General features: G+C 37.7%; 7 protein-coding genes across 18 annotated transcripts; 4 read left to right on the top strand and 3 right to left on the bottom strand.

Annotated features, from left to right (window-relative positions):
* The first annotated feature begins 8,170 nt into the window (after positions 1–8,170).
* LOC148295216 (uncharacterized) lies at positions 8,171–9,356 on the top strand. The gene is made up of 2 exons (XM_088252427.1): positions 8,171–8,635; positions 8,706–9,356. The coding sequence occupies exons 1-2, from the start codon at positions 8,171–8,173 to the stop codon at positions 9,354–9,356; spliced, it is 1,116 nt and encodes a 371-aa protein (XP_088108553.1).
* A 17,468-nt stretch (positions 9,357–26,824) lies between these two features.
* Positions 26,825–31,880, top strand: LOC110767340 (protein FAR-RED IMPAIRED RESPONSE 1-like). 10 transcript variants are annotated; one of them, XM_088252224.1, is made up of 9 exons: positions 26,825–26,974; positions 27,708–29,998; positions 30,099–30,155; positions 30,457–30,525; positions 30,643–30,708; positions 30,834–30,899; positions 31,126–31,188; positions 31,275–31,365; positions 31,560–31,880. In XM_088252224.1, exons 2-8 carry the CDS (start codon positions 27,737–27,739, stop codon positions 31,347–31,349), a joined length of 2,658 nt encoding a protein of 885 aa, XP_088108350.1. In that variant the 5' UTR covers positions 26,825–26,974; positions 27,708–27,736; the 3' UTR covers positions 31,350–31,365; positions 31,560–31,880. The 10 variants fall into 10 exon arrangements, with proteins under 10 accessions (XP_088108350.1, XP_088108348.1, XP_021826547.1 ...); XM_088252222.1 differs by having other exon boundaries at positions 31,269–31,365; XM_021970855.2 differs by having other exon boundaries at positions 31,120–31,188.
* A 117-nt stretch (positions 31,881–31,997) lies between these two features.
* Positions 31,998–33,937, bottom strand: LOC110767342 (ribosomal protein L7/L12 domain-containing protein). 2 transcript variants are annotated; one of them, XR_015835301.1, is made up of 3 exons: positions 33,798–33,937; positions 32,193–33,024; positions 31,998–32,078 (listed from the first exon to the last, which is right to left on the bottom strand). XR_015835301.1 is itself a non-coding variant. In XM_021970858.2 (2 exons), the coding sequence occupies exon 2, from the start codon at positions 32,910–32,912 to the stop codon at positions 32,268–32,270; it is 645 nt and encodes a 214-aa protein (XP_021826550.1). In that variant the 5' UTR covers positions 32,913–33,024; positions 33,798–33,937; the 3' UTR covers positions 32,084–32,267. The 2 variants fall into 2 exon arrangements, 1 of the variants encoding a protein (XP_021826550.1); XM_021970858.2 differs by lacking the exon at positions 31,998–32,078 and having other exon boundaries at positions 32,084–33,024.
* URED (urease accessory protein D) lies at positions 33,927–36,973 on the top strand. Of its 2 annotated transcripts, XM_021970856.2 has the most exons (9): positions 33,927–34,181; positions 34,325–34,390; positions 34,543–34,617; positions 34,751–34,795; positions 34,956–35,189; positions 35,519–35,601; positions 35,747–35,915; positions 36,340–36,519; positions 36,677–36,973. In XM_021970856.2, exons 1-8 carry the CDS (start codon positions 34,080–34,082, stop codon positions 36,451–36,453), a joined length of 888 nt encoding a protein of 295 aa, XP_021826548.1. In that variant the 5' UTR covers positions 33,927–34,079; the 3' UTR covers positions 36,454–36,519; positions 36,677–36,973. The 2 variants fall into 2 exon arrangements, with proteins under 2 accessions (XP_021826548.1, XP_021826549.1); XM_021970857.2 differs by lacking the exon at positions 34,543–34,617.
* A 404-nt stretch (positions 36,974–37,377) lies between these two features.
* Positions 37,378–44,245, bottom strand: LOC110767344 (UDP-N-acetylglucosamine diphosphorylase 1). The gene is made up of 15 exons (XM_021970860.2): positions 43,976–44,245; positions 43,670–43,724; positions 43,444–43,595; positions 41,880–41,919; positions 41,584–41,676; positions 41,232–41,344; positions 41,065–41,139; positions 40,555–40,594; positions 40,352–40,434; positions 39,919–39,996; positions 39,518–39,661; positions 39,244–39,311; positions 38,562–38,676; positions 38,301–38,457; positions 37,378–37,702 (listed from the first exon to the last, which is right to left on the bottom strand). The coding sequence occupies exons 1-15, from the start codon at positions 44,123–44,125 to the stop codon at positions 37,605–37,607; spliced, it is 1,461 nt and encodes a 486-aa protein (XP_021826552.1). The 5' UTR covers positions 44,126–44,245; the 3' UTR covers positions 37,378–37,604.
* Positions 44,246–47,526: 3,281 nt separating this feature from the next.
* On the top strand, positions 47,527–53,831 carry LOC110767351 (phenylalanyl-tRNA synthetase class IIc family protein). The gene is made up of 10 exons (XM_021970868.2): positions 47,527–47,827; positions 48,671–48,861; positions 50,237–50,443; positions 50,538–50,655; positions 50,883–50,959; positions 51,855–52,034; positions 52,199–52,243; positions 52,718–52,822; positions 53,313–53,426; positions 53,514–53,831. The coding sequence occupies exons 1-10, from the start codon at positions 47,617–47,619 to the stop codon at positions 53,562–53,564; spliced, it is 1,299 nt and encodes a 432-aa protein (XP_021826560.1). The 5' UTR covers positions 47,527–47,616; the 3' UTR covers positions 53,565–53,831.
* A 7,452-nt stretch (positions 53,832–61,283) lies between these two features.
* Positions 61,284–64,756, bottom strand: LOC110767349 (PLATZ transcription factor family protein). The gene is made up of 4 exons (XM_021970866.2): positions 64,204–64,756; positions 62,533–62,607; positions 62,217–62,360; positions 61,284–61,781 (listed from the first exon to the last, which is right to left on the bottom strand). The coding sequence occupies exons 1-4, from the start codon at positions 64,459–64,461 to the stop codon at positions 61,443–61,445; spliced, it is 816 nt and encodes a 271-aa protein (XP_021826558.2). The 5' UTR covers positions 64,462–64,756; the 3' UTR covers positions 61,284–61,442.
* Between the last annotated feature and the right edge of the window lie 5,214 nt (positions 64,757–69,970).

Below are 69,970 nucleotides of genomic sequence, written 5' to 3'. Positions count from 1 at the left end.
CTCGTCGGATTAGGTTTCTCCCGACAAAATAACCTACGCCGACGAAATTTCGTCGGGAGAGGTGTAAGACACTTGCGCCGACGAAATTTCGTCGGGAGAGGTCTTTTACAAAAAATTAAATATAAAATTCGGATGTTTAGGTTAAATTAATTTTTTAAAATTTTCCTTTTAGGAATTAAATAATAGATTTGACTGATTTAATTAGTTGAATTAGTAATTATATTTTAATTATTATTTATTTAGTGAATAATTAGTATTAAATATTTTAATTCATTTCATGAATTATATTACTTAATAAATAGGAATTCAATTGTTCTTTTTCTTTTTTTCCTTTAATATTCACTAAGTAAATAATAACTAAAACATAATTACTAATCAAAGTAATTAAAAAAGCGAAATACATATTACGCTACTTAAAGGGTTCGTAAAATAGTATAGCCGTGCGGCTGTACGTTTTTTAAAAAATTTATAAAACCGAGTATAGCCGTGCGGCTGTACTATTTTATATGTATAAAAAAAGAGGACCCCAATCATTAGGCGCCACGTGTCAATACAATTCGACTTTCCAAAAACACAGAGTATAGCCGCCCGGCTGTACTATTTTTTTTAAATTAAAATTTAATGAAAAATTTATATTAAAAGGGCCCTCCAGCGATTAGACGCCACGTGTCACTATACTATTTTTGGAAGAAAAAAAAAATTCGTAGTATTGCCGCACGGCTATACTATTCTAAAAGGTCTATCTATACTATTTAATATATAAATTAAAAAAAGAAAAGAGGACCCTCCAAGTTTCATTAGCTTGTACTTTATAGATATTAATTTGCTAGTTTCAACATATCCAAAGTAGATATTAATAAGTCACTATACAATATTTTAGTATAATTTTTATAACATCTATTATTCGTATTTAATAATATGTGAGAATTATTTGTATAATACGTGAACTTTGTGAGAATTACTAAAAATTTTGTAAAAAAATATGTGTATTAAGCATTAGAAATACGTATGTACATGTACAATACGACTATTGTACGTTTGCTTTTTTAAAAATAGTAGACGTGTGTAGAATACGAATGTATTATTGAAAAATACGTACATACATATGTATATATGTATAAGACTATATTTTAAAGAAACTAATTTCGTATTTTTTCTTTAAAAAATTTAAAAAATAACGTATACACTTCTCCCGACGAAATTTCGTCGGGATAGGTCTATGCCGGCAAATACTCGTCGGATTAGGTTTCTCCCGACAAAATAACCTACGCCGACGAAATTTCGTCGGGAGAGGTGTAAGACACTTGCGCCGACGAAATTTCGTCGGGAGAGGTCTTTTACAAAAAATTAAATATAAAATTCGGATGTTTAGGTTAAATTAATTTTTTAAAATTTTCCTTTTAGGAATTAAATAATAGATTTGACTGATTTAATTAGTTGAATTAGTAATTATATTTTAATTATTATTTATTTAGTGAATAATTAGTATTAAATATTTTAATTCATTTCATGAATTATATTACTTAATAAATAGGAATTCAATTGTTCTTTTTCTTTTTTTCCTTTAATATTCACTAAGTAAATAATAACTAAAACATAATTACTAATCAAAGTAATTAAAAAAGCGAAATACATATTACGCTACTTAAAGGGTTCGTAAAATAGTATAGCCGTGCGGCTGTACGTTTTTTAAAAAATTTATAAAACCGAGTATCGCCGTGCGGCTGTACTATTTTATATGTATAAAAAAAGAGGACCCCAATCATTAGGCGCCACGTGTCAATACAATTCGACTTTCCAAAAACACAGAGTATAGCCGCCCGGCTGTACTATTTTTTTTAAATTAAAATTTAATGAAAAATTTATATTAAAAGGGCCCTCCAGCGATTAGACGCCACGTGTCACTATACTATTTTTGGAAGAAAAAAAAAATTCGTAGTATTGCCGCACGGCTATACTATTCTAAAAGGTCTATCTATACTATTTAATATATAAATTAAAAAAAGAAAAGAGGACCCTCCAAGTTTCATTAGCTTGTACTTTATAGATATTAATTTGCTAGTTTCAACATATCCAAAGTAGATATTAATAAGTCACTATACAATATTTTAGTATAATTTTTATAACATCTATTATTCGTATTTAATAATATGTGAGAATTATTTGTATAATACGTGAACTTTGTGAGAATTACTAAAAATTTTGTAAAAAAATATGTGTATTAAGCATTAGAAATACGTATGTACATGTACAATACGACTATTGTACGTTTGCTTTTTTAAAAATAGTAGACGTGTGTAGAATACGAATGTATTATTGAAAAATACGTACATACATATGTATATATGTATAAGACTATATTTTAAAGAAACTAATTTCGTATTTTTTCTTTAAAAAATTTAAAAAATAACGTATACACTTCTCCCGACGAAATTTCGTCGGGATAGGTCTATGCCGGCAAATACTCGTCGGATTAGGTTTCTCCCGACAAAATAACCTACGCCGACGAAATTTCGTCGGGAGAGGTGTAAGACACTTGCGCCGACGAAATTTCGTCGGGAGAGGTCTTTTACAAAAAATTAAATATAAAATTCGGATGTTTAGGTTAAATTAATTTTTTTAAAATTTTCCTTTTAGGAATTAAATAATAGATTTGACTGATTTAATTAGTTGAATTAGTAATTATATTTTAATTATTATTTATTTAGTGAATAATTAGTATTAAATATTTTAATTCATTTCATGAATTATATTACTTAATAAATAGGAATTCAATTGTTCTTTTTCTTTTTTTCCTTTAATATTCACTAAGTAAATAATAACTAAAACATAATTACTAATCAAAGTAATTAAAAAAGCGAAATACATATTACGCTACTTAAAGGGTTCGTAAAATAGTATAGCCGTGCGGCTGTACGGCTGTACGTTTTTTAAAAAATTTATAAAACCGAGTATAGCCGTGCGGCTGTAATATTTTATATGTATAAAAAAAGAGGACCCCAATCATTAGGCGCCACGTGTCAATACAATTCGACTTTCCAAAAACACAGAGTATAGCCGCCCGGCTGTACTATTTTTTTTAAATTAAAATTTAATGAAAAATTTATATTAAAAGGGCCCTCCAGCGATTAGACGCCACGTGTCACTATACTATTTTTGGAAGAAAAAAAAAAATTCGTAGTATTGCCGCACGGCTATACTATTCTAAAAGGTCTATCTATACTATTTAATATATAAATTAAAAAAAGAAAAGAGGACCCTCCAAGTTTCATTAGCTTGTACTTTATAGATATTAATTTGCTAGTTTCAACATATCCAAAGTAGATATTAATAAGTCACTATACAATATTTTAGTATAATTTTTATAACATCTATTATTCGTATTTAATAATATGTGAGAATTATTTGTATAATACGTGAACTTTGTGAGAATTACTAAAAATTTTGTAAAAAAATATGTGTATTAAGCATTAGAAATACGTATGTACATGTACAATACGACTATTGTACGTTTGCTTTTTTAAAAATAGTAGACGTGTGTAGAATACGAATATATTATTGAAAAATACATACATACATATGTATATATGTATAAGACTATATTTTAAAGAAACTAATTTCGTATTTTTTCTTTAAAAAATTTAAAAAATAACGTAAACACTTCTCCCGACGAAATTTCGTCGGGATAGGTCTATGCCGGCAAATACTCGTCGGATTAGGTTTTTCCCGACAAAATAACCTACGCCGACGAAATTTCGTCGGGAGAGGTCTTTTACAAAAAATTAAATATAAAATTAGGATGTTTAGGTTAAATTAATTTTTTAAAATTTTCCTTTTAGAAATTAAATAATAGATTTGACTGATTTAATTAGTTGAATTAGTAATTATATTTTAATTATTATTTATTTAGTGAATAATTAGTATTAAATATTTTAATTCATTTCATGAATTATATTACTTAATAAATAGGAATTCAATTGTTCTTTTTCTTTTTTTCCTTTAATATTCACTAAGTAAATAATAACTAAAACATAATTACTAATCAAAGTAATTAAAAAAGAGAAATACATATTACGCTACTTAAAGGGTTCGTAAAATAGTATAGCCGTTCGGCTGTACTATTTTATATGTATAAAAAAAGAGGACCCCAATCATTAGGCGCCACGTGTCAATACAATTCGACTTTCCAAAAACACAGAGTATAGCCGCCCGGCTGGACTATTTTTTATATCTAAAAAAGAAGAGGACCCCAATCATTAGGCGCCACGTGTCAATACAATTCTACTTTTCAAAAGAAATTAAAAACACAGAGTATAGCCGCCCGACTGTACTAAAGATATATATATTTTTTTAATTTTTTTAAAAGGACCCTCCAGCGATTAGACGCGATGTGTCACTATACTATTTTTGGAAAAAAAAAATCGCAGTATTGCCGCACGGCTATACTATTCTAAAAGGTCTATTTATACTATTGAATATATAAATTAAAAAAAGAAAAGAGGACCCTCCAAGTTTCATTAGCTTGTACTTTATAGATATTAATTTGCTAGTTTCAACATATCCAAAGTAGATATTAATAAGTCACTATATCATATTTTAGTATAATTTTTATAACATATATTATTCGTATTTAATAATATGTGAGAATTATTTGTATAGTACGTGAACTTTGTGAGAATTACTAAGAATTTTGTAAAAAAATGTGTATTAAGCATTAGAAATACGTATGTACATGTACAATATGACTATTGTACGTTTGCTTTTTAAAAAATAGTAGACGTGTGTAGAATACGAATGTATTATTGAAAAATACGTACATACATATGTATATATATAAGACTATATTTGAAAGAAACTAATTTCATATTTTTTCTTAAATTGTTTTTAAAAATAACATAAACACTTCTCCTGACGAAATTTCGTAGGCATAGGTCTATGCCGGCAAATACTTGTCGGATTAGGTTTCTCCCGACAAAATAACCTATGCCGACGGAATTTCGTCGGGAGAGGTCATTTAAAAAAAATTAAATACAAAATTAGGATGTTTAGGTTGATTAATTTTTTAAAATTGTATTTTTAGAAATTAAATAATAGATTTGACTGATTTAATTAGTTAAATTAGTAATTATATTTTAATTATTATTTATTTAGTGAATAATTAGTATTGAATATTTTAATTAATTTCATGAATTCTACTACTTAATAAATAGTAATTCAATTATTCTTTTTCTTTTTTTCCTTTAATATTCACTAAGTAAATTGTTGGCGCTAAATCTTGAATAGATAGAGATGAGTGCAACTTACAAGTGGGATGGACGATCAAGAGATCGATTGGGTGTTGGATGCCGATTCTTCCTGTCCTTGGATGCTGATCCTGAATAGAAGATAAGCGAAGCTCGTGAGGTCTATGGAACCGGTGTGGAACCAGCCTAAGACCCTCCGATGCTCAAGTAAGATTGTTTTTAAGAGCTCTTGCTGTTGACCATATAGAAGTATAAAAGTCAAGCTGAAAAGTCTTACCCCTGTATTGTAGTGGGAGGGGCATACTTATAGAGGGCATTTAGTATGCTCTTAGCGCTCATTTTCGATGTGGGACTCGTGGGAGGGCCCTATGAGGTTGACACGAGTCCTTAGATATTTCAGGCGGGTGCTTCGAGGTTGATTCTGCAGAATCGGTAGGGGATACCGATTGTAGGCTGTGTTGGGCCCTGTAATGATCTTTTGCTGCTTTGAGACAATATCATCAGTAGCCTATGCCGATTGTCCGAGGCCTTGGGTGCTTGGGCGAGTTTATGAGATCCACGTGTCGTTGTACGAGTGGAGGGTCAGATATGGTACAAACAGTAGTCCCCCAAGTTGCCGATTGAGAAGCTTCTCGGTTGGGGACTTGAATGTGTATTCGGCATTCTGACCCGGACACAATGGTCCCATAATTGCCGATGGTGGTATGTAGTCCCCCAAGTGCCCAAGGGAGTGAGCTTGGATAGGAGACGGCATGATGTGCCGGTTGTTGCAAAGGGGCGAGTGAAAACTCATGAATATGCGGCTGCCGTTCGGCACGAGAGGTGAGTGAGAACTCATCAATGTGCGTCTGCCGTTCGGCACGAGAGGTGAGTGAGAACTCATCAATGTGCGCCTGCCGTTCGGCACGAGAGGTGAGTGAGAACTCATCAATGTGCGCCTGCCGTTCGGCACGAGAGGTGAGTGAGAACTCATCAATGTGCGCCTGCCGTTCGGCACGAGAGGTGAGTGAGAACTCATCAATGTGCGCCTGCCGTTCGGCACGAGAGGTGAGTGAGAACTCATCAATGTGCGCCTGCCGTTCGGCACGAGAGGTGAGTGAGAACTCATCAATGTGCGCCTGCCGTTAGTTAGTGGAGTTGTGCTCGAAGGTGGCTAGATCTGCCACGTTCGGGAAGTTGAAGCGTCTCCGAGGATTGGAAGCGTTGCAACTGACGTTTGGTCTCTCCCATGCATGCGTGACACGTGTCGGCATGGCTGTGAAGAGCCGCGTCGTTTCGTATCCCGATGCGTCGCTTCGCTTCCCGATGCTAAATCGGCCTTATAAATGTGAGGAGAAGACGAGAGTACAAATACTTGGAAATTTTGAGAGCAAAGAGAGCTTGTGAGAGGCGATTTCCGGCAACCGTGCTGAGGCTGAGCAGGCGATTTCCGGCAAGTTTGAACAAGGCGGAGGCGATTTCCGACGAACTTGAGCCACCGTGCAAACAAGGTATGTTGCCGTGTTTTCGTATTCCCATGGATCAAAGTGTTGAATTGCAAGAATTTATGTTTGAACAATGTATGAACAAGCATGAACACGCATGAACACGTATGAACGTAGTGTTTTTAGGAGGTAGAATAGGATTTGGATTCTAGCACAGCCCTTAGTGTACGTTCGTGTGTTGTTTGTAGATGTCAGATACCGAATCCGAGCGTAGGCGTAGTCCGAGGGCATTCGAGGATGAGTCGTCCTCGGGGAGTTCTGCCGAAGAGAGTGGGAGTTCTGAATCTGCGAGCTCTTCGAGCTGTGAGATAGTGGAGGGGGCAGGAGGGCGTGCCGAGGCTGGGGGTACTTCAACGAGGGTGCCTGGGGGTGATGAGCCTTCGACCTCGGGTCGTGAGGCCGATGGGGGTGGTGTCTCTGTTGCCGTTCCCGGGGAAGGGGTGCTGAGGGTCGTCAGGGGTAGGCAACGGATCCCGATGGCGAAGCCCACGGAACCTGTGTTCGGAGTAGATGACTTAGAGCCGAACACACTGACCGAATCCGAGTTGGCGAAGATTCGGTCGGAGTACAACATTCCGGAATCGGTAGGGATGCGAATTCCGGAGCCCTTAGAGTCGCTAAGTGACAATGACAAGGGGGTGGTCTTCTTCACAGATGTGTTTAAGCATGGCCTTCGGCTGCCGTTAAAGCATTCGGTGCAGAAGATCCTGGCGGCGATCGGTTATGCGCCAGGGCAGTATAACCCAAATTTTTGGATTACGCTGCTCGGGACGATCACGGCGTTCAGCTTGGCCGGTGAGGGGGAGCCAAGCTACGAACAGTTCGCCCAGCTGTACAGTGTGACGAGGGCGAAGAGTGCCGATCATGGAGGGTGGGTTCAGTCCAACTGTCTCTCGGCAGGGCAGCGTGGGCACTTTGTGGTGGGGGTGCCGAGCTCTCAAAAGACGTGGCGCAAGCGTCGAGTGATTGTCTCCGGTGATTGGGAATCGGCACCCGGAGTTATCGTTGAGAGGAGGATTCCTACGTCCTTCCAGACAGTCGGTAGGGTAGAACCTGCCGTTCGGCAGGGTTAATAGTGTTGTGTGTTTTTTTTTTTTTTTTTTTTTTTTTTTTTTTTTTGTGGGTACTGACCGTTGGTATTTTGGTTTCAGTGTCCTTGAAACGGCCGGCCGCACCGATCAGAGAGATTGAAGCAATCGAGAGGGTGAGAGCGAAGATTGCCGAAGAAGATCGGTTTTGTAAGGAGCTGCTCTACTTCCGGAATCTGCTCAAGGCAGGCCTGATCGGTAGGGCCGAACACGATCGGAGGGTGAAGGAGGAAGAGGAAGAAGAAAAAAGGCAAAGTAAGAGATGCCGTTCGGCAGGGTCGGTGTTTTTTTCTATGCTGCCGTTTCCTTTTTGACATCGTGCTTTTCCTGTTTTGCAGTGGCAGGAGGGAGGCCTATGAGCGAGGCGACGAGGAGGCGTCTGGAGGGGCAAGGGGCGCCAAAGACGAAGAAGGTTCAGTCCCCCGGGCCGAAGAAGAGAAAGACGGCGGGGCCAGCGGGAGGGACGTCGGCTGATGAGCAGACGGTGGCTGACCGCCGGAGGGAGAAGAGGGCGGCGGAGGCAGAGGTCGTTCGGGAGGCTCACCTCCAAATGACGGGCAAACGGCAGATCGAGGGTCCCATCGATGTGACGCCGTTGCCGAAACGGCCAAGGGGCCCGAACGAGGGGACATCGGTGTTGATCCCTGATGATGAGGTGGAGGGAGAGGAGGGACCGGTTAACATCGCGTGTCCTCGGAAGGCTGTGCCGTTCATCAACTGTATGATTGACGGTGCTCAGATGGAGCTGGCTGAGCTGGAGCAACTGTCAACGAAGACGTTGCGTGAACAAACCGGTCGGGCCTTCCGTCTCCAAGCAGCGGTAAGTGTAGGATTTGTAGCTTAAGGATACTTTGATTCGGCATGTATGAATGTGTCCGTTGGTGTGGCAGGCTAATATGGACATGTGGCTCTGCGCGAAGCGAGCTGTGAATGCTGCCGAACGGTACCAAAAGAGATTTGAAGAGGGCCGTTCGAAGATCGCTGATGCCGGAAAGATGCTGCAGGAGGCGGACCAGCGTGCCGAGGAGAATGCGGCGAAAATTGCTGAGCTGGCGTCGAAGCTGGCGGCGGCCGAGCTGGACGTGATGGCTGCCCATGAGGCGAAGGCAGCGGTAGAGGTGGCGATGGATGCGGCCGAGCGGTCGCATGCCAGGGAGCTAGTAGAGGAGAAGGCGAAGGCCGTTGCGGACTACCGATCGTCGGAGGAGTTTACACGTTTGGTGGATAGAGAGGTCATGGAGCAATGTGACGACTTTCTCTATCGAGTCAAACGGTATAATGCTGACAAGAAGCTGAACCTGAACTTCCTCCGGGATCCACCACCGCTGCCGGAAGGGGTGACGGAAGAGATGGTGGAGGCCTACAAGGGCGAGGATGCCGAGGCCGAGGAAACCGACGACACCGATTCAAGCAGTGGGGAGGAAGGTCATCCCGGGCCGAGGGCTGCCGTTACGTCTACTGCCGAGCCGTCGACTGATCCTGTGCCTGCGTCAGCTGATGTCGATGTTGTAGCGACCGAAGCCGATCCACCCACCTCGTAGACTTTTGTTTTTAACATTTTTTGAGCGTGCCGAACGGCGTATTGTAAAGACAGATGGCCCTTCTGTGGCCCCTTATTTATCAATGTTCAGTTTGTTTCGGGTTAATGTGCCATGTCCCTTAATTCTGTATGTGCGCATGTCGTATGTAGAGTATGTTTGACATAATATTGCTGAATGGTAGTGCCGTATGTATAGAATAGGGAGTTCCAAATTAAACCGATTACAAAAGTTGATGACCGAAGGGGCGTTCACTTGTAGTAATATTTGAGATGTTCTATATTCCAAGGGTGGCCGAGGGTTTGACCATCGGTACCACGCAAACGGTAAGTGCCTGGGCGGCAGATGGTGACAACTTCGTAAGGACCTTCCCAAGATGGACCAAGGGTGCCGTCGTTGGAGTCCTTGGTGGCGAGGGAGATTTTGCGTAGTACCCAGTCCCCTACTTTAAACGATCGGCGTCTGACGCGCGAGTCGTAGTAGCGGGAAGTCCGTTGTTTGTAGGCGGCATTCCGAAGCTGAGCCTGGGAACGGTGTTCCTCAATGAGGTCCAGGTTGAGAGTGAGCTGGGCCTCGTTTTGCTCTGGCTCGTAAGATGCCGTTCGGCACGATGGTGCGTTGATCTCGACTGGAACAACGGCTTCGGAACCGAAGGCAAGGGAAAATGGCGTCTCGCCAGTCGACCGTCGATAGGAGGTATTAATGGCCCATAGCGCTTCCGGAAGGAGATCGGGCCAAGCTCCTTTAGCTGTCCCAAGCTTTTTCTTCAGCGTCTTCTTGATGATCTTGTTGATTGCTTCGACTTGGCCGTTCGACTGCGGATGTGCTGGGGAGGCGAAGAACAGGTTGATGCCAAATCGGTGGCATAGGTGCCGGAACTGAGAGGAGTCGAATTGTTTTCCGTTGTCGGTGATTATTGCGTTCGGGAGGCCGAATCGACAAATGATATTCTTCCATACGAAATGTTCAACCCTGGCTGCAGTGATTGTTGCCAAAGCTTCGGCTTCGGTCCACTTGGTAAAGTAGTCGACGGCGACGATGGCGAATTTGACCTGTCCCTTGCCCTGGGGCATAGGGCCGATGAGGTCTAAACCCCATTGGGCAAAGGGCCATGGGCTAACAATCGGAGAGAGTGGTTCGGCAGGCAGCTTTGGAACGGAGCCGAAACGCTGGCATTGATCGCACTTCTGGACCAGGGTGGTGGCATCGGCATGGAGAGTCGGCCAGTAGTACCCTTGCCGAATGGTCTTGAAAGCCAATGATCTAGCCCCAGAATGGTCCCCACAGGCCCCCTCGTGAATCTCTCGTAGGACGTAGTTTCCCTGCTGCGGGGTCATGCACCGAAGCAATGGTAAGGAGTGACCACGCCGATAGAGAATCTGATTCAGAAGGAGGTATCGTGCCGATCGGCGGCGGATAGTCGTTGCTTCAGGTTTGGGGCCAGGCAACGTGCCGTTGGCGAGGTAGGCGTGGATAGGATCCATCCAACTTGGATCCTGCCGAACGGCATGTACTTCGAGGTCGGTGGTACTGCGCCGAGTGAGGACCTCGATCGGCACACGGCGCCCTATGTTGTCGTCGATCGCTGATGCAAGGCGTGATAGAGCATCGGCGTGGCTGTTCTCGGATCTGGGGATCTGTTGAACTTGGTACGCAGTGAAGTGGTGCAGCAATCGGCGAGCGTGTGTCAAGTAGGCAACCATCGAAGTGTCCTTGGCTTCAAATTCAGTCAGTATCTGGTTCACGACAAGTTGTGAGTCGCTACAGATCCTGAGTTGCTGAGCGCCCATTTCTTTAGCGAGCCGAAGGCCGGCCAACAGAGCTTCATATTCGGCTTCGTTGTTGGAAGTCCGGAATTGGAATCGGATGGCATATTCGATGGTTGTCTGGTCAGGGGCCTTGAGTACCAAGCCGGCTCCGCTGCCCTGTCGGTTGGACGAACCGTCCACGTAGAGAGTCCAAAGTGGAATTGACGGATTAAAGATTCCTTCGGTCGGGTGGGCGACTGGTACCGTCGAAGATGAATCGGATGCGGCGTCCTTCGAAACTGGCCCCTCGGACGCGGTTAACTCAGAGATGAAATCGGCTACAGCCTGTCCCTTCTCGGCAGGACGAGGGTGGTAGCGGATGTCGAATTCGCCGAGCTCGATGGCCCATTTGACTAGCCGACCGGATGTCTCCGGTCTCTGGAGTATCTGGCGCAGAGGCTGATTGGTGAGGACGGTAACACTGTGAGCCTGAAAGTATGGCCGAAGCTTGCGTGCTGAAAGGACGAGAGCGTAGGCGAGTTTTTCGAGCTCGGGGTACCGAATCTCAGCGTCTTGCAAAGCATGGCTAATGTAGAAAATGGGGAGTTCGATGCCGTTCGGCTTGCGAATGAGCACAGAGCTAAGTGCCGTTGCCGAAACCGAGAGGTAGAGGATGAGTTCTTCGCCGGGGAGAGGAGTGGATAATAGGGGTGCTCTGCTCATGTAGGCCTTAAGATCTTGGAAGGCGCGATCGCATTCGGCAGTCCAGACAATCTGCCGTTTGCTTCCTTTGAGGGCTTTGAAGAATGGAGCGCACCGATCGGTAGCCTTGGAGATGAACCGGGCTAGAGCGGCGACACGCCCAGTCAGACTCTGAATGTCCTTTTGTGTCTTCGGGACCTGCATGTCGAGTAATGCCTTGATTTTTTCAGGGTTGGCCTCGATTCCTCGTTGGCTGATCATGAAGCCGAGAAATTTGCCCGAGGAAACGCCGAAGGCACACTTGCTCGGGTTGAGGCGCATGTTGTACTTTTTTAAGACGCCGAACATGAGCGAAAGGTTGTGGAGATGAGAATCGGCCGTTCTGCTCTTGACCAGCATGTCGTCCACATAGACTTCCATCGAGGTGCCAATGAGGTCGGAAAAAATTTTGTTGACCAATCGCTGGTATGTCGCCCCAGCGTTCTTCAGGCCGAACGGCATGACGTTGTAGCAGTAAAGTCCCTTGTCGGTGATGAATGCCGTGTGTTCGCGATCGGTAGGGCTCATGAATATTTGGTTGTAGCCTGAGTATGCATCCATGAAGCTGAGAAGTTCATGGCCTGCCGTGGCATCCACCATCTGATCGATCCGTGGCAGAGGAAAGCTGTCCTTTGGGCAAGCCCTGTTTAAATCGGTATAGTCTTGACACATTCTCCAGGCGCCGTTTGATTTTTTGACTAAAACCGAATTTGCCAGCCAAATTGGGTAGGTTACTTCCTGGATGAAGCCGATGGTCTTCAGTTTGTCTACTTCGAGCCTCATTGCCTCATACCGTTCGGCATCGTAGGCCCGCCGTTTCTGCCTGATGGGTTTGAAAGTGGAGCAGATGCTGAGCTTGTGGCTGATGACACTCGGGGCGATGCCGGGCATATCGTCGTATGACCAGGCGAAGACTTCTGCATTGGTTTGCAGGAAGGTGATAAAATCGGCCCTGAGTGCCGGACTCAAGGTTGTACCGATTCGAACTTGTCTGTCCGGTTGTGCTTCGGAGAGGGTGACTGGTTCTAAATCTTCGGCGGGTTGCGCTTGCGGGGTTACAGTCTCATCTCGGGGGTCATCTGGTTTGTCCGTCCCCCTGCCGTTCGGTACGCCCAAGCTGGTGGCGACCGAGTATGTTTCGCGAAGCGCAGCCCTTGCCGATTCCTTGGTTGCCGAAACGTAACACGTCCGTGCACTCAATTGGTCCCCTCGCACTTGGCCGACGCCAGCGTGTGTGGGGAACTTGAGGAGGAGCATGTGTGGTGACAGCATGGCCTTCATTTTTGTGAGCGCCGTCCTGCCGATGATAGCGTTGTATGCCGTTGGGCAGTCGACCACTAGAAAATGGGTGTAGAGGACCGTTCGTCTGGGGATGGTACCGACAGCGAACGGGAGCTGGACACTGCCGATTGGTTCAACCACGTCGCCAGAGAAGCTCAGGAGAGGGGTGATATCCTTGTTCAGATGCCGAGGGTCCACGCCGAGGGCGTTGAAAGCGTCGGCGAATAGCACGTTGACCGAACTGCCGGTGTCGATGAGGATTCGGCCTACGTCGAAATCCGATATATCAGCCCGTATGATCATAGGATCAGAGTGGGGGAAGATGATGCCTCGCTCTTCTTCTTCAGAAAAGGTGATAGGTTCCCAACCGTTGCGTTGAATTTTGTCATTGCGTCCTCCCGCCACGCTGAGGATTTGTGGATGCCGTACGGCACGAACGTAGTTTTTAACGGATCGGTTGCTGGCTTCGGCAATAGGCGCCCCTCCACTGATCATATTGATCTGCCGATTCAATGAGTTATCCGTTGCTGGCTTGGTGTTTAAATACTGATCCAGCTTTCCGTCATTGATGAGGCGTTCAACGATTTTGCGCAGCGCGATGCATGATTCCGTATCATGGCCGTTGTATTGGTGGTACCGGCAGAAGACACCGGTGTCTTTTTCGCTCTGGCGAGGGAGTTTCCGATTGTTCGGCTTCGGTATCATATCCCCTTCGGTCAGGAGAACTTGCTCATAAGTGGTGTTGAGCAAAGTGAAGATTTCGTCTGGCCGATTCCCCTTGTGGTTGCCCTTCTTGTTGTTGTCCTGCCGTTCCCGGAAGTTGTCCTTCCGCTTGTTTCGCTGAGTGGAAAAAGCAGGGACAGGGGGTGCCGTTCGGTAGGGGGCCTGGTTTGCCGATCGGTCGACCGGGAATCGGTCGTAGTTCTGCGTTGGAGGCTGATCGGTCAACGCCGTTTTGTTTATTGGGGTCGAAGCCGATCCCTTGGAGTTGAAATGCTCAGCCTTGGCGTGGATAGCCGCCTGTTTCATTAATTCGGAGTAGGTGGTCCAGTTGCTGCTGTGGACCAAATAACGAAACTGAGACGACCGAAGGCCGCTTTTGAAGGCACCGAAGGCCGCCCTGTCGTCAGTTTCCGGACATCTGGAGTACTCATGGCTGAACCTAGCCGCATATTCCCTCAACGGCTCATCGTCTTGCTGCCGAACGGTATATAGATCATCGGCGGAATATAGGCGATCGGTCTGAATCATAAAATGGTTGAGGAAGGTTTGCTTCAACTGATTGAAATTGTCGACCGTGTCTGGCTCCATCCGATAGAACCAATTCAGAGCGGCTCCGGTCAGGGTGGAGGGGAATAGCAAACATTGGCCTTCGTCCGTCAGTCCTTTGCAACCCAGAGCTGATTGGAAGGTATGAATGTGGGTAACGGGATCTTCGACCCCCGAATAAAACGATATGCGGAGTGCTTGGACCTCCTTCTCGTGTCTGAATGTCCGGATTCGATTGGTGAACGGCCCTGGCTGTACCGTTCCCCATGTTGGTGTCCGAGCCTGGTCTTGTTCCTTCTCGATGCGAGTCATCTTCTGTAGGAGGAGACGAATAGTCGGATCGGTAGATGGAAGATCGTCACCAAAGGGTTCGATCGCTCGGTTCCCTGTGCGTTGGTCAGTATTGTGACCTCGCCTTCCTTGGTCTGCCGTTCGGCTGGGGCTTCTCTCGTAATTTCCTTTTCGCCGATCGTTGTCTTGGTTTGATCGGTGGCTGTGGCGTCGTGCAGAGGGCCCTGCCGATGAGATTGTGGTTCCTGGGGATGTTGGAACATAATCTGATTCGTCCGTCTCTTCCAGGCTGATCGCGCCGTACCTCTGGCGTAAGGGGGATTTTGGTCCAAGTACCTCCAGGCGTGGATCGTCTAGCTTCGCCCGGACCTGGATGGGTGATGACTGCCGTTCCCTGCGCCGATCGTTGATCCTCTCGCGGCAATCAGAATAAACGCGATATTCGGGATGGCGTTCCTTCGGAGTGGGCACGAACAGTCTTCGGGAGACAGTTGGTCCGTTCGCGGCCTGCTGCTTCCCTCTATCCTGGAAAGTGGGCTTTCGTACGCTTTTAAACGATTTCTCCTGCCGAAGCTGTGTGGCTGGTTCCCGATCGTTCTGCAACTGGGCGGAGAGTGTTTGTTGTTGATGCAGTTGCCTCTGGGTGTCATCCAGTTTGGAGGCGAGAACATTGTTGTGCTCCTGCATTCTTGCCATATCCTGCTGTAGGGTCTCCATCCGAGCCTCCAGGGTGGTCGGTCGAGCAGGTGTCTGAAGCAAGGGAGTTGGATTCGGCTCGCCAACGAGGCCGAGGATGGGGCCATCGGTAGGGAGGGCCGAAGATGGATTCATTTTTTGGTCTCAGAGTTCTTTGTTTTGAGATATGGGTTGATCGATAAGCGATTCCCACAGACGGCGCCAATCTGTTGGCGCTAAATCTTGAATAGATAGAGATGAGTGCAACTTACAAGTGGGATGGACGATCAAGAGATCGATTGGGTGTTGGATGCCGATTCTTCCTGTCCTTGGATGCTGATCCTGAATAGAAGATAAGCGAAGCTCGTGAGGTCTATGGAACCGGTGTGGAACCAGCCTAAGACCCTCCGATGCTCAAGTAAGATTGTTTTTAAGAGCTCTTGCTGTTGACCATATAGAAGTATAAAAGTCAAGCTGAAAAGTCTTACCCCTGTATTGTAGTGGGAGGGGCATACTTATAGAGGGCATTTAGTATGCTCTTAGCGCTCATTTTCGATGTGGGACTCGTGGGAGGGCCCTATGAGGTTGACACGAGTCCTTAGATATTTCAGGCGGGTGCTTCGAGGTTGATTCTGCAGAATCGGTAGGGGATACCGATTGTAGGCTGTGTTGGGCCCTGTAATGATCTTTTGCTGCTTTGAGACAATATCATCAGTAGCCTATGCCGATTGTCCGAGGCCTTGGGTGCTTGGGCGAGTTTATGAGATCCACGTGTCGTTGTACGAGTGGAGGGTCAGATATGGTACAAACATAAATAATAACTGAAACATAATTACTAATCAAAGTCATTAAAAAAGAGAAATACATATTATGCTACTTAAAGGGTTCCGCAAATAGTATAGCCGTGCGGCTGTACTATTTTTTATATCTAAAAAAGAAGAGGACCCCAATCATTAGGCGCCACGTGTCAATACAATTCTACTTTTCAAAAGAAATTAAAAACACAGAGTATAGCCGCCCGGCTGTACTATAGATATATATATTTTTTTAATTTTTTTAAAAGGACCCTCCAGCGATTAGACGCGATGTGTCACTATACTATTTTTGGAAAAAAAAAAAATCGCAGTATTGCCGCACGGCTATACTATTCTAAAAGGTCTATTTATACTATTGAATATATAAATTAAAAAAAGAAAAGAGGACCCTCCAAGTTTCATTAGCTTGTACTTTATAGATATTAATTTGCTAGTTTCAACATATCCAAAGTAGATATTAATAAGTCACTATATCATATTTTAGTATAATTTTTATAACATATATTATTCGTATTTAATAATATGTGAGGATTATTTATGTGTATTAAGCATTAGAAATACGTATGTACATGTACAAGGGCGGAACTAGGTAGAGGGCTACCATGGGCTTTAGCCTAGGTCGCCTTTTTATAAAATTAAAATATATTACATGTATTTTAATGTTATTCATCTCATAAAAACTTAGTAGCTCACTCATATGTAGCCTTGTAACTCATTGTCCACTCAATTTTGTAGGCCTATAATCATCTTATATTTAATTTGTTTGCTCAATTAGGAAACATAATATCTTAATAAACACTCATGATTTTAACTCTCAACCTTTTACTATTTTATCCCAATGTATACTTTTATTTCTAGAAAAACTAGAGAAACAGTAAGTACCCAAACAAAACTTGGTCCTTAGATTTTAAGCTAATAACTTTAGCTAGCCCACCCATTGAAAAAATCCTGGTTCCGCCCTTGTACATGTACAATACGACTATTGTACGTTTGCTTTTTAAAAAATATGTGTATCAAGCAATTATCTCACATCTTACCACCCATTATACAGTTTTACAAAGGCTAAATGGTGAGACAAGTAATTAACTAAAGAAACCTTTTAATTATTAATTCTGGTTTTTTTTTTAACAAACCTTTTTCATTTTAAGAAACAGAACCAGAATAGCAGGAGACATAAACCAAAACAGAGTAGCGAAAAAAAATACAGCTGACTTATGGCCCTTGTTCCGTCTTCAGTTTCTTAGAGGGCATGGTAGCCCATCCACATGAGTTAGGAATCCTCTTTTCCCAAGATGCCATAGCATCTACTGGAGAGTTTAGGTTGTACATTTGATAGATACCCAAGGGTGGGCATGGTGGAAGGGAGATGCGGCGATTTACATGGAGAAAAAGAGGGAGTTTTGGGACCCGTGCTAGTCTTAATTATTCTAATAAAATAATAATAACTTTTGAATAAAAGTATTGTTAACATGATAATAATCCATTAGTTGTGAGATTTAATCTCATCCATTTATAATGTGTTAATCTAATGGTCAAGAACTTGTGTAAAAAATAAAATGCCATGGATCCACCCCCTATATATATAGTTCTATATCAATTCAAAGTGAAATAACTATAGGTTGTATACCTATCGCCTCAAGTAAAGACTTTAAGCTGTAAATTTCACATTTACAATTTATTGAGTTTTACATAAACAGCAAAAGGATGTAACGTGTGCTTTGGGGATGCCTTCAGTTAGAAGAACACTGATCTTACTTTCAACCCAAGAGAAAAAAGACTATTGATCTTATAATCAATAAAATTCTTTTTTTTTTAATTGCCAACATTTCATAAAATTCAAATTATCTCGCAGCAATGTATTTATTAATTTTATTTTCTAAATAAGGACCAAGGTATTAACTTTATATTTTTATTACGTTTGAATACTAGTGTTATTAGAAATTTAACTTATCAAACATATTATATAAGTAAAAGAAAAAGAATTGAGCTTAACCTTTAAAACATCTTTTCAAACCAAAAAAATAAAATAAAACAATTTAGTTTTGTAATTACTTAAAGGAGAGAAAATAGCTAATTTTAAAGTAATGTACTTGTCGTGTTTATTGTTAGAATACATTTCTATTGGATTCCATACGAAAGTCGTCGACATGTCGTTTCTGTACACTCAACGAAGTTGTAAGTTGTAACTAATTGAAGATTGAGTCGATTGACCAATGTTCTAAAAATTGCTACGTGGCAGGTGCGAGAGGAGTAATCGACTAGGCGTTTTATTTATTTATAATTATTTTGTATTATAAATTATAAATTAATTTATACATAAATAATGCAAAAATAAAAGGACATATAAATGATAAAGTACCATAACCATATATATAAAGCAAGAGGTAGAGAATGGTAAAACATTCAAAATACCATAAAATACCCTTGGTTAATGCAAACATTAAGAATTGAAATTATTAATTAAATGAGGATAATATGGTAAATTCACACTTTTTAACATTAAAAGAAATTAAAAGAAAATTCAGATAAAAGATTCTATTTTTATGGAACACAACTACCCATTATCTTTTATAATTCTAAAATAAATTTAAATTTTTTTAAAAAAAGCCTCACGTAGGCGCGGAAGCGCGTCTGGAGATGCTAGTTGATATAAAACATGGGAAATAGTTAGGGGAAATCATTAGAATGTGAAGTATTGGAAAGAATTTAAATTCTCATTCCCCAATATCGCTTATACAAACAAAATAATTGAAGAAATGACTCTAGCCAATGAACAAAATATTGATAATTTCGCCGAAATCTCGGCGTTTATTTATCGTCAATTTATCGATAATTTCCTCGATGATATCGCGATAATTTCAGTAGCGATATTTTCGTTCAAATGACAGCTGCAAATGGTCAATATATCGCGATATTATCGATAATATCGCAATATGAACTTTCAAAAATGAAATAATTCATTTAAACTCACGCACACAGGGGTTCGAACCCCTTTCCCTGGCGAAGTTCTATGCCACTTAACCACCACGCTGCTCCTCACTTTGTGATTAGTACCTTCGGAATCTTGTATTTATAACTCTTCCAAGCTGTTTCTCAAAATAGAAAATAATTACTTATTGTTCTATATTGTTGACCAAATATTTAATTACTTAATATAATTTATTTCTTTCCTATTTAATCCATTTAATGTTATTGTTTATTTTATTATTCATTATAAGTACTTACATTACTAAATTCCCCTTCAAATTGTTGCTTAATTACTTAAATCTCTATAATCATTTTCTTTATTTCCTATTTAATTCTTCCTTGGATAACTTTATTTATGTTCTTACTTAATTTTCAATCTTTATTTTTTAAGGTAAAGTGCTTAATTTTCATGACAAATCAAGTTGGTTTACATCTTTAATTATTTTTCAATTTTTGATAAATAATAAATATAAGAACGTGTACCATGTCATGATGTCAAGTGGACAACGTGAAATAAAGTTACTCATGTATCTTACCATGCAATTTATAAAGTGTAAAATATTGTAGTAAAAATGATAAATAAATCACTACATGGTGTTTAATTTTCTTTCATTAATTACTCTAGATTTTCTAAGTCACAGAGTTTGTCAACTCGCAATATAATCAACTTAAATCACTCAAACCTACTATGCAATGCATTTCCTTCCAATCTTTTGTGTTAAAATAATAGATGATTGACTAAATAAACTTTTTACAAAGTTTCATTAAAAATTTCCATGTTTTTATCACAATTTCCGTGGTTTTTATCTAATTTTTATCGATATTGATATTTCCCCGATATTTCCGTGTTTTTGAACCACCGATATTTCCGAAACCCTCGATATTTAAGACCTTGACTCTAGCCCAATAGACTGAAGTGGTATGTCATCCCCAAACCTTAAAATGATGTGACAAAATTGTATATTTAAAACGTATAGCCGGGCGGCTATACGCGCCAAATATATTAGAGTATTTTAAACGTATAGCCGGTCGGCTATACTTTCTAAATACATTCGAATATTTTAAAAGTATAGACGTTCGGCTATACGCTTGAAATATTAATATATTCGAATATTTTAAGAGTATAGCCGGCCGGCTATACTCTTTAATTATATTCGAAACGAACACGAAGCTTGCACCCGCAGAGGACGGAGGTTGCAGTCGAAGTCTCGCTTCTCTATCAACTCAAGCTCCGATTTGTTTTCTTCGGTTTCGGCTGCTTCGTCCTCCGGGTTCGGCACCAAAAAAAGACCCAACCCGCCTGGGAGGCCCGCCCAGCCGCCTAGCGCCCGCCTAGCCGCCCGCCTAGGCCCATTTTTTAGAGTATAAAGCACAAGATGCCGAGGATAGACTAGAAACGGTTGCCTCTCAGGCTCAAAAGGTCGTGCACTGATGTACTCAATCCATCTTTGGTCTATGGCTATGAGTGTGTGATGTTGTTAGTGTGGTGTTCATTTTGCCATTGGCTTCTTTCTCTTTGCTTTCAGATGGCTGACATTGTTACAGAACAATGGATTCAAATTCAGCGGCTTGAGCAGGCTCTTCATATTACACAAGTAAGTTTTTCGGCTTCAAACTGGCTTCATGTTCTTTATTTGCTAAATTCATAAGTTTTGCTGATTCACTAATATTTGCTAGTTTCTTCTTTGTTGGACTGCTTTTCATTCTTTGGATATTGCATTTCTGTTATAGATTTTGACATTTGATCATGCCCTCTTGTTTGCTGAGAGAAAAAGGAAAGAAAGAAAGATTTGTCTCCTCCTCCTGTAACCTGTTGCATAGGAACCCAAAACCAACCCACCAAAAAACAGAAAGAAAAAAAAAATTGAAATATTACACCACCTCAAGTGAAAAATCTAATTCATTTAAGCTTTTATATTTGTTCTTGTGTGAGCATCTGTGTTTCTGTTGTGTGAACTCCACCTCAACTCCAAAGAAAACAAATAAAAAAAATTAGAGGGCGCATTTCCTAACGCATGGGTTGGGAATCTCTTAATTATATTTAACTTTTCAAACTGACTTCAAAAGAACCAGATTAACATACAAACATGAAATATCGTTTATCAAGCTCCTTTAGTGCAAAAGGACTGTGACTTCATTAGCTGAAAATGCTTTAGAAGAAGGATTGACCCCGAGTTCATTGACATCCCTTTCACTATAAAAACCAGGCTTTTAAGGTTGAGGCAATGACCCTTCAATTTTGAAGGATAGCAAAGATTATTCAGCAAACATCTCCAATTTTGAAGGATTCAAAAGGTGGCAAATATTTCAATCTGATCTCTTAACAATTTGTGTCTAATAATGGCTAATATGCCGTTAGAGAAACAGAGATAGAGGTATGCATATCACTGTGCTGGTTGTAACATTTGGCTAATATGTACCTACAGGAACTATGAGTATGTCTGTTTTCTAACTGTCCAGCATTCAATACCATATAGCGTGGCTGGTCTAATAGATGTTCTATAAACTTAGCTTTCAATTCTAGCAAAATATGATGATCACTCTATATATATGCTTAACAAAACCCTCCATTTTACCTATCGTGCTTTGATTCTATGAGCCACATCATCTCCATTCTCCCCTTGTATATATGGATGATTGAGTACATGCTAGATAGTGAAAGTTTTTGCTTTTTGATATACTCTTAGTGGTGCAATTGGTTGCTCTTATGTCTTCGTCAGAACCAAAGGCTCCTCTTGGTTAGCAGAATTCAAAGGAATATGGTTCCAGTGACCATCTAGTAGATGCAACTTTGCCTGCTATTGAAGTCAAATCATCATAACTAAGTATAAGGAATGGTACAAATAATCTTCATTATTATTATCCACAGTGTCTTCTGCATCACGATTCTCTTTCTTTGTTTTAATGAAAGATTGTAACTTAAATTTGTGTTTCTTATAAAAAGAAAAATTATAAATTGCTCACATATCACGATTCTCTTTCTGCAACTCACATATCCCTGCAAGGGCAAAGTCAGTTTACAAGCCTGACTATGTTAAAAAAGGACAAACAATGAAGGAAAACGGATAACCCTCAGTCAGTTAGAAAACAGTCTCTTGACATCACGGTGCAGTGACTCTGTGCTCTACAACTAAGAATTAATCCAGTGCTGCAAAAGACAGTCTTCTCATATCCCATGACTTATCAAAATCATGTTAGGAAAGTATTAAAATATATTACTATAAATTCATGTTATGCAATCAACTAAGGTTTGATATGCGTCACATGTGAAACCGTACGTTTGAGCATTCTCACAGACACAAAAAAGAAGAAAACCGATACAGATCTCTGCAGATCACGAAAGTCAGCATTGTCCATTTAGTGCTACAGCCCTAAAGATGAGTGGTAAAATTCTATCATATAGAAGGTTTAACATAATCTGTGATAGGAGAAAGTTCAAGGTCATTAAAAGTAAATCAAACCCAGATTGCAGATTGGGTGTGTCCAAAACCCCATGAAGAATTCCTTGCTAGATTTTGGAGCCTGCAATGCAAAGAGACCAGCATTTTTTTGTCATTCGTATGAATTTTGGAAATATTTCAACAACTATTGTTGTCATTTGTGTAACTTAAAGTTTGTTCATTCTATCATGATTTCAACAACTCATGTTGTGACTGTGGTTGGTAATTTTTTCGCCTTGTCATTTATTGAACCTACCTTCCTTCCTTTATGTGGTAACACTTGTGTTGTTGAACATAATCATGCAGATAGTGATCGCGTGAATATTTTTGCTAGTCTCAGTCTAAAGCCTTTGAATCTTCCTGCTCGAGATGCTCCTTGGAAGTGGGTAACTTCTCCTTTTCAGATGTCACATATGTGTATTCTATCATGATTTCAACAACTCATGTTGTGATTTGAATTAGAGTTAATATATTGTTTGGTATTAGAAGTTGATCAGAAAAATGTTGCTTGAGAATATGCGTGGTTTTTTTTTTTCAACTTAAATCTTCCAGTGGGATTGCTTTTGCATCCTATGTTGATGTTATGAATGCACTGTTTTTTCATGGGTGCTGTTTTACATATTTACATATATCAAGTTAATTAAGTGCTCTCAAAAGCTCCATTGATGTTTCTTTCTTTAGGGGAGGCTTCATCCTTGATGCAGCCACACCTGGAGAATTCATTGGTGGGTTAAAGACTACCATGTAATGCCAGGAACCAAGCCAAACAAAAAAAATTAGAAACTCAGAGAGAATGAGAGGGGAAATTGACTCTTTCCAACTAACAGGAACAAGACATTTTCATTAAAGACTACCAATGGATTGATAGTGTTCTTATGGTCAATAAGGACAAGAATTCCAGGGCTGCTCACCTTGAGTACACCTGATGAAGCAGTGAGGGGTGTGTTTCTTTTAGTCTGCACTATATATGGAGAGTCTGACTCTAATTAGAAGATAATTGTATTAATTTGATAAAGTTTTCTGTAACTTTCTCTCACCTTAAACAATCTCACAATAACAAGCATTGGAAACTTGATTAGAAATTAGAACCCTACAGTATATAGTTTAAGTTGAGTAGCTGGGAAGACAATTAGTAAGCTATCAATACTAAAGTTGAATAGTGGGGAGGCAAATTACTAAAGTTCCAAGGACAGATAAATAGGATGAATTTCTCATAAGGGATCCCCTTTCACCGTAGCTTGGAGTAGAATTCGTTTTCACACAATATCAATTATCAATGTAAACACGTTACTGATGCATTATCGACAATATCGATGCACGTCATATCAAATTTAGATGTGTAATTGAACGCAAATAAACATCACTCTCTCCAGTGTGAAATGGAGAAAATTCTCTTCAATCAAAAGTGGGCTTACTTCAAATTTAGTTCAAGAATGATGGTGTCTTGCCTGACAATTGACTATTAGTAGCGTTCCTCTAGTAGAAAAATCTGAATCATTTGTGGTCATCCACTCACTTGGTTAGTCTTCCAGAATCAAATACCAAATCGACTCAAAGGAAGCTTCAATTTTCTGAATTGTATACTTGTTTTAATTCTTCCTATCTTTTTCTCTCTTTCAATTTTTTTGTCCCCCTCAAGTTAATACTTCAGTGAGTTGCCAAATGGGGGGAAAAAGAGTAGAAGAGATGAACCCCACATTTGCATCATCCTCTTTTCCCAAGATGCCATAGCATCTACTAGAGAGTTTAGGTTGTACATTTGATAGAAACCCAAGGGTGGGCATGGTGGAAGAGAGATGTGGCAATTTACATGGAGAAAAAGAGGGAGTTTTGGGACCCGTGCTAGTCTTAATTATTCTAATAAAAGTATTGTTAACATGATAATAATCAATTAGTTGTGAGATTTAATCTCATCCATTTATAATGTGTTAATCTAATGGTCAAGAACTTGTGTAAAAAATATAGTGTCATGGATCCACCCTATATATATATAGTTCTATATCAATTCAAAGTGAAATAACTATAGGCTGTATACCTATCGCCTCAAGTAAAGACTTTAAGCTGTAAATTTCACGTTTACAATTTATTGAGTTTTACATAAACAGCAAAATTCTTTTTTTTTCTATATACATAATAAGAAGAAAATGCCTTCAGTTAGAAGAACATTGATCTTACTAAGAGAAAAAAGACTATTGATTTTATAATCAATAAAATTCTTTTTTTTTTAATTGCCAACATTTCATAAAATTCAAATCATCTCGCAGCAATGTATTTATTAATTTTATTTTCTAAATAAGGACCAAGGTATTAACTTTATATTTTTATTACGTTTGAATACTAGTGTTATTAGAAATTTAACTTATCAAACATATTATATAAGAAAAAGAAAAAGAATTGAGCTTAACCTTTAAAACATCTTTTCAAACCAAAAAAATAAAATAAAACAATTTAGTTTGGTAATTACTTAAAGGAGAGAAAAGAGCTAATTTTAAAGTAATGTACTTGTCATGTTTATTATTAGAATACATTTCTATTGGATTCCATACGAAAGTCGTCGACATGTCGTTTCTGTACACTCGACAACGTTGTAAGTTGTAACTAATTGAAGATTGAGTCGATTGGCCAATGTTCTAAAAATCGTTATGCGGCAGGCGCGGGCCTAGAGCCTAGAGGAGTAATCAACTAGGCGTTTTATTTATTTATAATTATTTTATATTATAAATTATAAATTAATTTATACATAAATAATGCAAAAAAAAAATGTCATATAAATGATAAAGTACCGTAACCTACATTATTATTTAACTTATACTTGTTACTTCCTTTATTCAATAAATTATTATCGTAGTTTCTTAAAAAGAAAAAAAAAAGATACATGAAGGTTAATAAAATTAAGGGTGATTTTATTGGCACCTCATTATTTGCTCTTTGCACCCCATACTAATTTTAAACATGAATAACCCATGAATAACCTATTTTATCCTTTTAAATAATTACCGTTAAGAACAAAAAATATTTAAAATAAAATTTAAATTTGCTCACTACACCCCACATAAGTTCCTGCAACACTAATTAGACTTTTTTTCTCAAACCATCATGTTCCTACAACCCTAACGAGGTTTATACACTTATATTGGTGAAAAAATATCTTATATTTATTCATGGAGGGTGAGACTAAAGTTAGAGAGGCTTCGAATGAGGTATGAGTTTATTTTTTGGCCTTTTTCAAGTTAGGATTTCATGATGGTAGCTGATTGCGTTCAGCACACCAGCACCAAATGCGATAGGTAAATTCGGTGGGATGCCACCGAAACATTGCACCTATTTCGGTTGTGTTTGACCGGCCGATAACTTAAAATGTGGTGGAGATCCACCGTAACATAGAACAGTGTTCGCTAGTGTATTACCAAATTTTTACCTACAATTTAGTGGCAACAAATAGAAATATATTTATTTTTTCATTAACTTATTGTCGACCACATATTTAATGCAAGCTATTTTGACCTTACTTCTATTGAAGGAATAAAAACAAGGTGACGCCCCTAAAATAGATGACAAATCATCCAATGTGATGGTCATCTCACCAAAAGGCATTTGAAATGTGTTCATTTCAGGATGCCACCTCTCAACGAAGGTAGATACAACAATCTTATCTGCATTCCGATAAGAACACCTAATAAGTTACTCTAATCCAGACTTCTGAATGTATCCTTTGAATATACCATTATTTAGATTAGTCCACCAATTCCACTCATGAATGGTAGATGTCTTCGACATGCACATAAGAGGCTCACATTCCTAGTCAAATACAAAAAAAAAAATATTTAGGTTAATTACCATGAACAAGACTTATATTATGCCTTCTATCATTACAGTAAAACGACTTACCTTTAATCCAGACTTCTGAATATACCATTTAAATATACCATTACTAAAATTCAATAAAATGATGTTTAGCTAAAAACACAACGATTAGAGTTACAATTTGAGCTTAAATTAATGAGCTAAAATGATTTTTACACAAATATTTTATAAGCGCCTACTTTTAAAGAATTTTTATTTTTATTTTTATCAAAGACGAAATTATCATTTACTTTATATTTAATAAAATTGAAACCAATTGATCAAACAAAATGAAAAATTAAACTAGTGTGCATAAATGATCAAGGGGTAATTAAAGATAAAGTTACTAATTTAGGAGAAGATCAAAATCAGGTTAGGAGATTTTTTAGCGGGTCCCACATGAAAGGGAAAGGCGAGTATAGCATAATGGAAATGCGAGTGCGGGAGTCGCAACTGAAGCCCTAACCTCCAAATCCATAGTCCAAAGCTCTTCTTACTCGCGGCCCCCAATTGCGCTCTCTTACTCTCTGGAACCTGGTGATTCAGTTCATGTAACTTCAAATCTCTTTCCGTTATTATTAAACCCAATTTTTCAACTTTAATTCTTTGTTTTTTTTCTTTTTGTGATTGTTATTTTCATTACTTATTAGCTACGTGCTTCAGTGATTGTAGCTTTATTTTCCTAATTTGCTTCAAAGTATTTTCATTTTTATTTTATTTTCCCTTGTTTAGCTGCTGTGAACCCTTTGGTACTCTTTCTGGGGTTTTTGTTGTTGTTTGTTTTTATGGTTAATGGGAAATTTCTATTGTTATTAATGCTCAGTAGTATTTTGCTCTCTTGCTTACTTACATGTAGGATCTAGTGTGAAAGTTTTCATTTTGAACAGTCATTTGTTTGTTGTTCAAATGGGTGTTTGATGTTATGGTTCTCTGTTTTGCTTTTGGATATTCCATTTCCATGCTTTCTTTTGCAGATTAATTTTTTTTTTTGGGGGTGTGAAATCTTCTGTCTTGAGTTTATATGAATTTGTGAAGTGGAGAAGTAGTAATTAATCAATTCTTCTCTGTACTAGTTTTTTTGGGTAATCTTGGTATTTAATGTTGTTTTATGTAATTAGAAGATTTTAGTGTGATTAATGTGTATTATATAGCTATGAAGTAATTTTTGGCATTTCATTCTCCTGGGGTTTTTGTGATCTTGTAACTTTAGCACTGCAGTGAAATGCCGTTTCAGTTTCTGCGTGTACTAAATTTACCCAGTTTTTGCTGTCCATGTCAGAACAGATTGATATAAACGAAATTAGATTCTTTCCATGGGAATAGATCTTGAGCAGCCTTCAGGAGAATACCATAAGGAAGATAATAGACCTAGTGTGAATAATATAGTTGATGGCAGAGGTGAAGAGAATCGTAGAGCTATTGTCAATGTAACTAATGGTCCTGTAAATGATAAAGAGAATGCAGGACAGAATGTCAATGGACGAGTGTCAGATACTAGAAACAAGACAGTTACTAGAGATGAAATTAATTTGAATTCTTCAAGAGATTCTGAACCTCATGATGGAATGGAGTTTGAATCAAAGGAAGAAGCATTTTCGTTCTATAGAGAATATGCCAAGTCTGTGGGGTTTGCTGCTGTAATAAAGGCCAGTCGTCGATCGAGAGTATCTGGAAAGTTTATAGATGCAAAATTTGCATGCACTAGATATGGGAGCAAACGAGAATCTAGCACAGTTGAAGTACCAGAGTCTGTTTCAAACTCCAGAGAATCTAGTATCTGCAGCTCTGTTAAGAGAAAACGTGGTCGTGCTAGCCGATCTTGGGAAAAAACAGATTGTAAAGCCTGCATGCATGTTAAGAGGCAAGATGGTAGATGGATTGTTCGTAGTTTCATTAAAGAGCATAATCATGAAATTTTTCCTGATCAAGCCTATTATTTTCGGGGGCACAGGAATTTAGATTTAGGTAGTGGTGATGCTGATGGCTTACATGCTATCCGGAGAAGAACAAAGAAGATGTATGTTAATATGGCCAGACAGTCTGGTGGCTACAAGAAGTCAGATAATCAAAAAGGTGGTGGGACCAATCAATCACTGAGTGGAAAGCATTTATCTCTAGAGGAAGGAGATGCTCAAGTTATGCTTGACCATTTTCTGTATATGCAAGATGAAAATCCTAACTTCTTTTATGCAATCGATCTGAATGAAGAGCAGCGTTTGAGAAATGTTTTCTGGGTTGATGCCAAAGGTAAACTTGATTATGGAAATTTTTGCGATGTAGTATTTCTTGATACCACATATATCAAGAACGAATATAAATTGCCATTTGTTCCCTTTATTGGTGTGAACCACCATTTTCAGTTCATTTTGCTTGGATGTGCTTTACTTGCTGATGAGAGTAAATCAACCTATGTCTGGCTGATGCGGGCATGGCTAAAAGCAATGGGTGGACTTGCTCCAAAAGTAATACTTAGTGACCAGGACAAAGTCTTGAAAGAAGCTATTGCAGAGGTCCTTCCTGATTCTCGTCATTGTTTATGTTTGTGGCACATATTGGGCAAGATTCCTGAGAAGCTTGGTTATGTGATTAGGCAGCATGATAAATTTATGGTTAAATTTAACAAATGCATTTTCAAGTCTTGGACCAATGAACAGTTTGAAAAAAGATGGTGGAAAATGGTTGAGAGATTCAATTTAAGAGATGATGTATGGTTCCAATCTTTGTATGAAGATCGTGAACAATGGATGCCAGCATATATGAGAGACATTTTCCTGGCAGGGATGTCTACAACCCAGAGGTCAGAAAGTATAAATTCTTTCTTCGACAAATACATGCAGAGGAAAACTACATTGAAAGACTTTTTAGAACAATACAAAACAATCCTTCGAGAGAAGTATGAAGAGGAAGTAAAAGCTGATTTTGAAACATGGCATAAACAACCAGCATTGAGGTCTCCATCACCTTTTGGTAAACAAATGGCAACTATGTATACTCATGCAATATTTAAGAAATTCCAAGTTGAAGTTTTGGGAGTAGTTGCTTGTCACCCAAAGAAAGAAACTGAAGACGGAGCAATCAAAACTTTCAGAGTTCAAGATTTTGAAGAGGATCAAGATTTCATTGTGGTGTGGAATGAAATGACATCAGATATATCCTGCTTATGCCATTCGTTCGAGTTCAATGGCTTTCTTTGTAGACATGTGATGATTGTACTGCAAATGTCTGGTGTACACAGTATTCCATCTCAGTATATATTTAAGCGTTGGACAAAAGATGCAAAGAATAGGCAAACACTGAGAGAAGGGTCTGCTGCTGTTGACTGTAGAGTAAAACGTTACAATGATCTATGCGATCGAGCCTTTAAATTGAGTGATGAAGGTTCTTTATCCCAAGAAAGTTACAATATTGCATTTAATGCGTTGGAAGAAGCTCTGAGAAGTTGTGAGAGTATAAATAACTCAATCCAGAGTGTAATAGAACCAATCTCAGCAGAGACTCATGGCTCTGAAGGAGTAAACCAAGGTAACAGCAAAAACAAGACAAACAAAAAAAATGGTGCATCCAAGAAAGGACAGGTTAGTTGAGTTTGTGGTGATTATTATGCTTATATTCCTGGTTCTTTTTAGAAATTTTTTAATGGGCATTTAGTTCGGTATGTTTTTTGATATCTTTTAGGTACAGTCAGAGCCAGAGGTCATGACCATTGGGGTGCAGGAAAGCTGGCAACAAGTGGTTAGTCATATTATGTTATTGTTGAAACCTACACTACACATTCTAAAGCACATACTACAATTGGAAAATATGAAAAGAATTTCTTGATGTGGGTTCCGCATTTGTTGTTGGGCACTTAATTTATGACCACCCCGTTAATTGTTCTTATAAATCGCAATAGAGCATACAAGGGATGGTATGATATAGTTTTGTGGCAACCATAATGTTTTGAAAAGGAAAACATTGTTGCTTACTCGTAATGTTGTTTATTCACAATTCACAATTTCCTGAAATTTTGGAGTTACTTGTGTGTTTGTTGTAGGAACAACTTGTCTCAAGAGCTCCAACCCTTGATGGTTATTTTGGCAGTCAACAAATTGTTCAAGGAACTGTAAGATATTTTTCTCATTACAAAAATACAATTTTGGAATTCTGTTGAAGGACTTGGACGACATTTATCGTATGCTTATTAAAGTTGATTTGACCTGTCCCTTAAATCTTCTTGTAGGGGCAGCCAAGCACCATAGCCTCTAGCCGTGATCATTATTATAGCAATCAGCATATGCAAGGGCTGGTAGTGCATATGTCATATTTGGCTAATTTTTTGGGATATTTTCATTTAGTGTTGATTATAACTTTCTAATTATTTATCAAATGTGTAGTACAACTTCTTAACTGGAGCCTTTGTTTTTGCCACAGGGGCAACTAAACTCAATAGCTCCCATCCATGATGCTCATTACATAACTCAGCAAAGATTGCATGGGGTGGTACAAAATTCTGTTGTTTTTCAATCTGACTTTGTGGAATTATTATTTGTTTTTATCAATAAAGAAAGGAGAGTCCATTCTCTTGGGGTACTTTTGTCTTATAGACATGCTCCAAGGGTTCCTTTGAGTTTGAGGGTTGATATAATCTGTTCCTGTTAGTGCTATTGCTGTTTATATGTCTTGGTATAGTAAATCATATCATGTTGCTTGCTTGTAGGGGCAGTTGCATTTCAGACCCCAATCTATTCCGAGTTGTTTTGACATTCCGGATGGTTTGCAAGATACCGTAAGAAAATTCTTACCTAGATTTTCTGGCTTTTTGCTTGGCATGATTATGTACGTATTGAGTTTGCACTCTTGTTCTAGGACCAGTCTACTGTGGGACCCACACAGCTGCACGGCTTGGTATCAAGACATTTGCATTCGAAAGACCTCTCTCGTCAATAGCAATGCATTTCCAAAAGTGAGTTATAAGGGATTTTTGCTGCCTATTTTCTGTAGGGAAATTCCCCAACGTCTTGGAAACCAACCTCGCCACACTATTTCTTTGTTTTGGGGTGCCAAGAACATGCTTCTTCTCGTGCCCTTGTTTTTATCTTCATATTTCTTATTTTCCAGAACTGTAAAATTTTAACGTAACAATTTGTTATTTCACAGGTGGAGAGTCTGGAGATGAAATATATATATACACACATCAACAGGAGAATTCAAATAGACGGAATCCGTGTCCTTTTTAGTTTGGCGAATAGGGAGATATACACAGATCTTGATCATAAAGACGGAATATATTTGGTACTTGTCCCAGGATCCCGAGCTACTTCCGAAATCCAAGAATTAATATCATCCGGTTCTCTTTTTAGCCTACACCTAATTTGTAAAGGGGCTTGGCTCGTTTGTGTCAAATACACACAATTTTAGTTGATTCAAATTCCAAAGTTCTACTAATTAGCCAAGTAAATAGTTATCTCATTCTTATCACTTGGAGCTTTCCACCCCTTAGCATTAGAAGTGCAAGAAGGCTACCCCTCTCAACTTATTTTTACAAGGACCTGCTCTGTACAGAATTACAACATACTGTAGATATGACATCAAACATGCTCAAAAACTTCCCCCTTCAATTATGGAAAGCCTTCTACATCGATGGGCCATTCTTAATCAAAATCTCACCTTTACCAGCTATCAATACAAAAAGAAATCAATCATCAGAAAATATCTCAACTTCAAAACAATTGGAGAAAATCTGAGATGCGTTTTATATGGTTTGCTAAAATTTCAAGAAAAGCTGGTGACCTGGTGTTCCGCAAGAAACATCAACTAATCTCACAACCTCTCAAAGTGGAGTACATATGCATCGTCGTAATGATTTCATTCAAGAACAACTTTTGCGCCAAGAGCTTTGAGCTTCTCTATTAGTTGCTCTCCTTCTTCCTTTGATAATCCTTTCTTTAGCACAGATGGTGCCTTCTCCACTAAATCCTTTGCTTCCTTGAGGCCTAAGTCAGTGAAGCTCCTTACCTCCTTGATCAGTTTTATTTTAGAAGCTGCCTCAAATGACTCCAATTTCAATTCAAAGACAGTCTTTTCTGGTTTCTTCTCCTCCTTAGCTGCTGCTGGTCCCTTCATTGCCAATCCTAATGCAGCAGCTCCTGGCTTCATGACTCCTACAATTGGTGGTTCCTTCATTCCCTTTTTTCTCATCATAATGCAACCCAGCTCAGCAACTTCGGCCAGTGTGAGTGATGATATTTCATCTACGAGCCTAAAAACACGATCAGTTGGAGGACTGCGATGCTCTGTTGGATCAAATGTTGCTGGATCGTAATCAGCAGGTAGTCTCCTTTGGTCAATCTCCACTTCTTCCTCCTCTTCCTCTTCTTTCCTTGCAGGTTGACTAAAGTTTTGACAAAACCCATTTAAGCTACCAGGATTCAGTGCTGCGAGGGGAGAAATAAAGGGTCTTCTGCAAAACCCATTAGGCAAATGCTGCCTTAATCTAAAGACCAAGCTCATTTTTTCAAGGTTGCCACAAGAGTCCGTTCTCTAACAAGTGGGAATCGACCTATGAGGAACACATTTCGCCACTCACTTTAGCAATTATCTGAGGCTGGAATCCACACAGAACCTGTTTGATGCATTTGTTATAGTTAATTCGTAGGCATTTTAGTGCTAAACGATTGAAGTTTGACAGAATAGAAGAGTGGATATCTAAAAAATAAAACAAACAGATTACTACGTTAACAAAAAGAAAGCTTGACTAAATACACTCTTTGTAATAAATAAATAAAATTAGCATTCCTCAACTATCAGTTCGTTTCCTATCAAAATACATTATCTCGATCTCAAGTTAAGTAAATTTCTATCATTCCTCGACCATCAAATCATTTTATATTTATATCAAAAGAAATTATCAATCTCAAGTGAAGATGTCTTCAACATACATCTTCACATTAAAATTGAAGAAAAAAAATGTTTGGTTTCTGACTTCTGAGAGTAGGGGGCGAAATTTTGAACCCCAGAATCCCGTCATTTGGATTCTGAGATAGAAAACGCTTCAGCTTTGTGTTTTTCTGGTATCTTTTAATAACAAGATTGAGACTTTGTCTTCAACTAAGCCTCGTCTTCAGCAATCAAAAACAGAATAGATAGGAAGCAAGGGATCATTTGAAGTTTCGGTTGAAATTTTCTGAGCAATCAAACAGAAGGTAAAGAAAACTAATAAACAAAGAAGAGCCCACTTTCGGAGCTCGATGTAAACTCCATTAAAAATAGACACTTTGATATTAAAACACAAACGCTACCATTTCTGATTCACACGTCCAAAATCAAACATTATAGATTGTAGATAACATAAAATATATACACGGAGAAAGAGAGAGAGAGAGGGAGAGAGAGTACCTTGGAGAAGACGAGTATGAGTTCTGAGCTGGTGATAGCAGAGTTAGAACCCTAGAGACTGGAGCGACTGAGGAAGAGGGGGCTTTGTTTTGGGTTTTTTAAAAGAAAAAAAAATCCTAAAAATAACGAGGAAAAAAAGTTTGAACCCGGATAAAGATAACGGGTTTAAACTTTAAACCGATACGTCGGACCCGACCCAATTTTTTGACACGTGCTCCCCATTTGACCTCGCTTGTATACACTATACAGCTCTAGAGAGAGAGACAGAGAGAGAGAGGAGAGATGGAAAAACAGGGAAGGGTGGTGGTTGATAAAGTGGGAGGAAGGTCAAGAGTGACAAGATGCTTCTCAAAGTATCCTCTCAAGTTTATAATTCCCAGAAAGGTCTCATTTTTGGCTTTGTTCATATTTTCTCTTTTGGCAATCTTAGCTCACATATCATATCATATGGACATATGGGTACCTGTGTTTTGATGACAATAATATGAATTGATCAGTTTGGGATGCTAATTATGATTTTTCCTCAGGTGGGTTCCTCTGAAACTGATGCTGTTTGGGTTTACAACCTCACCTATGGTGGTGGCATTGTCTCTGTATGTGCTCTCCTTGTCTTTTTCTTTTTCCCTCTTCCCATCTATTGCGTATATTTTTGCTTTGTTCATGATTGTTTATTTGCTTGTTGTGGGTTGTAATCTGTTTTTTTTTTGGGGGGGGTTAATTTATTTAACTTTGTTCTATTGTTTAGGGAGATTCTATTTCATGTGAATTTACCATTGGAGATGGTTGCACCACTGTCTTAACAACCCAAGCTTCCACTAAGGTTACTTACAGAAAATATATTTCATTCTCAGATTTAATAATATTCCCTTTTTCCCATTAGATGGTTTGGAGAATTGGCTTCATTGAAATGCCTTGTGTCTAGATTTCTTAAGGCAATTTATGTTCTTGCATAGGTCTACAAGTCTGTGGGATCAAAGTGCTGTGAGCAAGTCTTGGAGGTAACAATCTGGCCTAACCAAACATAGAGAAATTTAATGCCGCACATTTTCGGGACGTTATCAATATACAGTTATTCTAAATATGTGTTCTGATTAGTTAATGCTTCTGTCAATGGCTACATTACCTGTGAATCTTGGAAATCACATTTCTATGCAGTAGGCAAGAATTGGGAGCGATGCCCTCTTGGCTGTCATTCCAGATCCGGTGACATGTTTCTCCACAGCAAGGTACTCTCAGAAACAAGTCTTTAGGGTAGCCTCTAACTCAAGTTTGGTCATTGTTGATTGGATTACCAGTGGGCGTCATGAAAGTGGAGAAAAATGGGATTTTGATCTTTATAAGAGTGCCAACCACATATTTATAGAAGATGATGAGCCTTTGTTTCTTGACATGGTAATCATTTTCTTTTTATTTCATTTTGTATTTGTTGCCATCTAAAGAGGCGAATGCTTAGTTCTTAGTGGTGGTACTTCTACCACTAAGTTTTTTTTTTCACCAGAGGGAATTTGGTAACTGCTTGACTATATCCCATTGACATGATATAACTCTCTCTCTCTCTCTCTCTCTATACATATATACATATATGTATGTATTTCCTGTTCCATCTTTATTAGAAACAAACTTTATTTTTATGCTTGCACTAAAATTCTGTGAAATGAGCTTGCATGTCAAAATCCTATTGTCTTCCCTTGCTCTTCTACTCAGACGGTTCAGTGTTACAGGTGCACCTGGAGCGTGGAAGTATTTCTTCAATTGCAGAACGCATGCAAGACTACCAAGTCATTGCAATGGTTGTACTCTTGGGGTGAGTACTTCATTATGCATAGATCCTTTGCATCTTCTCGTCTACCGTTATTGAATTTAATCACTGACATTCATTACTTTACTTGTTAGGATGTACAGAATTAACTAAATAAATCAATGTTACACTTGTGGCTGCTTCATTGTAGGCCAAGGATCAAGCACATTCAAAACCTAGTTCAAGAAAACGTGAAGAGGATGATGGCTGAGCAATTACACATTCCTTCCACTGCCTCTGGTCGCCAATTAAAACCAAATTCTGATAATCGCTTCACCAAACCAAGCTTTATTGCTTCTTCAAGTGTTTTTGGTTCTAAGGTATATTGGTCAGGTCATGCTGCTAAGCACCTGTTAATGTTCTGTTGTTAAACCAATGCTTGCCAAATGTTCTTTTTCCCTGAATGAGAGCTGTGGAAGCTGTTAATAAACTAATTTTGCAAGTAGTAATGACTTTTCCATTAAATCATTAAACCTTCCTGTCAATACCACTGACCACCTCAGTAACTTGTGAAATCCCCTTTACGAGCTCTGTTTCCTGTTAACCTCTAATTGCATGTATAAGCTTGATCAATCTTAATCACAATCTCTACTTGTATTAATTCATATGAAGGTAGATTTGATATGTGATTTTGATTGATGAAATTTGACTTCTACATTTCATTTTTCCTCAATATGTCTAATCATTATTATTGCATGGCACGACTCATTATTAACGCACGCCAACGGTTCTTTATGTCTTCAGGGAATAGGGGTGGTTGTTCGTATAGCTGCCACAACAACTGAATCAGTTTACGAGTTCCTGCAGCATCAATTGGCGGGCTTGGAGCCGCTACTTGGGGTATCACCATATCATTGAACCTGCATGGAGAATGTTTATTCTAATGATAGAAACTGATACTATGGCCTAAGCTGTGGATTTATTGTAAGTGCATGATGTCTTCCATTCCAAAAGTGCTTTGCATAATTAGTTACAGTCATTGTTGGCTGATGTATTTGATATATGTTCTAACTATAGTCATTATCTCAAGTTATTGGCCCGTTTTTCCTTAATGCTCGGTGTCATTCGTGTTACTTCTCAGGTTCCCACACTACAGCCCTATGTGACTTCTCATTTTCTCTTGCAATTTGTGGAACTTTTCTGCCTGGAGCCTGAAACCCCTTCTTGCTTTTTTTATTCTTTTTCCTTCTGTGGTTGCAATGGAGCATTGTGGTTTGTGTTTGTCATGTGACTGGCATGCTCTCTGATATGCTTGTATTAGCTGAAAACTTATTTTACTACTTTGAGTGGCACAAACAAAATAAAGATTTAATGTTTTGTATATAATCACACTGACAGTAGCTTTCAAGTGAGGTCAGTATTTAAGTTAATTTCACCATTTCCTTGGTCCTCATAAAATCCTTTTTTTCTATCTTCATCCCTCATTCTCCTACATAGGTTCCCTTTCGTCTATAACAAAATTGTAAAAACTAAAAATCTAAAATGAAAATATTAATAGCCATGCCCTTAGTTTTCATCTTTTTGGATATACTGTATTATTATTTGTAGTCGCACACCCGGTACAGAAATAAGAATCGAAGTATGTCATTGTGATGAACAGTTCAACCATGGTTTTGACAAACTTCCAACACAAGTTTAAAATCTGATACGAGGTTGATTTACGACTTTTTTTTTTGTTATTTTGATTGAAAGCTCAAGAAACAGAGCTGAAAACAAATAACACTCACAAAAGAGGGAGGAGAACCATCAATGGGGCTCATAATTAATCAAGGAGGACAATAATAGCCAAAGAAGAAAATTGCAAAACATATATTGATAGAATTGGATCATGACCAAATTATCCCAAGACCTTCATTTTATATTTATACAACGCAAATCACCCACTAAACTTATCACAACACCTCAAAGAGAAAGAGGGACCTAACTCACTCTAGTTTCAGGTAAAATACAGCCGCACAAATTAAGAAAAAATAAAATAAAATAAAAAAAGAAACGATTCTTTCAACTCATTAGAATGTAATCTCACAAGGGGCATGGAAGGTTCTTCCGCGGCATATAGCTTCTAGGTTTTCTCCGACATAAGAACAAAGAGGTGACACCTCTACACCTGAGAATTTGATCAACATCAATTGTGTCAGAGAACTAAGAATTACATTAAGGGCACAGAGACTAGAAATGGGCTAAAAAGATAAATGCAGGAAAACGAACGTTTTATTCTTCTAAATATTTTCATTCACATGGCACAACTGTTTGCTTTTCACATGTTTAAAAAAAAAATAGAGATATGAACTTCACCACTACTATTTTAATCTCGATGTTTATGATCCATATTCAGGAGAAATTCTTGGGTGAGGCTGCCCTATTGGGCTGCTCTCTGACAATGTTGTGGGGACTGCATGTGGGACCTGCATCGAGGCTCCACACCATTGTCAGAGAGCTACCAAGACTTTCTCCAGGGAAATTGACACAGTACAGTCATATCTACATTAATGTAAATAGAGGGTCTATGGTAGTCACACTAGACCCTGCCCATGGCTTTTCCAAAGGTAGAATTTTACTGTCAGTTAACAGACCAGAGTATGAGACCTCCTATTCAGGACTCCAGGTCAAAATCATGCACAATCATCCATTTTCTTTGGTTTTATTTCCTTCCCCTCGTTTATGCACATACTAGAATGTGAATGAAAACAAAGTGCATGAATTACCAGTTGCATATAAAGGCACTGAATGCGTTAAGAATCCACCAGCAGCAACTACCCAACGAGTGTGAAGTCGGAGAACAAGAAGCCGAGCACTATCTGGAGTGTCAAAATTTGACCCGTTTGCATTCTTTACTGGTGCAAACTCTTCTTCACGCAATACCTGAATATTTGGCAAACAAATGCAACCCTTAGCACCACAAAGTCAAGAAAGGAAAGCATTGGTGTTAGTGTAAAAAAAGAGGGGAGGGGGGAAAATGAAGTCACCTCAAAAAGTGCAGTTGAAGGTGCATATGGAAACGCATCAAATATGAACTGCTCTAGTTTTAATCCCATTGTCTGTCCATGGATAGAAGGAATTTTCTTCTCAGCAAGATGGTAACTGCATTCACAACGGCATGTTTGAAACAATATCATTAGAATAACTATGGATGAGAAACTCCAAATGCAAGGTGCTGATGATGTATAAACTAACTAACAAAAAGTAAAACTTAACATCTGAATTTTACTTTGTAACGACACCATGTGGTATGTACTTAGACAAAAGCTAGCTCAAGTTGAAGGAGAGAAAGTAGATATTTAGAAGCTAGCTCAGGTCCTCTCCTTGCATAATTTAGAGAGGTCCACGGAAATATATAGTTAAATATTAATTGTTTATTTTTTCTTTAACATTTGAAACTAGCACTCAGAGCTCGCTTTTTATAGAAACAATTCCAAACCCCCCATTTTTTCCTAGAAACAATTACCCTCGCCCCTTTGTTCTTGACAAAGAAAATACAAAATAACCCCTCCTGTATCTCTTGCATATCCATCATGTATCCATGTAGTCAACTAGATACGAATTCAGAGTATCTGATGTGTTTTGAGACATACTGTGAATCAAGAAAGAGAACCAAAAACAAAAAACAGAGAGAGAGAGAGAGAGAGAGAGAGAGAGAGAGAGACTAACATGCTGTCCTTCTCAAGGCCATTTGCCACTTGGTTTAGAAAGTCCAGAGTAAACATGTGCAAGCACACCTGGAAAACACAACGTGTCAAGAGTTACTGAAGCATAATTTAAAAAGAACCAAATGTCATAATTGAAATATTAACCTAAAAGGACATGACAACTGAAAGTACAATAACAACGGAATCTAGCTTCAACCTATCCATGTCAATGTTTGGGGAAAAGAAAAATACAATAAATAAATAAAAAGTGACAGGTTAGAAGTTGTAGACATTACATTACTCCAACAAAAACGAAGACGTCCAGTTTCTTGGTTGATTGCAGAAGCCAGAGATGAATCCATCTCACTGTATTCTACCACAGTAAGAGGTCCACCTTTTCCTCGACGAACAAACACGCCAACCTTTTCTTGTGGGTATGCCTGTAACCCAAAAGCCAAGTAACTCGAAATGTAAGAGCAAATGCTTGTGTGTGTACAGTGTGTGTGTCAGAGAAAGAAAGAGAGAGTAAGCGAGTTAAATTCTTAAGAGGGAACCTTTGGATTCAAATGGATTATATAAAGCAATGAAAGATATATGTCAATCCAAATCAGTTACTTTCTCAAGTTTAAAATTTAATGAGACAATGGATGGAAATAATTGAGGGTCTAATAGGTTTTCATGCGTGCGCATTAGTTACCTTACGAACAACTTTTGCAGCAGCCGAAACACCTTTGTCAATGAAATAACCCAAGAAAGTTGGATCAGCTACACGAACCTGCTTTCAAGAACCTAATCACTATGCCTCTAAAATAAGAAAAATTTCCAAAACTTCAATAAACAAAAGAATAATTTAACACTCCAGTTGAATTAAAATTTCAAATTCTAAAAGTAAAAGGAAAAGCAGAGGAAATTGTATCTCTCCAATATGTAAGTTTGGTTCCTTCTACCGAACTTTCCACCATGCATCACCTATTTTCAGTTGATATTTTTGGTGGGCCTGAGAGGACAATGAAAATGACTATTTTCTTCCTCGACCAACTCAATATTGGAAGAAAAGGAATCTTGGTTCTCCCCTTCTTTTTTCCCTTCTGGCAAACCATACACACTATTCAGAGAGAAAGAAATCTCACCAGTGCATTGTCAACTCCATAGCAATCCACATACTTAATTCCTCTCGTAGCCATATCTTCTAATAATCTTGAAGATTTTAAAGCTGATAAAAAAGAATATATGAGTCCACTAATGAATATTTTCTCAATAGTTAAGGAAAATTGATGAAATTAAGCTAGGCAGTAGTAATAGACATGTTGAGCCAAATATTATAGAAACATACCTGAATATACTCCTCCATTACCATCCGGAGCCTTAGCTACCTGGCTTAAAAAAATAAACTAACGTTAATCAAAGTCATTTCTAATGGGTGGCAGTAAACTACTATCTTTATAGAATAATGAATATAGAGTAATATAAGAAACATTAGTTACCCTTAATAACAAATTTTCAGAATTCAATGTTTGAATATATATAGATCCCATGTTTCACTGCCTCAGTCCTTTTACAATTGCCATTTTCCTTTTCTTAATGTTTTTTTAAAGGAAAGTAGAGTTCTGTATTCAGACTCATATACACTTTAGCCCATGACCTAAGTAATTTCACAAATCAAAATTGGCATTTTTAAATAATACAACCCTTCAAGCTCTGCGTACTTATCCTTAACTTGTAAAACAACAAACTATCCTTTGGCTATAGCTCTACGGCAAGTAAGAGATTATGCAAAGCCTTAAAAAGGGGTTTAAACAAAAAGAGTTTTCTTAATAAGATCAAGTACAAATAGAAACCATACTCCGTATGGAGTTTCCATAATAAATCTACCATCCTTAGAGACACAAGGTATGGTGCCTTGCTGAAAGAAGGTGACCTGCATCAAGGACATGCGAAGTAAGCAAAATCATCCCAGAACTAAAGCACTATTCACAAAGTTTAAGAAAAAATAATCTGAAAACTTCTTACCTGGTCAGCTTCAAGACCAAAGAATTTATGACTTTCAAAAAATTTTCGTGTGGCTTCATCAGTAAATGGACTGGTCATAATATACCAATGTATTTGCAGTGCAGCAGTAGAACCTGAATAATACAGTAATTAGTACGAAATTTCAAATCACTTATGGCCATACAGAACCTCTTGCAATGAAACATAAAAATGCCAGCTCAGCTGCTAGTAGCCTTGTCATACAAAAGAACTGGCTCAAATTTCAGCTTCACCAAGACTTATAAGTTTATCTGTAGTGGGAGGCTACCTTGATTTATAGCCTAGCCTCTGGACTGGAAAGAGAGGAAAGGAAAAGAAAAGAAATAAACCATACCCTCATTTGTAGCTTGAGCAGCTAGTCGCTGAACACACAAAATCCGCTCTGCTTGAAGTTGAAAGAGCGACTTTCCAGATGGAAGCCCAATGTCTATAAAAAAGTACAAATAAGATAACCACTTTGGGTAAAACTAAACATAAAGGTATGATTTTATAGAGAGAAAAAGGGAGGAGGAGGAGGAGGAGAGAGAGAGAGAGAGAGAGAGAGAGAGAGAGAGAGAGAGAGAGAGAGGTTGATACAGAAAATGCTTCAAAATCAGGTGAAGAATGAAAAAAAGGAAGGTTATAACTCACTGAAACATCCCTTCGGATCTGAACTTCCGAGCCGAGTTCCCTGTGAAATCAGCCAAGCTCACACTTGAGAATGTGCCGGATAGTTGACCAAAAAGAAAAAGAGAAACTGCTGGATATCTTAATAAGGTATTGAGAAAATGTGCAGAAGCAACCCAAGCCCGAAGGATTGCATCAAATATATTTTTTGCTTTGTTGCTCAACCCATAAACAGTTTGGAGGACCAATCCACATAAATTTATATGCCTCAAACCAGATGCATGATCAAACAGGTATTCTATACAAGGGGGATTAAGGGGAATCTTCCCTTTTTTGTGAACGTTTACCTATGCATGGATGTATAACTTATTACCTGCCCATAATCCATGGCATATATAACTTCTGTTCACAATCAATCAAAAGTAACTTGTTTGAATACCTAAAATAGCCTAATACAATTTTTCATAAATCTTTCTGGATTTTAAGTTGTAAAAAAGTTTCGAAACAACAAAAAGCAAAACTCTGCAACAGTAAAGGAAAGGCCTCTTCTATTTTGGTATGTGCTGAAGTATTATATGTTTAATCAATTCATTCCTAAACAAAATTTCTACTGGTTTGCATTACCATAATTAGTATTATCCAGAGAATTATGAAGCTTGAGTAGTTTACTATCACTATGAGTTGTCCACACAACTTTCAAAATGTGATTGTCTGAGTCAGGAAGCTGACAAAGATGGGCCCCTGAAATGATCTTCATATGCTTTGAAAGCATTTACAGAAGTATCGACAAATATGGGCCCCTTTTTTTTATTGTTAATGAACAGTTCTGTTTCTAATAAAAAAAGAAAAAAATACAGAACCCAAACATGTTAACATTTCACATCTGGTGATGCTCAAGCAGATAGGATTACTCCATTATCATGTTCCAATTGTTACTAGAGATAGAGAATGAGCTACAGTGTAGAACATTTTCCCTTTGCATAATACATCCCCTCACCCCCAAGAAAAAAGAATAAAGAAGTTTGGAATCCTATAAAGCAACTTTCTTGTAATTAAATGCTTACTCAAGGGACAAACCAAATTGCATGATGCTTTTTCTATCACCAAGTGCCATTAACAATTGTCCCAAATGGACATTAAGAAAAAGAACATCATAACAACCAGACACAGAGAGAGAGAGAGAGAGAGAGAGATTATTCGTAGAGAAATCCATAATTCCATAAAGTAACATGATAGCAAAATAATAGTAAGAGAGAGAAGGAGAGGGTGATTAAGTCCATTATAAACTTATAAAGTTTGCTTTATGCATTATTAATAAGTGACCAAAACCTATCTATTATCAAGTTTTCTTCATGTACAACCCCAAAAAAGCAACAACATACCAAAAGTTACAGTTTTAAGAGGGGAGAGAGAGAGAGAGATTGCAAATGTAACAGCCGACTAAAACAGGATTATTAAACTAATAATTATCTTTTGAGGTAGTGTAAAGTTGAACATTAAGCAAAAGCCACGAGTACTAAGCAAAGCCACGTTAAGCAAACATATCCTAAAAGTTACAAAACAAAAATTATTGAAAATAGGACCTTACCTGTCCACCAGATAAAAGTAGCACAGCCAACTTTCCCTCATAGATGGCTTTCAATCCCATCTTCCACCATCTCTCTCTGTCCTCAAGCGTTCGCTCCTCCACCGACGACACACTACTCTCCGGCACCGGCTCAATCGCAGCCGTCGGTAGCCCTTAAAAACAAAACAAAATCCATTAGAACTACACTCTAATTATAATGCGTGCGTGTATATACTAAGATACTAACCGTGAGATCGAAGCGAACACCGTATGATCCGATCGATTCTCGAAAGATCCAAACTCTACACAAAACATAAACCTCAATCGCATCAATCTCATGATTCACAAGCAAAATTAACCATGCAATCAATTCGTTTGTATCACATAAGAATTCAAATATAAAAAAATTATGAAAATTCAGCTGAATTATCGTGATTGGTCCCGAGTTGGATTGCCAAGCTCTGTTCAAGAATCTTAACTCCACTGTTTGGTTCCCAAGAAAACTGAAAACCAAAAACAGAGAAAATAGAGATCTAAAGGGAATTGAAATTACCTCGATTTCCTTGACGAGAAGCTGACGTTCGTCGGGAGAGAGCTCGTCCCAGAGCGCAAAGGCGTCTTCTTGGCCGTAATCCTTGAGCCGCTCCAGCAAAGCCTGAGGCGGCGGTGGAGCGGACGACACGTCGTTCAGTGGCTCCCTCATTTTCTCTCTCTAAAATTCTGAATCTCTCTCTATCTCTCTCTGGAAAAATGGCGAGATCTCTCTGAGCTTATAGACAGAGGGAGCATCCACAAGACAGACAGCTAACAGTAGCAGTGGCGAGGAAGACAAGAATCAATTATCAGTGTAACAAACTCCTGTAAATGACGCAAGTGCCCTCGATCAGGGAAGTACCGGGTGGGGCCAGGGCCCATGGGTACTTTAGACCGTGTGCTGATTTGGGTAGCGGGCGTGGGTTGCTGGGTCCCGCTAGGTATATGCTTGCTCTTTCTGTTGGAAAAATAGGACGAGGATGAGCCTAGACATGAAGCTTCAACCACCTGTTTGGCCGCTCTGCCGATTTTGCCCTCCCCCATTGAGCGGGTGGGGCCCAGGTATGATCCGAGCCCATCGGAAATGGGTCGGTCTAAAAAACAAAAATTTAAAAAAAAACATTTTATATTTTAAGAAATTAAAAAAAAAATGGATGGAATAGAGATTTGAGATTTGTTTAAAGGATGGTTGGAGGAAAAAGAAAAAAAAACATAGTTTTTGATATCCAATGAATGTGCATGATGATGATGGATGGATTGTAATTTTTGCCCATATGATATTGAATTAGGGGCACAACAAGACATAGGTCTCAAAGGCAAGTTGGATCCAATCTCATCTTGTGTTTTTTTTGTTTTTTGTTTTTGCTTTTCTTTTAATTTCTAACTTGTGCAAAGTGTCTTTGACTCTCAATCTCAAGTCTAAAGTGAATCAAAATTATGAGCTTTGTTGACCAGAGAATTTAGCATTACCACCCACCTATAGACTATGAGTTGCTTTAAGCTGCCCAAAGTTTATTTTAGAAGTTTGCTTACCAAAGTTTGCCTAATTTTGGTGGAAAAATTGGGGCTACACAAAAAAGATTTCATTGGCTATAAATGCAGGTGAATGAATGGGAAATGGGAAATGGGAAATGGGAATTGGGTTTTCGTGACATGGAAGCAATTCATCAAGTATTGTTTGTCAAACAATGGTGGAGAATAAGATTTTCACACCATATTTTTTCATCAAGTTTCGTTCCTCAAACGATATTCATCACTTACTTAAATTTCAACTCACTTTAAAATTTATTTATTTAGTGAATAAATTTACTAAAAAACGCCTCTAATACTATAGTATAAACATCTAAACTAGCAAAAGTGGGTTAAGCCAGTTGACCAGATTAGTGAGTTCGTCCCCTTATACCCAAGTCCAAATTCCCCTTCTCGTAAATTAGATTTAAAGTAATTTATCACTTGTATTATTTTATTTTATTTTATTTTAAAAAAAAACCTCAACAAGACCATATACCACCAAATCATTATTGGGGTGGGCAATCCCCTAGTGAATACCCCTTCTCTTTTCTTTTTCGTTTTTGTATTTTGCCAACTTTTGGTTTGACTTTTAAAAACTATACAAGTATATCATTTACCTAAGCCATTGAGAACATTAGAAAGGGAAAAAAAAAATAGACATGATATGATAATAAGTAGGATCATCTCCATCTCAATGCCCATGATTTGAGCCACATGCAAATTTTCAATCATCTACTACTAATCCAAACCGTAGATATACTTTTCAACCCCAAAAGAAAATGAAAATAGAAATGATTATGTTTTTTTTTTTGGTACTCTCATTATCTATTCATACGTAATAATATATAATACTACTAAATTAGTAGTAATAATAAACAAACATAGCAATGATAGTTTTGCTAATTTTGTGTCCCATGCAGGTGACTAGGTGGTTGGGAAGTATACACTTTACTGAACATCAATGCTTGCCCTAATAACAACAACACCACCAATCAACCTCAAAGTTAGTTATAATTTTTCTTTCAACTGAAAAAAAAATTATCATATTTTTAGTTTTTAAGCCGGAGGAGAGCTGATTAAATCATTGTTTTTTAATTGGTTGAACCAGGTTCTTCTTCTTCCTAATGGTTTTTATACGCAATGAAACAAAATGACATCATACCAAATTTCAATCAAGGACATTAGCCTAATCCAATCTAACCTCATCTTTATTCTCTTTTTTTATATTGTAAACGAAGCGTCATTCAACAATAACAGATTACAAATAGTCATGAAACAAGGATGCATCTATGTGGCCTCGTTAAAACCTTACCATGAAACTCTAATGGGGGAAAATCCGGTCAAGAAAAAAGAGTACCACCGCATCCCCTGAATAAAACCAAAATTACCTCAACTCTATTCATTAAAGTCAAGGAAGGCATATGCCGTTCTTCAAATGGATATTTTTTTTTGTAAGTACATAAATGGAAATTTCATTCACAAGATTCTAAAAATTCATTGGCACTTTAGACTTGATAATAGGCTCTCTGAAAGCGATTAATAGGTTAAATGTCTATTTATTATTTATTCTTCAAACGTAAGCTGCTTTAGGACCACGCAGGATATTAATGATGCCTAATCCACTCCATTGTCTCAATAATGCGTATGAGGTCATTGCGAGTCAGCATGAGAATCTCTTAGTCCTTTTACAATATGAGCTAATGTAAGGGGTCAGTCTACTAGTCTTCAAATCGATCTTGGCTTGGGGATGCATGATTGATGAGGGATGTTGTTTTGTTTTCCAACCAAACCAAGAAAAGCGTACTAGGAGAAAAACTATCATGTGTACATATTGGTTTCATGCAACGGATGTAGGAAAGTTTTTCTCGTATACTAGAGTAATTGATACATCAGCTTAGCGGGGTTTTGCTTTTGGTTTAGAGGAATGTCTTCAATGATTCATAGTGTCTTAATCATGATTTTTGTGTGGCTGTTTCTTTTTCTTAATTCTAGCCTCTAGTAAAAGATGAATAACATAATGGTTTCTATCAAATTATTAGGGTAACGAAATTTTGAGGTCTTACAAAAACATAAAGATTTTTTTAGGTGAAAAAGCCACATCGGTATACAAAAGATACATTTGCCTCATACCTTAAAGTTGCTCTAAGAAGAGAAAGTATGAGTTACGTAGCATGGAATTCCTTTGAGTATAATTGACACATTTTATTTATGACAATTTTAATTTTGATAGAGAGTGGCCTACTATCTATACATCATGTATTCTAATGTGGCCAATTAAAAATTATCGCAGACTCGTGGTTTTATGTTCGAATCATCCCTCCCTAAATATCACTTGTATTAAAGAAAATAACAATTTCTCACTTACACCAATTAATCAAATTTGTGTGACCATGATAATATTTGACCAAAAAAAATACCATAATAATATAGATGGCCTTTAGGCCCACTATGAGATTGGGCATTTTAAGTTCTACTACTGTTGGTTTTATATTTTGGGCCAATCAAAACCAAACGCCCCAAATCCGGGATAATTTTTTTTTGGAAAACGAAGAGAGAAAAGAGAACCAGAGAACCAGAGAGAAGAAAAGCCCCAAATCATCGATAAGACTAGAGAGACTGCCACGCACAGCACTTTCAGTCTCAACGAGAATGGCAACGGCCTTCTCATTTGCGCAGACCATTCTCTTCTCCAAGACCTCACTCTCTATCCGCACAAATGGCCTAAGAAGCTTCTCTTTTTGCCTACCTTTCTCTTCGTCATCAGCTGCATCTCTTTCGTCTGATAAGCTTCAAAGCAAGAAATGGAGACAGCCAGTGGCTTCAGTGCTGGAACTTGGTGGCGTCAAGATTGCTAAAGATGGTAACTTTGACCATTTCCCAAATACGGGTTGCTCTTAGTTTTTAGCTTTTTGCTGTTATGCTGTGCTGGGTATGCTGTGGTAGTGAGATTTTTGTACTTGGCTTGCATTTCCACAACCTCAGTAGGCCCAAAGCTGTTACTTTATTTGTTCAATATGTTGTGGCATTCTGCAAACTTGTGATATATGAGATGGTTTAACGTATTTTAGAACCTGGGTCAGCTCATGTTTTATTGTCATTCATTAACTGCTGCACTGTACTTTGTTTGCTATGTAATTTAGTTGGTTGAAAAGTTTTGCATTTTGTTTCGTATACTCTTTTGGGTATTAGGTGAAATCAAGGATCATGCTCTGAGAGCTTTGAAGCTCTTTTATTGATTAGATGTACGAAATTGGGTACTGGTTTCGGAGGATGAATTAACATCACTGAATTGCTTAGCGGGGGGAAAAGAAACCAACAAGACTGAATTGTTAAATCATAGAACGCAAACCTGAAAATTTTATTGTCGTGCTGGTCTTCATTGTGTGGACAGAGTTCCTTATTTTGGTTTCTTCACTTGCCTAAGTGATGGAATTTTTTTTGCAAAGTTGTTTGTGATACAACTTCTTAGAAAGTTGCATCTCACTTCAATCATTGCATTCTGGTATTATACTGTTCTTGGTTTGGCACATTTTGACTTACATATCTCTTTGACGGCCTAAGCCTAACAACCATCTTGAAGTATGCTAGAATTCTCATATGTTGCTTCCTTACTATATCAGATATATATGCAATTGGAAAACTGCAGACCTGCTTTTCTGAAAAATTGTTAGTGGCTTAATATGTTTGGATTATGGGTTTGTAGATGTGTTGAGGGATGACCCCACAAACAATGTTCCGGATACAATTTTTGCAAAGCTTGGAATGCAACTCCACAGAAGAGATCAGCACCCAATTGGGATTTTAAAGAATGCTATATACGAGTATTTCGACACCAATTACTCAAATCAGTTCGATAAGTTTGATAATCTTTGTCCAATTGTGTCTGTGAAAGAGGTATGACCTTGAATTTGTTAAATTGTGGGTCATGAAATACCCAATTATAATGAATATGACTCATTCACCAGTTTCCTGTCAAATTGTTGATGCATTTTTTATACTTTTCAAGCCTATGTTGCATAGATCTTTATCTCCAGTTTGTTCTAGTATTTGTGCCTATGCGACAAATCAGTTGAGGCATTCCTAGGAAAGGAAAAATAATAATACAGTGGTGACACTGCATCCACACTCGTACATAGATTTTCAAATAGAGACAGATACACAATGCACATTTGTGGGTGTGATATTTAAGCAACTCCATTCATTATCTTCTGTTATTGGTAAAGGATTTGGGTTTCACTGTCTCATGGGCTTCATTTTGGATATTAGCTGTATAGAAATCATCACGGGCAATGACTTCTGCTCGGCTTTTTCCTTTTCTAGAAACTGTTTTTTTAATGTATATTTCCAATTTGTAATTTCATTAGTGATGCTAATAATTTCCTGGTAAATTATTTGTTGGAAGCCAGACGTGGTGAGCCAACATCCTTTCAAACAAGTTTCCCTTGTGGAATAAATTATTAATGTATGTAAATGCATGCCTTTTGGGTTACTGAATACCATAGCCATGCTGTTTACCCTCCATCTCCTTGAGGCATTGATCATGCGATGATAATGAGAATCAATCATACCAACCATTGAGTTTTGCACCGCTGTGCACCCACTTTAGAGTAATGTTTGCCACTAAATTTCGTTTACTAGCTTAGTTTTATTACAAACTTGATCCTGGATTGTGTGTAAACAATCTGTCAGTTGCCCTAGTAATAGGAGGCATCGTTAAAAGGGAACCTTCATTTTTTACTAAAAACCAAAAAATGGACTCTCTCTCTCTCTCTCTCTCTCTCTCTCTCTCTCTCTCTCTCTATGTGTGTGTGTGTGTGTGTGTGTGTGTGTGTGTGAATTAGATGCTAAGGGCTTCACAATTATATTTTAGCATTTCTAGAGTGTGACATGATTTTAGGTGCATTCACATGGTAAGTTGATTAACTGTTATATTCAGCATTTTGGATAATATCAACATCATATCATGTTGAATGAGTAATTATTTTTCCAGGTGTCATCACCCTAGGTCACTGAGTTAGGAAGCCAACTGAAACACATGGCCGGCCAAACAAACCCAACACAAACATGCACCAAATGGTGGAAAAAAATAATATTTAGCATTCATGTTTACTGTGTTTGATTCCAGATTGTTAACCTCATTGAATAAGTTATGAATTTTTCATAAAAGCAGGGTTGTAGATGTGTGTTGTTGCAATGCTCTTTTATCCTTGTAAAATTCTAACAACCTTGTGACTTCTTGACAATGACTCTATGTTTTCATTTCTTTCAGAATTTTGACGATGTATTGGTTCCTGCTGATCATGTAAGTCGAAGTTATAATGACACATATTATGTGGACGCTCAAACAGTTTTGAGGTGTCATACAAGCGCTCATCAAGCAGAACTACTGAGAAGAGGACATACTCATTTCCTTGTAACAGGAGATGTTTACCGTAGGGATTCCATTGACTCAACTCATTACCCTGTGTTCCATCAGGTTTCCCATCTCTAGTGCTTACAATAAGACTTCTATGATGATTAGCTTCTTTTAATCATGCCTTATCTGATGGAATTGTTTCCTGCCTGTATAGATGGAAGGTGTGCGTGTCTTTTCTCCGTCTGATTGGGAGGCATCTGGCACAGATGGCACAACTTATGTTGCTGGGGATTTAAAGAAATGTCTTGAGGGTTTGGCACGCCACTTATTTGGTAAATTAACATTGACTGCTTTCTTGAACCATTGTACTCACTATCTCATGACTTAGCTGTGAATTGGGTATGCCATTTGAGTGTTTTACTATCCAAAAATTAGGCATCAAGGATATGGAGTTTTATTTGCTTCGAAAATTCTTCAAGTGTTTTCTTAGTACTTTTTTTTGGTTATTTGTCGTGTGCTACAGTTGTTTTGGAACCTCTAAATTGATTGAAACTTTCAGGTGCTGTGGAGATGCGCTGGGTTGATACATATTTCCCATTTACCAACCCATCATTTGAACTTGAGATCTTTTTTCAGGTATTCTGATCATTTTGAAAAGGAAAAAAAGCATGTTGTGTTTGTTTTTGGATTGTGGAATTGCTGACATGCTATTTCTAAATATATATGTACATATTTAGATACTTAATTTTGGAACTCTACTCTCTGTCTCTCTCTTGTAGCGTCATTCTGTTAGAGATTCTTTTGTTCCATGGACAGGTAACTGAAATTTATACATTATGTAGAAGCATGTCATATTTCCTTAAACAAGTAACAACTTACAAGAATGGTACTTACACAAGGTGATAGCAACTCATGATAGTATTAGTTGCCTGTATAAGTAAGTTCTCTTATCTGCTGGCTATGATATCTAGGAATGCTAGTGTGGTCTTCAACAATTTGGTGATGAAGCTAGTGAACTTGATGCCTGTCCTAAATTACCCTTGAGACCCTTAGAAACCAAAACACAAAGCGTTAAATGCATGAAGATGAAAAAGTATAAAACTTATAAGAAAAGATATCTAAGACTCTTGTCCAAATGTACCTTCCACAGAATATGGTGAAGATTATCCATGAAATCTCTCATGTTGTGTGTGTTTTTATCAGTCGGTCAAATTCTAGTTGGTTCCAGATCCTTTGAGATTTCTTTCTATTCTGTCTGTTTCTGTTGTTATTGCTACTTTGCATGTTCAACTAGTGCTTTTTTTACTTGTTTTCAACTAGGACACCATTTGATAATCAAATCGCATATTGAACTTGGCCATTGATATAAATGTTGCCAGTTAATAAGTTGTGCTTATTAAATGTTTAGGCAAGTTTTTTTTTCTTCATTTTTTGAAAACCCTGGTCTTTTTGTCTTTTGAGCTACTGCATGCATGTGTGAATTTTTAAGCATTAAATCAACTTTATCAGCTGATGTTGAATACAATACCAGGAAAAGTGGTTGGAGGTTTTAGGTTGTGGGGTGACAGAACAAGAAATATTAAGGAGAAGTGGCAAAACGGACGATGTTGCTTGGGCTTTTGGACTAGGGTTGGAACGGCTGGCAATGGTTTTATTTGACATCCCTGATATTCGGCTTTTCTGGTCAAATGATGAGAGGTTCACCTCCCAGGTGGTTCCTGAATCTGTTAATCATGATTTTGTTCCAATCGTTTTCGCATATATTCCTTTTGTTCAAATTCAAGTCTTGAAAAGTGAAATAATAGTGTTAAGAATCGATGATAGTTCTGTAATCCAGTAAGACCTAATTATCTAATTTGGGATTTTTGGTTATAGTTTTCAAGTGGCCAGCTGGGAGTCAAATTCAAGCCATTTTCAAAGGTATTGTTGCAACACACGCACACACACAGAGGAAATTAACATCTTTTTGTGGTGCAAGTGTGTGCATGTCCTCTAGTGATGCTTGAAATTTTGGATTTAAAGTTTTTCATATAGGTTTCTGACTTTTTTGGTCCCTTATTATTATGTGCAAGACAAATTTAAGTTAGAGCTTTGATCTCTCTCTGTGTGTGTAAAGGAACTGGTGCTAGAGCTTGTGGCGTCCTTTTGTTATGTCTGGTTCATTTCTTTGCAATTCTTGCATTAAATCAAAAGATAGAAAGGAAAATTTAAACCATGAAAAGAGAAAGAATGAAGTTCTGATCTTACAGCAGCTGATATGTGATTGGAATTTTTTTGATTCTCTTTATAAAACAGCTTCTTAAGATTTTGTTATTTATGAGTTTAACTACTGATTTTCAGGATAGACTTCCAAACATTTCTTATAAAGCTACTTTTTTCCCCGTTTCTTTTCAGTATCCTCCTTGTTACAAAGATGTTAGTTTTTGGATCAATGAAGCTTTCACGGAAAACAATTTATGTGAAGTTGTTAGAGAAGTTGCTGGAGATCTTGCTGAAGAGGTATGTCTTGTTTTCACTTTTATAAATTTTCTGGAGGTGTAGACGTTAATTATTATTATTATTATTATTTTTTTATGAACAGACGTTAAAAGTTATTGATTGAAGGGATACATTGATGTTTATCAGAAATGATAAGAAGCTCTTATTTGACGTATTTCAGTGTAGTTAATTTTCTGAAATGATATCCGTGCTTAAGTCGATTAAGGTTGGAAGATACAAAAGTACGATTTATTAACTATCAACTTTGTTCATGGATATCTTACTCCAAGAAACTAAATTGGTTCTTGTGGAGTAATCCCCACACTTAAATTTGTGGTAATCCAAGTTTGGAAGTTTTACTATGTACTTGGAAATATCTCTTCTATGATTGCCACTGTGGAACCAATATATTTGTATTTCTTTCAAGTTTGTTCATCAAATATTTTGCAATCCATCCATATTGGAAGTCTTAATATCCAGTTTACTGAAATATCTCTTCCATGATTGCCAGGTGCAATTGATAGACAATTTCACAAACAAGAAAGGAATGACCAGTCACTGTTACAGGATTGCATATCGATCGATGGAACGCTCACTCACTGATGAGGAAATCAATAAGTTGCAGGTAACTGATATAAAAAGAGGATACAATCCTTTCTTTCCTTCATAGCAGCACTCGTAACCTCCAAAACTGTTTCAATTTCTTATGCAGTGGAATGTAAGAGAGTTGGTGCAGAGCAAGTTGAACGTTGTGCTAAGATGAGAGGTCCTGCTGTGGTAGCCTATTTTGCCTACACTACAGAATTGTTCCCTTTTTTTTCTTTTTTTTTTTTCTTTTTTTTTTCATTTAGCTGGGTGTGAATACAGTTTTAAGCCCGCCTTGACAAGAGAGAGATAAAGAGATCAACCCTCCAAGGATTCATGGGGGAGACACTGGAAGCTAAAAATAAAAAAGGTTTTTAGTGAAAAAAACAAAACAAAGTTGGTACTCTTAAAGCGATTTGGGCAGCAAACAAACACTATTATTTCACGAGTGTTGATTTGTTTCACAAGTCCTTCATATGATTATATCACATCTGTTTCCCTTAGCAGCACACAACAAAAAGTCTTTTAGTATGTTTCAGGCCGTGACACAATGAACTTCATGCAAACTCAGATCCAAATATGCACAATTCATCATCACAGCCATTGATGGGTTGAAATTTCCTTGCTATCTATAATATGCTAATGGGCTTCATATAATCCAAATGCGAAACCATTAGCATTTGAAAAGTTGCATGAGTCTTGATTTACCAAGCCTATTGAGCCCATATCAAATTCAGAAGAAACGTGTAACCTGACCTGTAAAATGTTTTGTTTAGGTTATATCAAGACAATATTGTAATCTTTTATATATGAATGATTATATATATGTGCTATGTTTTGCCGACAATATATACTGTAGCTAGAAGGCAAAACTTTTCAGGATGGCAACAGGCCTATAAAGGGTAGGGCAGAGTCTACGGTCAAAGGAAGGACAGCAGCAAGAGTGACATGAGTCAAACAAATGGGACAATGATAGGCTATGGAATATGTGACGTTGGGTCCATTTCCACCTTCACCTTGTCTGCCTGCTCTTTTCTCAAGGACTTTGGAGGAGATGACAAGGATGCCCATCTGTTTTCAATTTATCTCCCAACAAATCTGTGTTACGAGTAAATGGCACTTGGTGGAGATGAAAAATGTTAAGAATTAGTTGCGCAAGAGGTGATTGATTCTCTTCGAGTCTCGCACATGCAGCAATAGGATCAACTTACGTGCGTGTTAGCGACTGTAGTTGAACTATTGGTGAAATTACAAAGTTGCTGCAGTTTACAACACATCTAAAGGAGAACTTGTATATCACAGATAAATATTATTTTGCTATTTTGCTATTCTTACCTGATTTTGTTAAATAATTATGGCGTTTCCGTACGTGATTAGTTAAGAATAACAAAACAGTATTTTTTTCAGTGGTGCAAAAGTTTTTCTCCAGCTAGAGATCCTATACCATACCAGCTGTAGAGCTTGTGAAGTCAAAACTGAATTTTCACATCAGAAAGAGCGTAGTGGCTTTAGCAAACTCACGCAGGTGGTCAGATGGAAGGGACGTAATAAGCCGCCGAGAGAGAGACAGAGAGAGAGAGCCAGCTGCAAGTTGCAAAGGCTGACAAGTGTGTAGAATTATGATAGGGATGTGTAAAAATATAGGAAAATGGAATAAGACTCTTCTCTCTCTCTCTCTCTCTTACATGGACGTGTCTCCCAAAGTCCTACATAAACCCCAACTACTTCACAGATTCTGCAGGGTTCAAATGGTTCATGACCTCATCTTTATAATTATTATTATCTTTGTGTACTGTAACAAATCTATCATTGCAAACTTGAACTCATCTTCGATCCGAAAAAATAAAAATAAAAACTTTGAACTCATCCACAACATGAACATGCTTTTGTGGGAAAAATACCCACAAACCCAATTATTGGATTTGGACATACATTATAATTTCAACCTTGCTCCGACACCAAATTGATTAAAAATGAAATCACAAACAGAAACCTCCAAGAACAATCCCACAGACTCAAACTCACAATTGATAGCCAAATTCGAAATTTCCCTCTTCAAAAAATCTATGATTTTATGCTAGAACTTTACAAGTTTGCTGTATAAATGCACCACCAGCCAGCCATTGAGGTAATTTTCACTTTCACTGCCAGTGACAAAAACAATGATGATGCAGTTTGAATGGGAAGTTTAGTCAACGCATGGTTAGTCACTTCATGTGGGGTTCCAGTCAAAAGCATTTCTTTCTCTAGGAGATGACAATCATTCAATGCTTACAATTTCATGTTTCTTTTTCTTCTGCAATAATCTTAGAGAGTTGAAGACAGATTCAAAGAACTTACCAGACAAAGAAACAAAACCCACAATCCCAAAACACACATACATACAAACATAATGTGAGTTTTTTAGTGCTGTTCTTGTTCTTAATCAACTCAAGCTCCTCAAATATGCATGAATTCAAAACAATTTATTTTCTGCTTCATTTGGGTCATTAAACTTTGGGAAATCTAGGGTAGGATAGTTTGAGAGGTTTCCAAATGCATGAAGCCGTGAAGGCAACTATCTCCCATTGGTCAATTAACAGCCTTGAAAAGACGTTTTTTTTCCCATTGAATTGAATGTGACATTGTGCAGAGAGTCCAGAGCCACTGCCAAGCCAAGTGTCAAAGCTGATTGATCACCTCAAAGTGAAAATTTCATTTAATTAAAGTTGATCTGAGCACTTCAAAAGAGAGGAGGACCCGAGGCCCCCCCAACTATGTTTGTGATTGGGTACTGTCAGCTGCATCATGGCTCACGAGCCAATGTCACATACCCTCAACATTTCTTCTTATCCTACATTTTCACCCCCCTTAATTAACATGCTATTATAACGTCAAAGCATTTTTTATTTCAATCATGTGATTATTACATGTCATTATTAATTATATTGTGTTCTACAATATAATTATTCTTTCAATATAATGATGTAGTGTGTATATAAGTGTCTCATAAGTTGAAAAGGAAAAAAAAAGTGAGTTTTTAAGCATTTCCCGTTTCAACTATGTTATTATCACATTAGATATCTACAATTTGATTATGTTTGCAATGTAATAGTGTAGTGTGCATGTCAAGTATCTCATATGTTGAAAAGAAAAAACTTAAGTTTTGAAGCATTTTCCATGTCGACAATGTCATTGTAACATTAGGTTCTGCCTATAATAATACTGGTAATGTAATGGTATAGTGTGCATATTAAGTATCTCGTAAACTAATAAGAAATTTTCTTTTTAACTATAACATTATTACAGAGTTTGAAGAGCCTTTTTTCATTTCTCAAGTATCTTGTACGTTGAAAAAATAAAAACTTGAGTTTTAAAGCATTTTCCATGTCACGAATGTCATTATAACATAAGATTAACTTATAATAATATTTATAATATAATGATATAGGGCGCATATTAAGTGCCTCGTAAATTAATAAGAAATTTCCTTTTCAACTGTAACATTATTACAGAATTTATGAACCTTTTTCATTTCTTGTTTGAGAGGGTGACATAACCATAACCAGAACCACAACCCAACAACTCTAATCAAATCAACCTCAATTATGTGTTTTAGATTTCCTCGAACTTGTTCCTCCTTGAAAACCACGCTACACAAACCCCTTCTTCCATCCCTTTCTCTCTCTCTCTCTTGCTCCAAAACCTCTCCCTTTCTCTCTCTAAAACTTGGGTATGCACACACATTTTCATTGGAATGCTCGTTGAAGCCCATAATACTAACTTTCTGCAACTGCAAGCTGCATGGTAGCCCATGACTCAGGCCCATGGGCTCTGTTCCTTTTCTTCTTTCTTTATTGGGGATGAAACAGAAAAAAAAATAATAATAAACCCTTTAGTAAGACAAGAAGAACAACTTATGACATGGAAGGAGACACATTATCAACAGGAAAAAATATCTTCTGCATTCATTAATTCAGATTTCTTTGATAAAATTGTGTGCGCAGAAAAAGAAAGGTTAGAAAAAGGTCCAATACTTTGGAAAGTATATATACAGTGTACTTGTTGAGAGTTCTAATACTCCAAGACCCTCTTTATTTTTAATTTTTTTTTATTAAGAAATTAATATAAAAAAAAGGTAAGTCGACAGAGCCACAGACTTTACAAAGATCAGTTTTCTTTCTCTTCCATATCCATGAATTGGAGGCAGACTAGATTCTTGATTAAAACCTTCACTCTGTACCTTTGTTTTTTACCTCCCAAACCTTTACCCTTATGTAAAACAATCTGGAAAAATTTTAAATCAGAAATATATATATATATATATATATATATATATATATAGAAATTCTCTTATGCGGACATCCGGACGTTATTATCGTGCGGACGCTGTGTATTTTATACTACCCCTTTCTGTTTTCCTGCATGTTTACAATAGGATCCGCACGATAATAATGTGCGGACATCCGGATAAGAGAATAACTATATATATATATATATATATATATATATATATATATATATATATGAATTCTCACATCTGAGAAATTTATGAAAAATCCTACATTGCAAATGTCAGAATAAATAAAAAGAAAATTGAGACTGTATATATGCTGTGAACAGTGAATCGATCTGTGTACTGCTGCTGAGAATGGTTGGAGAGTAAAAAATAATGTTCTGCATGGGAGTATTGACACGTGTAACAACCCCAAGAATGCCAAGTAAGATACCCTGTGTGCTGCCTAGGTTGGTAGGTTCCTACAATGGAAACCGAAAATAGAATGTGACATACCCATGTGATCCACCTGACTTCCACCTATCTAATAATGCGATTATTCTGATCTCATCCCAAAAGCCATACACTAGTAGTAGTAGCTGCTTTATTGAATTCAATATATATACTTTGACTGCAAAATCAGATTTTTCTTCTACCCACATTTTGTGTGTGACCACAGACACTGAGAAAGGGATAACACTGTTTTATTATTCTTTATTGGTCACATTTTATTACGTATAATAAGGATTCTACATGACATAGCATAGCATGATTGGATGAGGATAGCATGCAAGTCCGTCTCCCACGCACTTTGGCTCACATATTACCTCAAAAGAGTTGTCAATTCCCAAGCATAATTCTTAACACCTATACTCATATACAATAACTTCTTGGTCCTAAATGTATTTGTTATAAATGTTATGCTGTTAGACAGTTTGAAAATGGACGGAGTATACACCCTCTTATTCTTGTAAAACTCGTCACAAAGCTTGGTGACTATTGGAGTGCTATAAAAATAAGGGACAATATACACTCGTTACATGTAAGTTTTCCTCCCGAAAAAGAAAAAGAATAGCAGTGAAAATGAAGTAAAGAAAAATGGATGTTAAACTAGAAAGCAAGCATCTCATGAGGGTGAAATGTAATAATGTAAAAATGAAAAGGCTGACAGGATTTTGTTGCTAGAACAAAAAAAGATTCCAAAGGGCTCAATTGTAGTGCAGCAGCAGCAGCAGCATGTGGTGGGTAGCTCAGCAAAGCCTCGGGCTTATCATTGTCATCTTGTGCTGCAAAACCAGGCTACACAAGTACACTGTTGTAGTTGTGTCCAAATTTTTAAGACCCCAAACTCTGTGGCTCTTGCTAATCCCAGCCCTTAAATCCATTCCAAGATCCTTCTGTCTTTCAAAATATTGCCTACCCTAATCTTTAGGGTAAGATAACAAGATCCTTCTTCAATTATATGCACAGACTTGTTCAACTTCAAATCATGATTTCTTTCTTCCATCTTTTCCACCTTATAAAATTATGTGCATGCGGGACCTTGGAGAAAATGATAGAGGTACGAAAGCGATAAGATCAATGCATAGGATGTATACAATAATTAAGGGCCCGTTTGATAATCATTTTAATTTTTGTTTTTTGTTTTCATTTTTTGTGCTAGAGTATAGAGAAAAAGAAGGAGAATGAAAGTGAGGATGAGATGGAGATAAGATTGAGAGGGAGTAGCAACAAAAGTGAAAACCAAAACTAAAGACTGAAATCTATTTGAAATTATTTTTACTTTCAAGTTTCTGTTTACGCTTTTGTTACTCATCCCTCCCATCCTCCCCTCACATCCTTTCTCAATCTCATCCTCATTCTCACTCTCATTTTCTTATATACTCTAACATAAAAAATAAAAACTAAAAACTAAAATTAAAATGGTTATCAAATAGGTCCTAAGAATCCAAAACTGAATTTTCACTCTTGAATTATATAACGAAAAGTGTTTATCAAACATGCATGACTTAACTTATTTCAAAGGAAAAACTAATTGAGCTTACAAACTTGCACGAGCAATGATAATAAAAGAGCGAGAATCAGAGCATGAAATGAGTTGTAATCAACATGACTATGTGACGTCAAATTATTCAAATCTATTATGATTTGGACATGAATTTAAAATTTATCTGAAATTTATACCCGACTAAAAAACAACTAGAGTGACCTATGTACATCATAGTATACACTTACGTGGTCTCATTACACTCATCACGCGACCAATTTCATACTCACAAAAGAATAACGAGAACAACTCACACAAAGCAATGAGTATATACCTAGTGACAACGAAGTTTTACTTTTACCCAAACAGTAAAAAAAATTGAGGAGCTCATTTACACCACTAATAAGTGTACCATGTTGGGTGAGGTAGGGCCTACAGAACCACCCATCCGAGAAAAAGAGCTGCTCTGTGCCTCCACATCGGGCCTATGCTATGCTCCCACGCGGACTCACAGGAGACGTAGATGAAGTGTCCTAGGTCATAGCACAAATGCTTTTATAATGATTTTATGTTGGGTCAAACCATTGCCAAAAACGAAAAGAGCTACTAGCCTATCAGATATCTAGAAAATATCAAACTTACCCAATTTGGATCGACCTTTTTTTCCCGTGAACTTTCCTGCTTCCCAACCAAACAACTTCATTTTGTGGGTTGTTTTATATTCAACTAAGGACACGAGTTTTACCATTATCACAAAAATTATATCACAGATTTTGCTTCATTTCTCAAGATTGGAGCGTCAAACCTTACATATAAGTTACCTCTCATTGGTTATGCATAAACTTGTTCATTTCATATTGCCATATTGGCAAAGGTTGCACATTATAATAACGGGTGGAATCAGTTTGGGAATCGCAATTTTTCCCGGCAACTGCAAACCGACCGACAATGGGCGTTATTGCAATATTTGAGACCGGTCCCAGTCTAATAATGATCAATTAACCGTGAATCAGTCGGATCGATAAAGCGGTCGTTATCAACCAAAACCATCGGTATTGGGTTTGAGGAACCGCCTCAACAACCAGAGGCGTCGGTCGGTACCAAAAAATCGGCATTCTCAGTCGATTTTCATGACTTAACGGCTTGTTTGCCGTAAAATGTCAGTCGACATTTTGGTATTTTCGAAACCAAATGCCAGCCCTACATTATAATGTTGTTTTGTTTTGTAGACCTTACCTATCTCATATTTCATACCCCTTTTTCTACGTTATGGAAAATAGGAAGAAAGGGATATGAAACATGTTAAGTACAAATTTTACTCCAAAAATAAGGCCCACAAAAACAAAAATGAGAATAAAGCACACCAGTCAAGAACAAGAACTACATGCCAAATTCAAGTATTCTAAATAGTATTGAATTATTTGGCTCCGAGAAGAACATTAATCTTAAATCAAAGAAAATATATAGTATATACCGGCAAGCTCCATTACTTTAGATACAAAATTGGTAGAGACGAGAGTCTAACCGTTAGATCAGTGATCAGTCTCTCTTCAGCCACCTAAACTCAGTAATGGAAATGCCCCATGCAAATCCCAGTTAGAAAGAAAATAAAGCACCCCGCAATTAACAACACTCAAATACAGACAATAACCATATGCTAGAACATTACACAGATTAAATTAATTAATCTATATTAACCGTGGACCGACCAACCTTATAGTATTATGGTACCTAATAACATATTTCATATGATGCCAATAATTTAAGCCCTCTAATTATTATTCATATTATTATTTTTTTTAAAGTCTCTCTGCCTAAGAAAGAGGAGCTCTCTGAGGAGCACCCTTTCTGCGGCTGCTAAGGGAGAGGACAATCCCCGGGAGAAATCCACTGCCTTTCTTCTTCTTCTTCTTCTTGATGACCTCCGGTTCTTGCGACATTACTGAATCACTTGTGGCCTCATTGGAGCATGAAGAAGCTCTATATTGCAAAGGGTCCTCTATGATGGAGCTAGGAATCACGTGGCCATCATCATCGATCACCTCCGAACCATCCATGCGTAAACCCTCAAATTGAGAAATTGTGAAGTCGGACTCATCAAATCGGTAGAGTATGCCAGATAAATCTTCCCCTTGGTACACCAGGTGATCAACCTGCCACATATAGATTTGTTACATGTCTGTCACATTAGTTTTTTTTTATCAACGGGAGAGGGGAGATTTGAACGTAGGACTTCTTCCAAAAGAAAAAAACAAGAGCATGGCTAATGCATATATCAAGGCCTAGTTTGGCAGCAAAGATTCTAATAGCAAAGTTTGAAAGTCTGAGGTGCAGAGAAAAAAAACAAGCAGTATGAGCATTAAAACACAGTTTTTGTCTTCTACATAAACTGAATAAGTGTATATGGAATGGGACTTTTTTCTTTCTTTTATCTTTAAGCCAAAAAGCAAAGATGCTTCCAAGATTGCAAATGAAGTTGAAAAATATTGGCTGGTGTGTCAGAAAATAAGTAAAACCCCTTCATTCAAACAGGCAATTGGACAATGAGAGACTGAAAGGGTAGAGAGACATGATGAAATGAAATGGACCTTGCATGAGAGAGAACAAAAGTGGAAAGGCTCTTGGAGAATCCTGTCACAAGTGAGGCAGATATTGGCAGAGCCCTGCTTGCAAGTCCTAGACTGTGGCCTCTGATTCAAGAATATCACTTTGGCACCGTTGATTGTATAGGGCTGCCACCAAATAAGGAACAAAGTTGTTAACAGAATTGAAAAACCCCATGCTCTCAGTTCTTTCACCATCACCATCATCATCAAACTCAAACCAAAAAAACACAGAAAATATTAAAAGTATTTTTCTTTTCTTTAATTTGGTTTTGTTTTATTTTAAGTCAAAATTGAATACCTGAATATAGGAACAGTCAATGAGCTTTTCAAGATCACCCAATCGAACCACATCGTGGTATACATATCGCCTAACCTGCCACATGGAGCCAAAAGAAAAACTCAATTGGACTTGTTTATAGCCACAACAAATGGTGATTTACCCTACAATTAAATTACCCTCAACTTTAACAATTTTACTTGAGGTAATTTTTCTGCAACGTATGATACGAAGTAATTAAGTTTATCACCATTATCCAACATGTTTTGTAACTTCTAAGTTAAAAAAATCTTCCTTCCCACATACATATAGTAACTTGTTGAGGTAATGATCTACTAGTGTAGTGGTTTAGAGCAAATGCTCTCTCAGAAAAGGTATCCATATAATGTGTAAGAGTTTAGTATGCTATCGGCCCTCTCAATAGGAAATATTGTAAAAAAAATAGTAACATGTTGAAAAACAACTTATTAACTCACCAGGCAATAACCACTTGGACTTGGAAATTTAGGTGAAATGGGTAGACAACCAACCTCTCTCTCGTGAAGGAAAAATAAATGAACTGAGCTGAATTGAATTAAAGGAGTGGGATCCTTTGGGAATGAAACACTAGAAAAAGAGATTGGAAAAATGCAGTCAAAGTTTCGCTTTCATTGAAAGCAACAGCTGAGGAACCTTTGCAGGGTGGAAATGGATGAAAAAGAAATCTTCTATTAATAGGAAACAAACCAAATCTAAAAAGTGGGACTCAAAGAAGGCATCATCAAACCTTTTTGGCATACCATATATATAAAATAAAATACAATTGCATGAATAAGACAATTTTGACGAGATTCAAACATTCAAAAAGAATTATCTTCTCTTATTTTCTTTTTCGTTTATGTGGCCAGAATAAACATCATTATTATGTTTTTAAAAAAGAATCAAAGGGAGAAATTCACCGAAAATTGGGAAAAGGCTAGAATTGCTTCTGAACAATGAATTACAACATTTCAGCAAGAGGTTGTTTTAAGACAAAAGTTTCCATAGAGAAACACAAAACACTAAGAGACTAAGATAGAAATTAGGAGGATCATAAATCATCCAATTCTTAGAGATTAAGAAAGGTACACCTTTAAAATGAAAATAATGGGTAAAATTCTTAAGCAATGAGCTCTTCACTGAAAGAATTTCTTAATTGTGCAAAGAAAGAACCAAAGAAAAACCAAACCCAGATAAAGAAAAAAGTTAACAAAATTCCAAGGTAAATGTGAGTGGAAATTGAGAAAATTGTACAGATAAATAACAAAAATTGAAGCCATAGTACATAGCTGCACCTGAATCACTGTAGCATAAAGAATTCTACAGTAAAAATTCCGAAAGGATTCCGAATAACCAGAAAATCCAAAAAATAAATGAAAACAAATTAAAATTCCAAAAACACCAAGGATTGAGGGTGACATGCTTAAAAACTGAAAAGGAGAGCTCAAACAAGCTAGAAGCCAATGAAAGAAAGAAACTTTGGTCCAAAAATGATGAAAATTCAAAAGGGTAGAAACAAATTTTTTGAGGAAAACAAGGTAGCTGTGTGCAAGGGGTTGGTGATGGATGGATGGTGTGTGCACAGTGGCAGTGTGGTGGGCTTGGTGAGCAAATTTGGTGAGTGATAGCAGCAGAATCAGCAGTGGCAGTGGTTGAGAATAGTAGAAAAAGTACCTGGAGGAGAGGGTGAGAACGGTGAGAATGGAGGCAGTGGGGGCAAATACTAAGGCAACAGTGCAAACAGAAAACGTTCTTCTCGTTCTTCCTGCGGTTCTCGTGGACCCCACACCCACCAAAGAATGTCTCAGCCATCAAACCCTCCAGCCATGCAGGCTTCATATTACTCATCACGCCTCCATCACCGCCACCTCCACTCATTTCCATATTACTAGCTGCAGTTGTTGAACCATATGCATATGCCTCTCTCACCATCTTTTCTATCTTCCTCCAAGAATATGAAATATATGTCTGTTTTCTCTGAAGAAGAGAAGTGGGATGATAGAAAGAGAGGAACTTTAATTAGCTATACTATATGGTATATAGCTACCCAATTGATGTTGATCTAGCTTTTTTTTTTCTTTAAATTCTTCTCTCTCTTATTATTTTTCCTGGGTTTCTAAAACCCTAACCAAGCTTGCTCTTTTATAGCAGGGGAGGTTCCAGAATTGTTGTCGTTTTTAAGACACAGAGAAACAGACGGACAGAGAGAAGAGAGAGAGAAGAGAGAGAGAGAGAGAGTTTTATCTTTATAATAATCAAGAAAAAAAAAAAAAAAACCCAGAAAAAGAAAAGCTTCTGAGAGTGAGAGAGAGAGAGAGTGGTGGATTGGTTTGTGAGGTGAGGAGGATGTGGTGTGGTGGGGTGTAGGGTGGGAGAGTGGAGTTAATGGCGGGAAGACAGCACACAAATGTGTACTTTCTCTGCGCTGCATACTACACAATTCCTTTTTCTACTGTGATCAGAGCGCCCCATTTAACCCCTTTTGCTTTGTATTTTGACTGACTTGTCTAAACAACTACGCTTAATTTTGATCACTGCATTTACCAAAACAATGTTTATTAATCAGGTCAAACTTAGGTTAAGCTTCATATAATAGAGCTGCAAATTTTCCAGAATACAAAATCAACCCATATTTGTATAATATACAAACGATATTATATTTTAATCTAATCTAAACGACGGGTAGAGGAATTCGAATTTGAATACAGAGTATAGTATAATTGTTGGAAATAAAAACACTGATATTTGTTAAATTGTTTGTCGTTCAAGTGAATTTTTATTAGTAACCCAATTCTCACCCCCAATATAAAGAGACTACTTGGTGATCAAAATCTGTCTTTAAAAAAATTTCATTTTCTTTTTCTGACAATTTCTAACATTGGAACTATGAAGTTTGTTCCACAGGTATTGATCAGGTTCCATTATTCATTGATGGGTTCCATTCTTTCTGCCACAGAGAAAAGCTTTCCTTGCCCCAAAAAGGAGAAAAAAAAAAAAGACATAACATTAATTCAAGAATATCATTGGAAAATAGCATCTGGTTTAACCCTCCTGTTTTAATTAATTATGAACTAAATCAGGAAATTAATAACAGAATTAAAAGAAGAAAGCAAAGCTTAATTAGGAGGAGCGCCCAGATTGTACAGCTTTTCTTCTAATGCAGAAACAAGAAAATAGTACTACTTTCTGCAAATTAATTTATAACACAGAGAAAAAATATGATGAGCATTGGGTTGTTTTGTCTCTTTTAGCTGTAGGTACAATCGCACTACCTCGGTTAAAAGGCTATGTCATATGACCTACAGGTCCTTTACTTGTATTTATGCATATTGGTGTGTCCTTTTTTTTTCTTTTCTTCTCTTTTTCAGTTTTTGTTTTTATATATAAATACACATACTTTTCTCAGACTTAGGATATATATACTTGGTCTGTCTATTATATGATTTTAAAAATTCATCGAATTACTCAAAAAATTATTTTGTTATGTATTGAATGACTCAAAAACACCTAATTGTAGTCATGTTTGTCTACTAATTTTGGGAGGTGTGTCGCATTTGGAACTTACCCATATGCTCTTAATCAGGTGGAGGAGGGTCTGATTAAGGGAGAAAATTCTTTAATTTAATTTAATTTCAGGTCAATTAGCACTGCAAACACTTCAGACCGGATATGGACCGAACTGTCTCACGTACCGATTTAATGGGAAAGGATTGAGCAATTTATAATTGGTGTTTAGGGTTTTTTTTTCATGTGTTTATAATTGTGATTGGTTGTTGTTATATCATGCAACAAAGCAAAGGGGCTGGAGGAAGAAAAGAGAGACAAGAAAGAAATGGCTGCATTCTGCATATTCACCGGCTCTCCATCAAACAATTATAATTTTGGGTGTAAAATTAGGCAGAGGGTGCACGTGGAAATGCAACGGACAACTAGCTTTCCAAAATATTCCCTAAAATAGTTAAACTTAAGAATAACACTGTTAGGTATTGTTTAATATTTTTGAATTAACGAGGTTCATTCTCCTTCAACAATAATCTTTAATTTAGAGGGATACCTTAGGATTCCAAATTCTTTTTTAATTCCCTTTTTTTTTTTTTTTTTTCATGTTAGAACTTAACTTAGATGCTAGGGGTGGGAGGATTATTACAGCTATATGGAGTATTGGCATTCCCAAGGATTGTCTTGTTCGTGTTAAATGCGCGTTGAACTCTAGAAATAATATCATTTTAGACATTGTTTGCGTACGCTTTAGCATGTTTGCATCTGAGTGGTATCGATATGTTGTTGATATATATATATATATATATATTGGTAAATATCATAAGGTATCCGGGTCAGCTTACGCGCACCTTGACTAATTCCCACTCTCGGAACTGAGCCTACCGCTGGCCATAGGTGTTGCAACTGCTAGGACTCAAATTGGAGAGTAAATCCAACCGAACCCTAGAGCCTTCCCCAAATGACAAACAAACCACTGGGCATAGTCTATTTAAGAGGGTGTCTTTTTATACAAGCGAACTCTAAACTACTTTAAATTAATCATATTTAAGAGGAGGGGGATTCGAATTCAGCTAAAACAAGGTGAGCTCACGACCTTGACCAACTAGTCTAACTCACGTTGCCTATATAGGAGGTATTTAAATAGTCAGAACATTTCACGTGCATTTAGTGCTAATTTTGCTCATGAACTTGTGATGGTGCTATTCTTGCTCACGATAGTTATAACAACGATATTTGTAGAAACAATTTCCACAATGAAGACGAGTTATAACAAAGAAATTTATTTTCAATTTCCATATCTCCATTATAATTAAATGTTAGTAGAGATTGTTGCGAGCCAAATGGTTTTTCCTACACATTGTAGCCCCAAATATGATTTGAGTCCAGGGCCACCCTGCTATACGGACTTGTTTTAACAGCCCAAGCATTTGAGCCCGACGGTACAATTCTGTTTTTTTTTTTTTCGGGGTCGAAATTCTATTATGCTTAATTTCCTAGTTCTGCAAAGGTATAGCCGAGCGGCTATACTCTTTAAAATAAAAAAATAAAAAGTGTATAGCCGCACGGCTATACTTGAAATAAATTAAAAAAATATAACCGCTCGGTTATACTATTTAAACAAACAATTTTAAAAAAGTATAGCCGTGCGGCTAAACTTCTTAAAAGTATATTATAAAAAAGTATAGCCGTAGTATATTATAAAAAAGTAAAGCCGGACGGCTATACTTTTTAAATATATACGAATTAGTTAGATATATTCGAATAAGCTCGCATGTAGGGTGAACAGAAGGCTACACAAGTAGAATATAATAAACTAAATGATAATATTATCAATGAGGCAAAAGCGTGCTTCAACTACATTCATTACAAGATCAAAATCCCCTCAAGAAAATGTAAACAGACAACGGGTAACACCAAATATAAAAAGCATTTCAGGACAACTACCTCTAGCTCCCCGTTTAGGTTCATTGGAAACATGCATTGCAACCTCATAAAAAACTGGCAGAAGACATAGTGACCAACTTATCATAAATAGTCAATTTTATAATTCTTACACATTACGAATGAAGCATTAGAAATTAATATAACATGAGACCTTAACAAACTCAAAGCAATTGCTAATCATGCATCAAGTGCATATGAACCCAATTACACTGTCATCAAGAGAGATATGAAACTTGTTCCATGTGAAGTAGCTGGCAACTGTGCCACAGATTATAAGGGATACAGAAACATGGCAAACCACAAGCAAAAGAGGGATAAGGATTAAAAGAAGTATGAACCTGAAGAAATGGGGAAAGAATATCTCTATTGTAAGTTAGCTCGTCCAGAATTATCTCCACCACAGGAGTTCTGCACCAAATCCAACAAGTGCATGTATTTTCAACAAATAGAATATGGTACATGAGAGAGAGAGAGAGAGAGAGAGAGAAAGAGAAACAAATACCTGACACCATCAGCTCTAGTAGAACCTTGCATATATGCACTCGTCTTGGACACATCAAGCCCCATTATCTGAAAGAGACCGAAATCAGTACCAGTGCATAAACTGATTCTACAAATATTAACACATCGCTAAGGGGCTTACCATTATTAGAAACTCTTACATGGCTTGCAGGTATGCTTTCCTACCTCAAGTAAAGAAATTGCAGAGCAGTATCAAAATTTTCAGCTGGTTGTGCCGCAGAATTCTTCGAACATATCAGTTAATCGGTGCATCCAGCATAGGTTTGATACAGTTTACACATAATAGTCAAAAGCAATCCTTCATCAAGCTTTAGTATTTTACTTTTCTTGACACCTTCAAAAGGTAACTTAAATTTGAGGGCAAGAGTAGTGGTCACTTAATAACCAGTGGAAAACAGGCTCTTCAGTATTCATGGTTTGGCAGAGAAGGGGATACCAGAAGCATGTTGAGTAAAGACTCTCTCAGAACTACCCAGTTCATGGTATCTGCATACAATAACGAGCAAATTAAAACTTCCAGAAAGTTAAGAGGCATAAATCAACATATATTTAGATATCAATTAACTTCATAGACACAGTTGCGTGTTCGAAAATCTCCTTTAAAAACATTAACTAGGTATTGAAACGATAACACGTTTCTAAGGACTGCAACAAAAGAAGATCAAGTAAGACCAAAAAATATGGGGAAATTCCGCTTATCTAATGAAGCAGGAAAAGTAGGTTAAGTACCAGAAATTAAACAATCAGTCAAAACTCATAACCATGAATTGGATGAAACCTTTTCTATTCTCTTACTGCGAGTCAACTAACCTTTGTTTCTGATGCTCGGAAGTTTCCTTCTCTGGTTGGATCAGCAAGGTCTTGTATCAAAAGTTGGAAACCCTGCAGTTGGCAAGAGAACGCAAGGTGAAATTGCAACAGATGAGCTACTGAAAGTCCAGTTCCATTTAGAGCTTCAACAAAAATATAAAATGAGCTGGAAATTTCATCAATCAATAGGATCTTAAACATAATGAACCTAAGTAGCTCGCCACACTACAACATCTCAAGCTGTGATCTATTAACCTTTGTCTATGCACCATGACTCTTTCCGGATAGAAATAGAAAGGCAAATTAAACAAACTAATTACAGTTATACTAATGGTAGTGAGCTCCAAAATAAAGTCCACATCAAATCCAACTCACACGAGTCAACTGGTCCCTCGGAGTTATTAGCAGCTCCCCTCTCACTGCTATCGTTTTTTTGGAGCTGAAGACGAATGGAAAACAAACCTATCAAGAACACAGAAATGGCATCAATTATGATACAATATGAGCCATATATATATATCAAAGAGATGGAAGAAGAAAAACCTTAGTACCTCTTTAACCGTGATTTGTTCAGGCGCATTGCTTCATGATTTTGATTTATACACATCAGAAAAATTCACCACAGGGAAATGTTAAAAAATAAGGCAAAAAGAACTAGAAAGAA

This window comes from Prunus avium, chromosome 4, assembly GCF_965620075.1.
Source record: "Prunus avium chromosome 4, drPruAviu1.hap1.1, whole genome shotgun sequence".
In the NCBI taxonomy this organism is placed as follows: domain Eukaryota; kingdom Viridiplantae; phylum Streptophyta; class Magnoliopsida; order Rosales; family Rosaceae; genus Prunus; species Prunus avium.
This window is presented reverse-complemented; position numbering and strand designations above follow the sequence as displayed.

Coding starts and splice junctions, on each gene's coding strand:
- LOC110767342 (XM_021970858.2), bottom strand. CDS start 32,912: ATGAGCTTGGTCTTTAGATTAAGGCAGCATTTGCCTAATGGGTTTTGC.
- LOC110767344 (XM_021970860.2), bottom strand. CDS start 44,125: ATGAGGGAGCCACTGAACGACGTGTCGTCCGCTCCACCGCCGCCTCAG. Junction 39,662..39,918: donor CTGCAAAAGTTGTTCGTAAG/GTAACTAATGCG, acceptor TTTGGGTTACAG/GCATACCCACAAGAAAAGGT. Junction 38,677..39,243: donor GGCCTTGAGAAGGACAGCAT/GTTAGTCTCTCT, acceptor TTGTGAATGCAG/TTACCATCTTGCTGAGAAGA.
- LOC110767349 (XM_021970866.2), bottom strand. CDS start 64,461: ATGGTGAGAGAGGCATATGCATATGGTTCAACAACTGCAGCTAGTAAT. Junction 62,361..62,532: donor TTGACTGTTCCTATATTCAG/GTATTCAATTTT, acceptor ATTTGGTGGCAG/CCCTATACAATCAACGGTGC. Junction 61,782..62,216: donor TTTGTTCTCTCTCATGCAAG/GTCCATTTCATT, acceptor TATATGTGGCAG/GTTGATCACCTGGTGTACCA.
- URED (XM_021970856.2), top strand. CDS start 34,080: ATGGAAAAACAGGGAAGGGTGGTGGTTGATAAAGTGGGAGGAAGGTCA. Junction 34,796..34,955: donor GCTGTGAGCAAGTCTTGGAG/GTAACAATCTGG, acceptor TCTATGCAGTAG/GCAAGAATTGGGAGCGATGC. Junction 35,602..35,746: donor GCAATGGTTGTACTCTTGGG/GTGAGTACTTCA, acceptor GCTTCATTGTAG/GCCAAGGATCAAGCACATTC.
- LOC110767340 (XM_021970850.2), top strand. CDS start 27,737: ATGGGAATAGATCTTGAGCAGCCTTCAGGAGAATACCATAAGGAAGAT. Junction 30,903..31,119: donor AGCAAAGATTGCATGGGGTG/GTACAAAATTCT, acceptor GCTTGCTTGTAG/GGGCAGTTGCATTTCAGACC. Junction 31,189..31,268: donor CGGATGGTTTGCAAGATACC/GTAAGAAAATTC, acceptor CTCTTGTTCTAG/GACCAGTCTACTGTGGGACC.
- LOC148295216 (XM_088252427.1), top strand. CDS start 8,171: ATGAGCGAGGCGACGAGGAGGCGTCTGGAGGGGCAAGGGGCGCCAAAG. Junction 8,636..8,705: donor CCTTCCGTCTCCAAGCAGCG/GTAAGTGTAGGA, acceptor TTGGTGTGGCAG/GCTAATATGGACATGTGGCT.
- LOC110767351 (XM_021970868.2), top strand. CDS start 47,617: ATGGCAACGGCCTTCTCATTTGCGCAGACCATTCTCTTCTCCAAGACC. Junction 50,444..50,537: donor ATTACCCTGTGTTCCATCAG/GTTTCCCATCTC, acceptor CTGCCTGTATAG/ATGGAAGGTGTGCGTGTCTT. Junction 50,960..51,854: donor AACTTGAGATCTTTTTTCAG/GTATTCTGATCA, acceptor ATACAATACCAG/GAAAAGTGGTTGGAGGTTTT.